The sequence below is a fragment of the Rhinoderma darwinii genome, chromosome 3, assembly GCF_050947455.1.
Source record: "Rhinoderma darwinii isolate aRhiDar2 chromosome 3, aRhiDar2.hap1, whole genome shotgun sequence".
Taxonomy (NCBI): domain Eukaryota; kingdom Metazoa; phylum Chordata; class Amphibia; order Anura; family Rhinodermatidae; genus Rhinoderma; species Rhinoderma darwinii.
Window position 1 is genome coordinate 379571612 of NC_134689.1, and position 72089 is coordinate 379643700.

The following is a 72089-nucleotide window of genomic DNA, read 5'->3' on the forward strand; positions in this document are numbered from 1 at the left end:
CTGAACTGAACTTACAGCCCTATAGGGATCAGAATACGGACTGTTAAACACAGATGCACTAATGCTTGTCAGAATGAGACTGAAGATAAATGAACTTAGTTGGACATAACAGTCAATCAGTCACGTGCCCTCTGGTGCTGCTGGTCTACAGCAGTGGGGTATCACAAATTCTCCTGTATAATGGAGGATCCAATGAAGGTTGATAATCAGGGCTGGATTAAGGTTGGTGGGGGCCGTTGGGCGAAAAATTTGATTAGCGCCCCCATCTCACCAGGGGTATGGACAATTTTTTGCCCAGAAATATGGGCAAAAATTTTGGTTAGGGCCCCCATCTCTCCAGGGGTATGGAGAACCAGGGCCGGATTAAGGTTGGTGGGGACCATTGGGCAAAAAATTTGGTTAGGGCCCAGATCTCACCTCTGGGACCCAGACCCCACCTGACCTCTATCACAGCCACATAAAAGAGAGGCATCACTCTCCACTGAAGTCTATGGGAGCTATGGAAACAGTCGAGCCAACGATTCTTTTAGGACTTCAAAGGGGATTTTCCACCTCTTCTGGTTGGATGGGATTGGCAAATGGCCTCAAGGGGACCCCTGTCTTCCTGAGAGGTGAGAACAGTGTATACTTCAAATAAATAATTACTTAAAGAGGCTCTGTCACCAGATTTTGCAACCCCTATCTGCTATTGCAGCAGATCGGCGCTGCAATGTAGATTACAGTAACGTTTTTATTTTTAAAAAACGAGCATTTTTGGCCAAGTTATGACCATTTTTGTATTTATGCAAATGAGGCTTGCAAAAGTCCAAGTGGGCGTGTTTAAAGTAAAAGTCCAACTGGGCGTGTATTATGTGCGTACATCGGGGCGTGTTTACTACTTTTACTAGCTGGGCGTTCTGACGAGAAGTATCATCCACTTCTCTTCAGAACGCCCAGCTTCTGGCAGTGCAGACACAGCGTGTTCTCGAGAGATCACGCTGTGTCGTCACTCACTTCCTGCCCCAGGTCCTGCATCGTGTCGGACGAGCGAGGACACATCGGCACCAGAGGCTACAGTTGATTCTGCAGCAGCATCGGCGTTTGCAGGTAAGTCGATGTAGCTACTTACCTGCAAACGCTGATGCTGCTGCAGAATCAACTGTAGCCTCTGGTGCCGATGTGGCCGACACGATGCAGGACCTGGGGCAGGAAGTGACGTCACAGCGTGATCTCTCGAGAACACGCTGTGTGTCTGCACTGCCAGAAGCTGGGCGTTCTGAAGAGAAGTGGATGATACTTCTCGTCAGAACGCCCAGCTAGTAAAAGTAGTAAAAACGCCCCGATGTACGCACATAATACACGCCCAGTTGGACTTTTACTTTAAACACGCCCACTTGGACTTTTGCAAGCCTCATTTGCATAAATACAAAAATGGTCATAACTTGGCCAAAAATGCTTGTTTTTTAAAAATAAAAACGTTACTGTAATCTACATTGCAGCGCCTATCTGCTGCAATAGCAGATAGGGGTTGCAAAATCTGGTGACAGAGCCTCTTTAAAGACGTCTTCCAGACACAACTTTGCAGAGTTTGCTGCCCAGACATCTTTGGCTCCTTGCTCTTACAGCACAACTCCATGTTTTCTCAGCAGAACAAACTCCCTATCCTGCTGCCCCTAGTAGCATGTCATGCTGCTTTTCCAGGTGCCCACAATACAATGACATGCTGTTTAGATTTATTTGGTACTGCCATTATGTCTTCAAAAAATAATAGTGCCATACAGAAAATGCACCCATAAATCATAGTGCCAATCATAAAAGCTCCTTCAAAATAATGCAATGTGCACAGTGCCCCAATAATAAAGCTATATATTGTTTCACCAATAATAATGCTACATATTGTGCCCCCCAGAAATAGTGCTTCATATTGTGCCCCTAGTAATAGTGGTACATATTGTGCCCTGTAGCGTCCATGGCCACGGGCCGTTGGGTTTACTCACCTCCCGACGCCTGCAGCCATGGATCCGTGAGAGCTGGTCCCCATCTCCTTCCTAGGAGACGCCAGCACTTACTTCTGCTCCGGTCTGCTGTGTCCTGTAGGGTGCGCGTTCACGCTCGTGCCCGCTCTTAAAGCGCCAGCGCACACACCTGTAAAACAATCATCATCATCAACCACATGATTTCCTGGTCTATAAGAAGGCCCCAGCCTTTCTGATCCTTGCCTGAGCGTCGTTAGTTATCCGAAGTCTGTCTTGCAAATGGTCCCTTAGTGTTTCCCGTTCCAGTCATTACCCGTGCCCTGTTACCTGTTCCTGTATCCCGTGCTGTTCTTTTTTTCTGAGCCTACTAGTGTCGAAGTCGTGTCTACTGCACCTGCTGTCGTTGCCACGTTTAGTGTCTTCTACCACGTCCAGTGTCTTCTGCCACATTGGCTACTGCCCGCCACATCTGGCGCTACCTGCTGCTCCGACCTCCATCCGTGCTGAAGCCACAGCCTCTGTCTGGACTAGTTCAGGTACCCAAGTGTTACTAGGTACTATAGACTTTCGTATAGACTGTGACCTGGTCAGCTGCCTCTCCACTACGGCGGAGCGGTCTAGTGGGTCCACATACCCCAGTAATAGTGCCACACTTTGTGAATGGCAATGGTCCTCGAGCTCCCCACGGTAGTGGAGGTCCCAGGGCACATGCCCCTTGTGTACTCCTTATAACCTAGCCCTGTGGAGAACTGCAACCAATTAACAGGAGATTTCTTTAGTAACACTGTATTTCATGGGGCATAATTTTTCATTTGCCTGGGGTATTAGCTAATGTATTGTAGTGTATGCCTCTGTATGAAATACCTTGCTGGTTTCCGAACAATTACTTCATATCCACCATAATTCTCCATATCAACTAAACTTCTCCATATTCACTGCAACTCTCCATACCCACCACAACTGTCCATATCCACCACAACTGTCCATATCCACCACAACTCTTGATATCTACCACAACTCTCCATATCCACCACAACTCTCCATATCTACCACAACTCTCCATATCCACCACAACTCTCCATATCCACCACAAATTCTCCATATCTACCACAAATTCTCCATATTTACCACAACTCTCCATATCCACCACAACTCTCCATATCCACCACAAATTCTCCATATCCACCACAACTATCCATATCCACCAATAATTCTCCATATCTACCACAACTCTCCGTATTCACCTCAACTCTCAATATCCACCACAACTCTCCATATCCACCACAACTCTCCATATCCACCACAACTCTCAATATTCACCACAAATTCTCCATATCCACCACAACTCTCCATATCCACCACAAATTCTCTATATTCACCACAACTTAATATAGTCTTGCAAGTATCCAAAAGTAACAAGACCTTAAAGGGGTTATTATAAGGGCATTATAGATCACTGGGGGAAAGGATAGGTGAGTACTGCTTCGGACCTGTTCACATCTGCGTTGGTGTTTCCGTTGTTCTACTTCGTCAGAGTAGCAGAACAACAAAATTACTGGAAGTGCCGGTTCCATTGTATGACGGACACCATCGGAGCTCGACGGAACCCATTGACTCTAATTGGGTTTCCGTAAGGGTGTGCTATTATTTCCTGTATTTTCAGTGGAGCTTCCAATGCAGAGGTGAACAGGCCCTTCTTTTGTTAATTTATGGAATTATTAGCCATTAGCAAAAAACATTCAGAACACGGATAAACCCTTTAATTGTCAATATCATGGCCTACTTTTCATTTTAGTGTACAGTCCCTCATTTAGTAGCTCCACTGTATTGTCATGTTTTCCAGACATTTGTAAGTTCAGGGCTAGATGCATTCCACAGTAATAGACACCAAACACTTTTGCAGTAATTACAATCCAATTGACATCTTGATTTGAACATTTGGATTACAGGAGAGGAAAGTGTTAATGTATTCCACCTTTTTACCATGAATGTCCGTTAGGTGAGAACACAACTTTCCTTTCATTTACAACCAGCTCCTGTGTGAATATTTGCTATGGAAATAAGCCATCATGTATCATGTCCCCTGAGTTTTCTATTTTTCCACATAAATAATCAGAGGTCTAGTAAGAAGCACTGCCTTTTTTGTATCTAATAAATATGCTATCTATCTATCTATCTATCTATCTATCTATCTATCTATCTATCTATCTATCTATCTATCTATCTATCTATCTATCTATCTATCTATCTATCTATCTATCTATCTATCTATCTATCTACCTGTCTATCTATCTCTGTCTGTCTGTCTGTCTGTCTGTCTGTCTGTCTGTCTGTCTGTCTGTCTGTCTGTCTGTCTATCTATCTATCTATCTATCTATCTATCTATCTATCTATCTATCTATCTATCTATCTATCTATCTATCTATCTATCTATCTATCCAAAATGTAACACAGGTTTATAGGAATGTTACACTCTTTTCATTAAATAAACTAATGGCTGGCATACATATACACCAAGAATTCAGAATGGCTCAGGTCTTTAATACGTTAAGACTCCTCTTAGCTATGCCTCTTTCCAATACTGTCTAGGTAGGAGGAAAAAGTGTCTATAACAAATAATAAATTGGCACATGCCATGTACTCCACTTGTTTTTACACCATTTGTCACACAAATCTGGAGCATTTTGCTTAGTAAATATTCCAATAATTCCTCTTTTTGCCACGTCATTTCAAAACCATAGGCTGTGTCTGGTACTGCAGCTTGGCCTCATTCATTTGAATAGGGATGAGTTGCAATACCATATACAGCCCATGGATAGGAGAGGCGTTGTTCCTGAAAAAAAAAAAGTCTATTTTTCTAATCTTGAAAAATAGAAGAGGTTTGGACCCTTGGTAGTTGGCAGGCCTGATACAACAATTGAAAAGCGGATGCCAGAGGCAAAGAAGCCCTATTTCCTAACTACCAATAGAATTGTTACATTTTAAAATGTAACAATTCTATTGGTAGTTGGGAAAAAGGGCTTATTTGCCTATGGCATCCGCTTTTCAACTTTTTCTAATCTTGATCACCAAAATCAGTGGAAGCTGTGGTTAGCTTGAATTGTACCAGATCACATAAATTGAGCCAGACTACTACCCCTGAGGAAACCACACAGTGGCGATACGCGTGGGGCACCCCGTCCCCTTTTCCTCTCCTTGGTCAGAGAGACTTAACATTTCTTTGCCTAATACATACCCATTTGTCTTCTTTGCTTCCTGGGATAATATAAATTGAATATAAACGAAAAATTAAAAAATTAACGATGTCCTTCACATGTAGAAGTAAAACACATTCTGAGTAACAGTTTCTGAAAATCCAAGTGGTTACATTTGCTATATATGATATACGTGTTGTAGATTTACTATATACACATGGGAGAGTTGCATTCTTGCTCATCAATTCCATTCAGAACTTCATCCGGCCATCACCGAGTACAGCTCACCTCACCAGGGAAGGCCATGAGATACCTCCTTAAATCTATCAGCTCCTGTCCACATGACATGACCAGATGCACAGCTGGACCTCAGCTCTGCATGACATCTTCACCTTCTGGTGTCCCTGGAGAGTCAGCTGTACGCTTGGAAGACTTTTTTTCTCTCCATATATTTACCTTCTGCTTCTCCGATGAGGACATCTGAGTGATTTTGCCACAGTGCTCAACATCAACAAAAATGTCCCACCTTCCACTTCTAGGTGGGAACAGCTGAACATCCATGTGATGGGTGATTTGAAAGGGGGTGGAGGTTGACACATAGCTCTGGTTTACAAAAAATCACGTACAGTAGTTCTAATGAGTTATTAATGGTTTGGATGGGCTCTTTTCAGCAGAATTTCTACCCCTGGTCTAGGTCATACCACATGAACCTTCTCCTTTCTAAACCTCCATTTGAAGCTGTTCCTCATTGGTCTGATATTTTGTCCTAATGCAATAATCTGGTTGTGTATTAGTCACGCTGAGTATTCGATGATGAACATTTTGGAATTAACTTCTGGAGGAATGCTACATTGGCCCATTAGAACACTATGGAGACACTATAGACTGTAACCAACATTTTGATGCTAAATCTACAAGCTCTATCACATTTTTAGAAAACATATTTCAAAAATAGTTTGAACAATTGAAGAATTTTATAAATTGTTTGGTTATATACTTTGTACCATGTACTTTGCCCAGTAGCTAAACGAACCATAGACGTAGGGAGCGTTTTAGGGCTTATGCTCACGACCCTATTATGGATCCGTGTGGTATAGGCTACTATTGGCACATACTGTAACTTTGTTTGCCTCCAATTTCATATGGAGGCATACGGAGGTTTTTCTGACAATGGAATCCATGAGTATCCATGAAAAAAAAATAATCTTCTATGTATTATTACGGTGGTATTCTCTCCTAAAAACAATGCTTCTAGGGGAGAATATTGTGCCTCATGGAAGCACCATATAGCGGCACACAGAGTGGCTAATACAGAGTCTGTGTGTTGTATAGTGTTCAAGAATGCAACTTTATAGTGTGAATGGACCCTTAGTCAACAGGATGTAAATATTTTTTTGGTCATGATACAATAGTTTTAAAATATATCTCATTCCCTATTGACTTAAAGAATTATATGTGCTACATGTGAATGGGCCTTAAAGGAGTTAGGCCCCATGCACACGAACGTGTTTTTGCGGCCGCAATTCCCCCGAAAATCCACGGGAAAATTGCGGCCCCATTCTTTTCTATGGGGCCATGCACACGACCGTAGTTTTTGCGGTCCTTGCACGGCCCGGGAGCCCGGACCGCAGAAAGAACGGGCATGTCTTATTACGGCCCTGTTCTGCGGTCCGGGCTCACTGAAAACAATGGCGGCGGCCATGTGCATGTACCACGATTTGCGGGCGGCCTGCGGCTGACAGTCCGCAGCCGGCCGACCCGAAAATCACGGCCGTGCATACGGCTACAGTCGTGTGCATGAGGCCATATTCGGACACGGGTCGGCTTTTCATACTGATGTATATGATCGGTGAGGTGTTTGACATCCGGACCCTTCATCGATCAGCTGTTCCGGCTGCCTTCCGGGCACCGGATGTTCTGCAGTGACCGGTATCGGAAGCAGATGTCTCCATACACTGCATGGCGGCCGTGCTGCAGTACTGCAACTCTGCTCCTATTCACTTGAATGCACGGCTGCTATACTGTGACCAGGGCCGCCTGATTCCAGCACAGACATCTGGTGCCCGGAGGCAGCTGGAGTAGCTGATCAGTGCAAGGTCTGGGTGTCGGATCCCTACCAGTCATATACTGATGACCTATCATGTGGATAGATCATCAGTATAAAAAAAGTCCCGTGCCTGACCTTTAAGAGGGCCAAAAAAAAGAGTTTGGTGAGTTTGGTCCAGGGGCAGACATACCACATGTGCGACCAGTGCAGCTGAATAAGGACCCTTTGGTACGGGGCCCACTGTGCCCTTAAAAGCAGCAAGTTGATGGATTTCTTAGGTCAATATTACTGGTGGATAAAGGGGAGGATGATGAGCTATCGGAGAGCATACAGTGAAGGAAATAAGTATTTGATCCCTTGCTGATTTTGTAAGTTTGCCCACTGTCAAAGACATGAACATTCTAGAATTTTTAGGTTAGGTTCATTTTACCAGTGAGAGATAGATTATATAAAAATAAAACCAGAAGATCACATTGTCAAAATGATATATATTTATTTGCATTGTGCACAGAGAAATAAGTATTTGATCCCCTACCAACCATTAAGAGTTCAGCCTCCTCCAGACCAGTTACACGCTCCAAATCAACTTGGTGCCTGCATTAAAGACAGCTGTCTTAAATGGTCACCTGTATAAAAGACTCCTGTCCACAGACTCAATTAATCAGTCTGACTCTAACCTCTACAACATGGGCAAGACCAAAGAGCTTTCTAAGGATGTCAGGGACAAGATCGTAGACCTGCACAAGGCTGGAATGGGCTACAAAACCATAAGTAAGACGCTGGGTGAGAAGGAGACAACTGTTGGTGCAATAGTAAGAAAATGGAAGACATACAAAATGACTGTCAATCGACATCGATCTGGGGCTCCATGCAAAATCTCACCTCGTGGGGTATCCTTGATCCTGAGGAAGGTGAGAACTCAGCCGAAAACTACACGGGGGGAACTTGTTAATGATCTCAAGGCAGCTGGGACCACAGTCACCAAGAAAACCATTGGTAACACATTACGCCGTAATGGATTCAAATCCTGCAGTGCCCGCAAGGTCCCCCTGCTCAAGAAGGCACATGTACAGGCCCATCTGAAGTTTGCAAATGAACATCTGGATGATTCTGAGAGTGATTGGGAGAAGGTGCTGTGGTTAGATGAGACTAAAATTGAGCTCTTTGGCATTAACTCAACTCGCCGTGTTTGGAGGAAGAGAAATGCTGCCTATGACCCAAAGAACACCGTCCCCACTATCAAGCATGGAGGTGGAAACATTATGTTTTGGGGGTGTTTCTCTGCTAAGGGCACAGGACTACTTCACCGCATCAATGGGAGAATGTATGGAGCCATGTACCGTCAAATCCTGAGTGACAACCTCCTTCCCTCCACCAGGACATTAAAAATGGCTCGTGGCTGGGTCTTCCAGCATGACAATGACCCGAAACATACAGCCAAGGCAACAAAGGAGTGGCTAAAAAAAAAGCACATTAAGGTCATGGAGTGACCTAGCCAGTCTCCAGACCTTAATCCCATCGAAAACTTATGGAGGGAGCTGAAGATCCGAGTTGCCAAGCGACAGCCTCGAAATCTTAATGATTTACAGATGATCTGCAAAGAGGAGTGGGCCAAAATTCCATCTAACGTGTGCAAACCTCATCATCGACTACAAAAGATGTCTGAGTGCTGTGCTTGCCAACAAGGGTTTTACCAACAAGTATTAAGTCTTGTTTTCCAAAGGGATCAAATACTTATTTCTCTGTGCACAATGCAAATAAATATATATAATTTTGACAATGTGATTTTCTTTTTTTTTTTATATATATAATCTATCTCTCACTGGTAAAATTAACCTAGCCTAAAAATTCTAGACTGTTCATGTCTTTACAAAATCAGCAAGGGATCAAATACTTATTTCCTTCACTGTATACTGTTTTTGCACAGGGACTCTTTGCTGTTCGTTGTTGACCCTGGTTTGGCCAACAATTTTATGTGTATGGGGGCAGCACAATAGCCCCTCGATATCTGCTGTCAAGAAAGAGAAGGATCAGGGATGTTGGGAGAGATAGATTTCGGACACATGAATATTCAGTCAACAGCTACATAATGTGTACGGCCGACTTTACACCGAGGAATTTTAGACTTAATTTTTCTTTCAGAAATAAATGGGCATAATGTTTTTTTTTTTAAATACTCAATTATTTCTTTTAGGAAAATACATCAAACAAGACTTCATTGTGAGCCGGCAGCTTTTATCACAGAGACAAGTGACCTCTACTGTGTAGTCATCTTAAAGGGAGACTACTATTTGCATACGACATGACCACCTCCCGTAGGGGAATAATGATCTGCCTCATGCACCTTTTGTTTGCCAAGAAAGGACAGATTCTCCTTTTATATTGCATGGCTTTTTTCTGTAGACATTATATCCAGATAAGGGACATGCCATGGCAAGTACAGTATGGATAATATAACCTGCCCTGCTGCCAGCCATTTGGATGTAAACCCTCATTTGCAGTTGTGTGTGTATTCAAAGAGATAATTGGTTTAGTCAATGCCCCATATGAATACTTCCCCGTCATTTCATAGGATGCATATTAAGGCCTTCTTATTTACACGAACGCTGCGCATCTCGGACGTGAAAAACTGCAGTTTTTCACGTCCGAGGTGCATCTGTGCTCAGCGCTGCGGGACGTGATGTCACGCATCCCCCATAGTTGAGAGTCTATGTAGGGATGCGTGATGCGCGAAAATAACGGACATATCCTATTTTCGCACGAACCCTTCACATGGTCCGTTGAAACAACGGCTGTCTGAACGGCCACATTGAATTACATAGGTCCGTGGGATCGCCGCTGTTTCAACGGCCGTCCCACGGACGTTTAACATGTTCGTGTAAATACAGGGGCGTAGCTAGGGGCAGGGCAGCCGGGGCGCCACCTCCTCCTGCACTATAATTGTACCTGTGTCTATAGGACACAGGTACAATTAGAAGCAATGAATGACCGGCACGTTCCGTGCCCGGCCATTCAGCGCCTTTCCACGAGTGAAGCGACTGGTACCTTTTGTACTAGTGAAGCTTCCGTCGATGAAAGGCGCTGAGTGACAGGGAAAGTCATCCTGCCCAGCCAATCAGCGCCTTTCATAGACGCTGCGTTCAACCCCCAGGAGACCTGCGCAGAAGAGAGCAGGTCTCCATGGCTGCCGGACGGCGTGGGAGTGGGATTAAGGTGAGTTTAAATAGGTTTTTTAAATTTTTTAATTGTAATAAAAGTGTGTGGCTGTATCTACAAGGGGGACTTTATCTACAGGGGGGAACTTTATCTACAAGGGGGACTTTATCTACGGGGGGGGGGACTTTGTCTACATGGGGGGGGCTTTATCTACGGGGGGTGGACTTTGTCTACACGGGGGGGCTTTATCTATGGGGAGACTTTAACTACGGGGGGGGACTTTGTCTACACGGGTGGGGGGGGGCTTTATCTACAAGGGGGAGTTTATCTACGGGGGGGGGGGGCTTTATCTACACGCGGGGGGCTTTATCTATGGGGGGTGTCTATCTACAGGGGGGGCTATATACTGGGGTGGGCTATCTATGGAGCACCATATACAGGGGTGGGCTATAGCTACAGGGGGGGCTATATAGTATATAGCCCCCCTGTAGATATAGCCCACCCCTGTATATAGTGCTCCATAGATCGCCCTCCCCTGTATATAGCCCACCCCTGTAGATATAGCCCACCCCTGTAGATATAGCCCACCCCTGTAGATATATCCCACCCCTGTAGATATAGTCCCCCTGTAGATATATTCCCCCTGTAGATATAGCCCACCCCTGTATATAGTCCCCCTGTAGATGTAGCCCACCCCTGTATATAGTATCCCACAAATAGCTCCCCCTATAGTGCTCAACAGAAAGCCCACCCCTATATATAGCCCCCCTGTACATATAGTCCACCCCTGTATATAGTGCTCCCTGTATATAGTATATCTAGGGGTGGGCTATCTGTGGAGCACTATATACAGGGGTGGACTATCTAGTGGAGCACTATATACAGGCGTGGACTATATGTACAGGGGGGCTATATACAGGGGTGGGCTATCTGTGAAACACTATATACAGGGGTGGACTATATGTGGAGCACTATATACAGGGGTGGACTATATGTGGAGCACTATATACAGGGGTGGGCTATATCTACAGGGGGGCTACATACAGGTTTGGGCTATATATACAGGGGGGCTATATACAGGGGTTGGCTATCTGTGGAGCACTATATACAGGGGTGGGCTATATCTACAGGGGGCTATATACAGGGTTGGGCTATACGTGGAGCACTATATACAGGGCTGGGCTATATCTACAGGGGGCTATATACAGGGGTGTTCTATCTGTAGAGCACTATAGGGGGAGTTATTTGTGGGACACTATATACAGGGCTGGGCTATATGGGGGCACTATCTACAGGGGGCTCTATGGCAGACACTATCTACAGGGGGCACAGTGTGTGTGTGTGTGTGGGACACGGTGTATGGTGCTATTATAATTAGAGGTGCAGTGTATGTCACTATTATATTTAGGGGCGTAGTGTGTGGTATAATGAGAACTTATCTTTATTTATAGGTGCAGAAATGTTGGAAAAGTGAGAAGCTGAAGACATCTGAGTGGCAAACTGCAGAAATGGACCGGGAGAAGTTATCATAGAGGTCTGGACTGGATGGAGAAAAAGAACTATAATCTGAGACGTCACCGGTGAGTCACTTAATGTAAATGTTTATTCTGCCTCTAATCAGTAATGTAGTCACTGTATGATCTGCAGCGAGATGATTATGATAGGATTTATTTTTTGTGAAACAGCAACTCCCAGCATATCCTTATCATTGTTCGGGCCATGCTGGGAGCTGTAGTTTTACGCCGTACAAACCTGTACAGCAGGGGGTTGCACTAAATTGAGCTGTATTTGTGCTGGTGTAGTATATATGTAATGAGCTATGTTCTGGTGCTGTATATATGTACTGAGCTTGGTTCTGGTGTTGTGTATAGAACCATATTGCTTGTAAAATGTACAAATGTTTTTATGCTCGTGTTACATAAAAAGACATGACACGTCGATTGGTAGAGAAAACAAACATGGTGAGAGGGAGGGAGATATCGGGAAAGAGGTTGGGGGGGGGAGCGCCAAACTGAATCTTTGCCCCGGGTGCTGGAGAACCTAGCTACGCCTCTGGTAAATAAGGCCTAAAGGTGAGGAATGAAGAAATGAAGATCACCGCCAATGTAACCAAAAGAGAACCAATAATTCTAATTCATCCGAAGTTTAAAGTGCATGAAAGTAGAGTGACATTAATCCACAATTTGATCCTCGGTAATAGTGGGATTGCTCAAGATCTTATCTATGAACGTTTTTAGTTATGATGTGGAGTGCCTTTACCAAGCACAATGGACCCCTATGGTCGGAATAGATAAACTTATCATAATAAAAAAAAATATTTATAAAGCGCCAACATATTCCGCAGCACTTTACAATTCGGAGGGTACATGTACAGACAATATCAGACATTACATAGTAACAAACATATTAACATTTCAAACAAGAGGATCGAGGGCCCTGCTCGGAAGAGCTTACAATCTATGCGGAAGTAAAGGTGACACAAGGTAAAAAGTGCTTGTTCAGTTCAATGATCCAGCTTTATAAACATAGAATAGTACACATAAAGCTGCATGAGCCGGTCACCAGCCAGTATCTAAAAATACACAGATATGAAGTGCACTAGGGTGCCAGATGTATGTGGGAAACTGTTGAATGCAGGGGTCAGGTATTGAGGAAATCTGAATGTCGGGAATTAAAGGAAAGGTGTCGCAAATTTTTTTTTTTTTATATCAATTTGCTTTTAGTGTTTTATTAAAATAAATTTTATTTATTTGTGTGTTTGTGTTTTACTTTTTTTTTTTTCTAACTTTTTCTTCCCTATGGGGGCTGCCATTTTTTTCTCATCTCTGTATGTGCCGATTAACGACACATACAGAGATGGAATACGGCACATACATCCCCATAGAGAATGCGAACGGGAGCCGTTCCATTCACTATGGTGTATGCCGTCTGTGTGGGAACGGCGCATGCGCCGCTCCCACACAGTCCAAATGGAAGGTCTTCGGCCGAGCCACATCCGGCACCATTTTCTTGTGGACCGGAAGCCGCGGCCGGACAGTAAGATGGCTACTTCCGGTCGCGGCTTCTGGACATGTGATTAGAAGCAAGCACTAGGAGTGGACGGACCGGAGGCGGCGGCTGGAGCAGGTAAGTTATGTTTGTGTATGTTCGTGTTTTAGTGTGTGATTACCACTGTATGTAAGCCTACTACACTGTGTATTCGCTCAAAAAATTGCGGCACACAGTGTAGGAGGTTTGAACATTCAATCCCCTCCTTTCTCATGGCACTAGCCAGAATAAAGGAGGGGGGATTGTTTGAGGACGCTAGAGCGAGTGTGTCTTCTTAAATTTTGCAGTATAAAGCAATGTGGTTGCTTTACCACATGCCAATGCTGCAATTTTGGGAATTGCTCCCTCTAGTGACCAGCACAGGGAAATGTTATAAATTAGAATCTAATTTATAATATTTCCTGACTTGTGAAAAAATTTAAAAAATTAGAACAATGTCTAATCATGTATATAATAACTGTTTAACTAAAAAAAAAAAAAAAAAAATTTTTCTAGCGACACATTCCCTTTAATGTGGTTGTCCGAGGTAGCACATTCCAGAGGACTGGTGCAGCACGAGAGAAGTCTTGGACACCGGAGTGGGAGGGTCGGATTATGGCGGATTAATAATCTTGTTAGTCTCGTTGGCAGAACGTAGAGCACGGGTAGTGTGGTAGACAGAGATGAGGGAGGAGATGTAAGGAGGTGCAACACTGTGGAGAGATTGACGAGTTAGAGTAATAAGTTTAAATTGAATTCTAAAGTAAATGACAAACCAGTGCAGAGACTGGCACAGGGTAGAGGCATTGGTGTAGCGGTGAGGTGCAGAGACTGGCATTGTGTAGAGACATTGGTGTAGCGGTCCAGTGCAGTGACTGACACAGGGTAGAGGCGTTGGTGAAGCGGTTGGTCAGAAAGTTGAGCCTGGCTGCTGAATTAAGGATCGTTTGGAGAGGGGAGAGTTTAGTGAGGGGAAGAGCGATTAGTAATGAGTTACAGTAGTCAAGACGAGAGTGAATCAGAGCGACAATGAGAGTTTGTTTTTCAAAAATACATGGTATATTATAATTTTTCTCCTTCATCCAGGAGCGTAGCTATAGGGGGTGTAGAGGTAGCAGTCGCACCCGGGCCCTGGAGCCTGAGAGGGCCCAAAAGCCCCTCAGCCGCATAAGAAGACACCCGTATGATAAATTACAGTAGTAGATGGGTCCCTGTTATAGATTTTGAATTGGGGCCCAGGAGCTTCATGTTAAGCCTCTGCCTTCATCATAAGGTATATATCTTCAAAAGACTATGATCAATGATATCTCCATTAACTTACCATGTATATTCTATGGAGCCAGTAGGAGAGGGAGGATCAATAGGATCAAACTGGAAAATGCCAGCTGCCCAGCCCTGCCAACCCTGTAGACATTGTCCTACATTTAGTGAAAGACATAGTAGGAGTGATTTACGCCACATTTTTTAAAAGACACAACCTCATTTTGTGCATTCTGGCCCTTCAAGCAGGCAGAAAATCAAATCTAGAGTTGTGCCAGAAATTTGCAGTTTTTTTTCCACTAACTTGACTTAATAAATTAGACTTAAACCACACCTCTTTGGAGACCACGCTCACTTTTCTCCTCACTTTCTAAATTTGATGAGAAAAAAGTTGTTTACCACTTTATATGGAGCAGTATATGGCATAACTGGCTTAAACTGTTTAGTGAATGTGGGGTATTGTAAGGGGGGCACCATGTGCTAGGCTAATGGTGGAGATTGGAGTTTTACAAAGTGTTTTATCTGTTTTTAGCAATTGCTCTTTATACTATTACCAAGAGCTGAAGGACCAGTGGTATGCAATGAAATCATCGGAAGCCCATAAGCTATAACATTATGCCCCTTTTTGTTCTTCGATGGGTAGATGTCTCACCAACATCATCACCTATCTTCAGACGGGAAGAATTGTATTCATCACAATGAGATTAGCTAAGTTGTTGGAAATCTTCTTGAACACTATTGTGCGCTCATTACTCTACGTCCTATATGGACTGATTCTTTAGGTGATTACTTTATTGGGCCATAAAACTGGGTCTTTATTACCTGTTTAACAGTCATGTGAAGGAGCTATTGTTTTTAGTGTAATATCCGTAGAATATCTAATTGTATGTCTATGGAAACATTCAGATTGAAATTCAATTTGTACATTCAATAGTTTTTTCCATTCAAGATGACATATCTGTCCATGTCCATGGTTCTGGTAAGCTGACGTTCCTAAACTGTTCTCCTTGAGTTCCTACAATCTTTCAATCAGCTGGTGAGTCTGGAGAACACGTTGAATGTTCTCCATGTTATCCAGGCAGGCAATTCATCTCTGAAGCCTTTTATCAGTAGCTGGTCTGTTCTTACTGGCCTGCCATAAACTCCATTACAAAGACCCTCTTTTGTCTTCCAAAGACCCAGTTTATGTGTCATTTATTGCTAATAGATCTTGTTGTCTTAAACCATCCATAATGGTGACTGTGACTAATATATATGATACTTGTGATTTTTAGCTGTGTTGAAGGACATCATGGTGTACAGAGACAGAGCCTGTTAACATCAGTGAATGATTCATTTGCGGCTCAAGGAAGTTTTCAATACTTAATAGGCAATTACCCTAAAACATTACTTATTCAAGAACAATAAATATTTTCTATCCCAGCACTTGTTTTGTCTTACTGTATAAAATGCTGCTCCATCTGTGTCCTCTGTTTAGTTTAAGGGTATGTTCACACGCTGTGTTTTCAGCTGTATTTCGGGGTGTAAATACCTCGAAATACGCCTGAAAAACGCTACCTAAACTCCTACAAACATCTGCCCATTGAATTCAGTTTTGAGTTCAGAATTCAGAATTGGGTTTTAAGAAAATGCACGTAAAAATCGCCCCCGTAAAAAAAAGGAGCATGTCGCTTCTTGAGCCATTTTTGGAGCTGTTTTTCATTGTGTCAATGGAAAAACAGCTCCAAGAAAAAAAAACAAAAACACGTTTTTGGCTACAAAAATGGCTGAAATCAGACGCTGTTTTCAGAGAAACATAGCAAAAGGCCATTTACCTTTACAAAGGAGGGAAATTGGAAAACATCTCATCTATAGACATCAGAACATTGGGCAATGTGAACTTTTACAAAGAACAGGCAGGGTAATCAGAATAACCAACTCTTACACTATAAACCATCACATTCACACAACATCCATCCATATGTGCTACTTGACTCGACCCAACCCCAAACCCCAATAACAGCCAATAGGAGAATTATACTGCAGTGTTGGACGTTTCTAACCGATGTGACCACATTTTCTTGAATTTGTGAGGGCATTTCCTATTGATATACAACTTTTGATACAGTGACACATACTAGAGCAAATCAATAAAAAAAAAATCGTATCATAATATCCCTGCACTACCTGATTCATGACACCCAAAAGACAAATCTGAGAGGTGAGGAGCCACAGAAACCCAAAATGGTCATAAAGGAATTCAACAACCTCCGACCAGAAGGGTGAAACCCTAGGACATAGCCATATGCAGTGAAGATATGTGCCCATGATGACAGATTGGAAGCTAAAACAAGAATCAGAATTGGAAACACCAATACTTTGAAGTCATGCCGGTGTATAATAAATTCTGTGTAGAAATCTGGTCCCTACAGAATCAAAAAAGGAAAGCTCCACTTCCCGCCACTCCTCTCCCGTCACATCAGGAATATTCCTATTCCACCCACAGAAAGCCCTATCAAAGGGTCTAGCCCCTGCAGATTGCAATAAAGTATGAATTTGTGTATGGGGTTTAGGAAGATATGGGCTTCCAAGGAGGCCCTATAACTTATAAAAACTAAACTCAGGAGGCTGAAGGACAAACTGTGCTACCCATGCATGATGTTACTGAAGATAATGGAAGAAGGCAGTCATCGGGACCCCATAACGATCTTCAAGGTCAGAGAAGGACATAAATCCAGTGTCAGCAGAGTAAAGTTGACCTACAAACTAGATTCCAGCCCCAGCCAATAGCGTCACCCCCAGCAGAGACACCAAGTGGGTTAAATATGGGTTAAACCACAACGGATTTCTAGGTGGAAACATGGAGGTGATAGAACCCAATAATATAAGATGGGCAATTTTCCAGACCCGAGCAACAGTTTGAATCGGAAGAACCAATGCGCATGGCGACTTACATCTATATCATAAATTGGAAAGACTGTTGTAAGAGCTCATAAGTGCTCAGGCCAGCACGGAGGTAGCGTTGCTCATGTCAATTTGAATCCACTAACGGCCATATACTAATTGAGAGGCCAAGTAATAAAAATAAGGTTAGGCGCTGCCATTCCACTCAAGGAATTGGAAGCCTGTAAAAGATTAAGGCAACTCTTTAGGTTTTTATGTTGTATATTATTGTGTCATGTTGTATTTTTTTTCTGTATCATGTTGTCACTACTATGAGCATCATTTTCGATGTCTCAGAATGGCAAAAGTGAATGACATGCAATGGACATCCACAGTGCCATCAGGACACTAGTGCAGCTATATCCAGGGCATGAGCATTTGCTTTGCACCAGAAATGTTATTTCTCCAAATCCAGGCAATGCATAAGTGATCCCAGACATAAGAGTTTCCCCTTCAATGATTGTCTGACCCATCTAAAAATTAAAATAGAGAAATAACGAATGCAAGTAACTTTTGAAAATGTGGTACTTATATAGAGTTATATTTAGTACGACATGGTAAGGCTGATAAGGTTAGAATTAGTAATATTAAAGCTGTCATAACACCTCACCAATAAGAGTGCCATACTATGACTAAATAATACTTCCATACAGTGCCCACATAAAATTGCCATACAGTGAATATATAATAGTGCCATACAATGCTCAAATTACTGCGCTATATAGTGCCTTAATAATACCAGCATAAAGAACGCAAATAATAAACGTCTAAATAATACTGTCATAGAATGCCAATATAACAGTGCTATAGACATCTAGGAGGACCGGCTATTCTAAAGTTATTTCAAATGGAAGAAGATGGATACAGATGGTGCCAAGTTTGTTGAAAATGCCTGGTAGGATTCTGCATTAGAGGCCACTAAATATTTGAAGGGCTTGGACATTTGTTGTTTTTATCCCATATTATAATCCAGCCTCGGAAACTCTATAGATACATAAGGCACATTGTGTTCTTGGGCATTTTTCTCATCAAACATCCAAGTATGAGGTCACTGAGTGAATACTGAAATCTACATAAGAAGAGTCATTCAAGGAAATTTTTCTAAACATATTTAGATTTTAAATACCCACTCCAGTAATGCGTTCTGCTCTATTATTTAGAAACACAATGAAACATCAATTTTGACAGCGACAGTGTGGATCGAATCATCCCTGTGATCTAATATCAGACTCGTGTGTTGATAATAATTTGGATATAGCAGTTGAAATGAAGAAGCTTGTTGCATTATAATTTGGCTTTTAGGTTAATTGGAGTGTTCTGAAATGTAAAGTGCCCAAAAGTGCATATTTAACCCCTTAACCGGTTAAGGACTAGGCTGTTTTACAGCTAAATGACCAGAGCAAATTTCACAATTTTGCTATGCGCTTCTTTAGATGACTATAACTCTGTAGGTGAATAAAGTTCATCTTTGAATTTTACACTCTTTTTAAAGGACAGATAGGGCTTTGTTTTAGTGGCATTTGTCAGTATATATCATTTTTATTTTTTTCTCTAAAGTGGGCAAAATTGGAAAAAAATGCAAGAATTTAGCAAATGCGTCAGTTTAGGCTAGTATTTTTCACACACGGTATGGACCACGGACAAAATTAATCTCCTTTCACATTCTTCCACTTCTCCCGTGCATGGGGATACCAAATATGTGTGCCTTATTCACTGTGCGGGCATGTGCCAGGGCTTGGCATAAAAGGAGGCTTTTTGGCCTTTTCGGTCCAGGAATTTTGCATTTGATTTTATAGCCGTATACTGTATTCTGGGGGGCCTAATGCTGCTGAAACATTAGAAACACCCCATAAATGACTTCATTCACACAAGTAGACCCCACAAGGTTTTCTTCAAGGGGTTTATCATATTTTTAGACAGTCCAGTTTTCTTCTGAAAGTTTCTTGAATAAGATGGAACAAAATAAAATCAGCACTTTTTTAGCAAATGCGTCAGTTTAGGCTAGTATTTTTCACACACGGTATAGACCACGGCCAAAATTCATCTCCTTTCACGTTCTTCCACTTCTCCCGTGCATGGGGATACCAAATATGTGTGCCTTATTCACTGTGCGGGCATGTGCCAGGGCTTGGCATAAAAGGAGGCTTTTCGGCCTTTTCGGTCCAGGAATTCTGCACTTGATTTTATAGCCGCATACTGTTTTCTGGGGGGCCTAATGCTGCTGAAACATTAGAAACACCCCATAAATGACTTCATTCACACAAGTAGACCCCACAAGGTTTCCTTCAAGGGGTTTATCATATTTTTAGACAGTCCAGTTTTCTTCTGAAAGTTTCTTGAATAAGATGGATCAAAATAAAATTAGCAATTTTTTAGCAAATGCGTCAGTTTATACCAGCATTTTTCACACACGGCATAGACCACGGTCAAAATTAATCTCCGTTCACATTCTGCCACTTCTCCCGTGCACGGGGATACCAAATATGTGTGCCTTATTATCACATAGAGATGTAGGAGGGCGGAGGATAGAAGAAGATTATTTCACATATCGCTTTTTTTCAAAGCTGGTTTTACAAAACTCAACAGAGTTGCTATAACACTTCCAAAATATCTGCTCTTGAAGCAGAAATCCCAAAATATTCATCTAGGGGTATAATGGGAATTTATTTTTTGGGGTTTTCTAAAATAAGAAATTGCAGGTTAATGCAAATGGAGCTCTCCAGCAGATGAACTTTAGAAAACATCAAACATGACATCCACCCCCCACCCATTCCCTCCCTCACCCTTGGAGTAAAATCAGGGGAAAAATAAAAACGTAATGTAGGGCAAATATATTTTCAACAAATTAACTAAAATCTAATAATGCAGAACAGGGTGGTATTTTTTAAAACATGGCTCAATGCACAGGCCTGGTTGCGAGGGACATGAGGGACAGAAATATCGGGAATCTTTGCGGTGCCCGTCTTTTCTGCAGACGCGGCACTTTTTCTGGGGGTTGCTTCTGGTTGCTGTTGAGGGAATCCGACTGATGAAGTGTCTTTCAGTCAGTCGCGTGACATCCTCAGACTGGGGGCATTCTCGGGTGTCCTGAACATCAAAAATGAGGCCTTCAATAATTTTTTCCTGGAAATCCAGGTATGTGTCTCTGCCTCTGTTTTTTTTGTAGAGCACAAATGAGTTGTGGATGGCCACCTGTAACAAATAAATGGCCACCTTTTTGTACCAGGTTTTAGTTTTGCGTTTTACTAAATAGGGCTGTAAAACCTGGTCGCTTAAATCCACCCCCCCATGTACTTGTTATATTCGGACACGCTCACTGGTTTGTGCTTGTCCGATGTTGCCCCTCTTTCCCTCACTGCCACTGTTCCTGCGGTATGAATCGTGCTTAGCACATACACGTCTTTGCGATCCCTGAACTTGACCGCCAGCAATTCTTCAGATGCATAAGCACAGGAGTCCCCCTTTACCATGCGCTTCCCCACTAATTGCTGTGGAAAACCAATTCTGTTTTTGCGCATGGTACCACATGCCCCAGTCCTTGCAGCATGCAAATGCCTAAACAGGGGCACACTCGAATAAAAATTATCACAGTACAGGTGGTACCCCTTGTGAAGCAGAGGCTGCATTATCTCCCACACGATCTTACTGCTGGTGGAAAGATCAGGGGGGCATCCAGGAACATTTATTGTGCGGTCCCGCCCTTCATAAATTCTGAAGGCGGTGGTATATCCTGACCCGCTTTCACACAATTTGTAGAGCTTAACGCCATATCTTGCCCTTTTGGAAGGTAGATATTGGCGAAAGCTAAGTCTGCCATGGAAGTTGAGGAGGAATTCGTCCACGCTTACATTCTGCTCAGGGGTGTAGAGTTGCAGAAATAAATTATTCAGGGAATTTATTAGCGGTCTTATTTTGAACAACTGATCCCGGTTTGCATCGGTACTTGGGGGGGCCTGTGCGTTGTCATTGAAGTGGAGGAACCTCATTATTGTCTCATAACGAGACCTGGGCATTACTGCAGAATATACTGGGGTGGCTTGGGCGGGTCTTGTTGACCAGTAAGACCTAATGGAGGGCTTTTTGACAATACCCATATTTAGGGTGAGCCCCAAAAATTTTTTTAATTCCTGCAAATTGGTGGGCGTCCAATCTCTGGCATGGGTGGATGAAGGTTTCTGCCTTATATATTGCGTGGCATATAAATTTGTTTCGTGGACAATCTGATTTAGGATGTCGTCCGTTATAAATAAATGGAAGTAATCCATTTGGACAAAATTTGTATTGTCCACGGTTATGCCAGGAGTGGCCGTAAATCCGTGGATTCTAGGCCCAAAAGATGGGGCAGGTGCCCATACAAGAGCCTGGACTGGAGGGACCAGGCTGTCCCGTGCTACAGCGCTACTTGGCCCTGCGCTTTCATGTTCTGCAGTTTCGACTGCATCAGGGACAACGTCCCCTGAAGATGAACCTGAAGTGACGCTGTCATCGTCACTACCTAAAACAGGTTCCATCTCGGACGCCATCTCTGATGCGGTCTCCGACTCAGACCACAGCATGGCGTATGCCTCCTCGGCGCTAAACAACTTCCTCGCCATAACGTAACTAACATTAACACTAACTAAACAAATTTATTTTTTTTTTTTTTTTATAAAACACACAAACTAACTGCTATATAGATCTACACTACCGCTAACAAAAAAATAAACCGCTATTGCTATATATATTATATATATGTGGATATATATATAATTATATACTCCCTACCTGCCTATTCTAATAGAATAAAAGAAAGAAAGGTAGATAGATAGAAAAAAAGATAGATGGATAGATAGATTGTATAGATAGATAGAAATCTATCTATACAGAGAATGTTTTAGAGTGTAACTGTATTTTTTTGTAACTGTAACTGTAATCTTCTGGCAGCAATTCTCCCGAGTCTCTTCTTCTCCTCAAACTGAAACAATGTTTGAGGAGAAGAAAAGAGGCAGGAGATTTACTGCCTGAAAAGTCAAAATAAAACAAATGTGGTCGCTGTGATAGGTTTTCACAGCGATCACATGTTCAGGGACCATCAGATTGGTCCCTGATACTCTGCCCAGTGCCCAGAGCTGTTGGTAACAGCGTGGGCACAGGGCTGTGTGCACGCGATCGCGTGCACACTGTTTTATAAGCAGGAATGCATGTGATCGCTGTGATTGGTTGTCACAGCGACCACATGTTCAGGGACCATCAGATTGGTCCCTGATACTCTGCCCAGTGCCCAGAGCTGTTGGTAACAGCGAGGGCACAGGGCTGTGATCGCTGTGATTGGTTGTCACAGCGATCACATGTTCAGGGGCCAAAAGATTGACCCCTGACATTCTGCCCAGTGCCCTTGGCTGTTAGCAACAGCCAGGGCATAGAGCTGTGTGCACGCGATCCCGCGTGCACAGTCTCTGAAGTGCGGCCGTATATATACTATACGCCGGACTTTAGAGACCCTGACCGCTGGCCGTATAAATACGGCCAGCGGTCGGGAACCTGTTAAAGGGAATGTGTTGCCAGAAAAACATGTTTTTTTTTTAAAATTTAAACATTTAGTGTGTGGGTGATTAAACATTGTTCAAATTTTTTTTTTTTTTTTGGCACGAGCCAGGAAATATTATAAATTATTTCTAATTTATAATACTACCCATTTTTGGCCACTAGATGGGGCTGTTCCCAAATTGCAGCATTGCAACATTGGGTTAAAAGCCCTCGCTCTAGTGAGCTCTCAGCATCCACCCCTCCTTTATCCTGGCTAGTGCCGGGATAAACGAGGGGTTTGAAAGGTTTAACCTCCTACACTGTGTGTCGCCATTTTTTGAGGTAACCCACAGTGTAGTAGGTTTACATACAGTAGTAAACACACACAAACACTAACATACATTGAAATCTCTTACCTGCTCCTGCCGCCGCGGCTCCCTCCGGCCCGTCCGCTCCGTTTGCTGCCGCTGTTCCATGTGCACAAGTCCGGAAGCCGCGACCGGAAGTAGTAATATTACTGTCCGGCCGCGACTTCCGGTCCACAGGAAAATGGCGCCGGACGGCGCCAATTTCGAATAGGACTGTGTGGGAGCGGCGCATGCGCAGTTCCCACACAGACGCCGTACACGGCAGTCAATGGGACGGGAGCCGTTCGCAGTCCCTATGGGACTGTGGCTGCCGTATTCCATGTCTGTGTGTGTCGTTAATCGACACACACAGAAATGGAACAAAAAATGGCAGCCCCCATAGGGAAGAAAAAGTGTAAAAATAAGAAACAGTAAAACACAAACACACAAATTAATATAAACGTTTTTATTAAAGCACTAACATCTTTAACATATAAAAAAATTATTTGCGATGACACTGTTCCTTTAAGGACGCAGCCTAGTTTGGGCCTTAAGGCTCAGAGCCCATTTTTCAAATCTGACATATTTCACTTTATGTGGTAATAATGTTGGAATGCTTAAACCTATCCAAGCGATTCGGAGACTGTTTTCTCGTGACACTTTGGGCTTCATGTTCGTGGTAAAATTTGGTCGATATATTCAGTCTTTATTTGTGAAAAATTGCAAAATTTAGAGAAAATTTACAAAAAATTGAATTTTTCAGAATTTAAATGCATCTGCTTAAAAAACAGACGGTAATACCACCCAAAATAGTTACTAGTTCACATTTCCCATATGTCTACTTTAGATTGGCATCGTTTTTTGAACATTATTTTATTTTTCTTGGACGTTACAAGGCTTAGAACATAAACAGCAATTTCTCATATTCTTAAGAAAATTTCAAAAGCCTTTTTTTGAAGGTACCAGTTCAGTTCTGAAGTGGATTTGAGGGGCCTATGTATTAGAAACACCCATAAAACACCCCATTTTAAAAACTAGACCCCTCAAAGTATTCAAAACAGCATATAGAAAGTTTTTTAACCCTTCAGGCATTTCACAGGAATTAAAGCAAAGTGGAAATGAAATTTGCAAATGTCATTTTTTCTGCTGAATTTCAATTTTATTAAATTTTTTTCTGTAACAGAGAAGGTTTTACCAGAGAAATACTACTAAATATGTATTGTCCAGATTCTGCAGTTTTTAGAAATGTCCCACATGTGGCCCTACTGCGCTCGTGGACTAAAACACAAGCCCTAGAAGCAAAGAAGCACCTAGTGCATTTTGAGGCCTCTTTTTTATTAGAATATATTTTAGGCAGCATGCCAGGTTTGAAGAGGTGTTGAGGTATCAAAACAATGGAAACCCACCAGAAGTGACCCCATTTTGGAAATTACACCCCTCAAGGAATTCATTTATTGTTTTTGTTATCATTTTGACCGCACAGTTTTTTCACAGCACCTATTTGAATTGGGCTGTGAAATGAAAAAAATGATATTTTTTCCAATAAGATGTCATTTTTGATAAAAATTTCTTATTTTCACAGGGAACAACATTCCCCATTTTGTTGCCCAATTTGTCCTTAGTGTGGCAATACCCAATTGTGGTGATAAACTGCCGTTTGGGCCCATGGGAGGGCTCAGAAGGAAAGGGGCGCTATGTGTTTGTTGGAGTCCAGATTTTGCTGGATTGGTTTTCGGGTGCCATGTCGCATTTGCAGAGCCCCAGAGGTATCAAAGCAATGGAAACCCACCAGAAGTGACCCCATTTTGGAAACTACACCCCTCAAGGAATTAATTTATGGTTTTTGTTATCATTTTGACCGCACAGTTTTTTCACAGCACCTATTTGAATTGGGCTGTGAAATGAAAAAAATGATATTTTTTCCAATAAGATGTCATTTTTTATCAAAATTTCTTATTTTCAAAGGGAACAACATACCCCATTTTGTTGCCCAATTTGTCCTTAGTGCGGCAATACCCCATTTGTGGTGATAAACTGCCGTTTGGGCCCATGGGAGGGCTCAGAAGGAAAGGGGCGCTATGTGTTTGTTGGAGTCCAGATTTTGCTGGATTGGTTTTCGGGTGCCATGTCGCATTTGCAGAGCCCCAGAGGTATCAAAGCAATGGAAACCCACCAGAAGTGACCCCATTTTGGAAACTACACCCCTCAAGGAATTCATTTATGGTTTTTGTTATCATTTTGACCGCACAGTTTTTTCACAGCACCTATTTGAATTGGGCTGTGAAATGAAAAAAATGATATTTTGTCCAATAAGATGTCATTTTTTATCAAAATTTCTTATTTTCACAAGGAACAACATACCCCATTTTGTTGCCCAATTTGTCCTTAGTGTGGCAATACCCCATTTGTGGTGATAAACTGCCGTTTGGGCCCATGGGAGGGCTCAGAAGGAAAGGACCACCATTTGGCCTACTGGAGCTTTTCTGGTGCTAAGTCATTTATGCAGAAGCCCCAGAGGTACCAGTAGAGTTGAAACCTCCGAGAAGTGACCCCATTTTAAAAACTACACCCCTTAAGACATTCATCTAGAGGTGTAGTGAGCATTTTGACCCCACAGGTACTGTGTAAAAGATAATGCGCAGCAGATGGTGCAGAGTGAGATTTGCAATTTTATATATATATATGCCATTTCAGTGTCCAATATATTGTGCCCAGCATGCGCCACCGGAGATATACACCCCTTAAATTGTAATGTGGGTTCTCCTGGGTACGGCAATACCCTACATTTGGCTGTTATCAGCTGCCTGGGCATATGGCAGGGCTCAGAAGGGAAAGATGAGGGGGGTAAGCTGTGCGGAGTGCATCAGGGTAAATTAAAAATCAAGGGATGTATGATACATTTTAAAACAATCTTTTATACAGAGCCCTGGTTTTTCGGGACACGTGTCACATTGGTATATTGTGTTCTTCCTTATCCCCCTCTTATAGCAGACTCTGCACCTCTTTTGACTCTTTCCCTTTCCACCGGTTTGGGGAACTTCTCCTGGAAAGTGTTGCCCTGGTATGATGCGTGTGGCCTCGCTTCCAGAAGTACTGGGTGCCCCCCCTTCCTGGTCCCTAAAGATTAGATCTTGAAATTCCAGGAAAGTTCCCCTCTGGCCTGCACATCGACGTAGCACGTACGCATTGTACAAAGCCATCTGTATGATGTGCCCGGCCAGCTTCTTATACCACACCGCATGGCGCTGTAGGGCTTCAGGACTTGATTTGACAAGTCCATCCCTCCCATGTACCTATTGTAGTCCAGGATGCAGTCTGGTTTGGGGGTGGCCTTTCCTTCATATATCCTTAACCTGTAGTTATACCCTGATGCACTCTCGCACAGCTTATACATCTTCACGCCTTACCTTGCCCTCTTACCCGGTAGGTACTTGCGGAATTGAACCCTCCCTTTAAAATGTACCAGGGACTCATCAATAGAAATACACTTCTCGGGGGTGTATGCTTGGGAAAACCGGGCACTGAAACGGTCTAATAGGGGTCTCCGTTTATACAAACGGTCAAAACTGGGGTCATCTCGGGGTGGGCACGGCTCATTATCAGTATAATGTAAGAAGCGAAGTATTGCCTCATTTATTTATTTTTTGAGGTTCCAGTTCAGTTCTGAAGTTGCTTTGAGGGGCCCATATATTAGAAACCCCTATCAAAAACCCCATTTTAGAAACTAGACCCCTCAAAGTATTCACAACAGCATTTAGAAAGTTTATGAACCCTTTAGGTGTTTCACAGAAATTTAGAGCAAAGTAGAGGTGACATTTACTTTTTTTTTTGTCAGAAAATCCTCTTTATACCATTTTTTTTATAACACAAAAGTATTTATGACAGAAACGCAACTCGATACTTATTGCCCAGATTCTGCAGTTTTTAGAAATATCCCACATGTGGCCCTAGTGCGGTAATGGACTGAAGCACCGGCCTCCGAAGCAAAGGAGCACCTAGAGGATTTTGAGGCCTCTTTTTTATTAGGCACCATGTCCGGTTTGAAGAGGTCTTGTGGTGCCAAAACATTGGAAACCCCCCAAAAGTGACCCCAATTTGGAAACTAGACCCCTTGAGGAATCCATTGCAGTTTTCATGTCATGCATGCGGCTTTTTGATCAGTTTTTATTCTATTTTTAGGTGGCGTGGTGACTAAAAAACAGCAATTCTACTATTGTTTTTTTATTCTTTTTTTTTTACAGCGTTCACCGTGCGCTATAAATGACACATTCACTTTATTCTGCGTGGCGATACGATTACGGCGATACCAGATGTTTATAGTTTTTTTTTATGTCTTATGGCGTTTGCACAATAAAATACGTTTTGTAAACAATCATTCACTTTTGGTGTTACCTTATTCTAAGAGCCATAACGTTTTTATTTTACAATCAATAAAGCCATGCGAGGACTTATTTTTTGCGTAACGAACTGTAGTTTCGATCAGTACCATTTTTCGGTACATGCGACTTTTTGATCTCTTTTTATTCAATTTTTTGGGAGGTGAAGTGACCAAACAATTGTTATTGTGGTACGGTTTATTATTATTTTCCTTTACGGCGTTGACCGTGCGGGATAAATAACAAAATAATTTTGTAGTTCAGGCCGTTACGGACGCGGCAATATCAATTATGTATAGTTTATTTGTTTGTTTATATATTTTTATTAATAATAAATGACTGATAAGGGAAAAAGGGGGATTTTTACTTTTAATACTTTTAAAACTTTTATTTTCTTATTTTTACACAACTTTTTTTAACTTTTTTTTAACTTTATTACTTTGTCCCACTAGGGGACTTGAGGGTAGGAGGCCCTGATCGCTATTCTAATACACTGCACTACATGCATAGTGCAGTGTATTAGAGCTGTCAGCTACTCACTGACAGCAAGCATAGTGGGTCCCGACGTTGTCAGGACCCACTAGGCTTCCGTCTATGGCATAGCCGGACGCCATTGTTTGGTGTCCGGTTGCCATAGTCACCATCGCCGGCCGCTATCGTGTAGCAGGCCGGCAATGGCGGATTAACCCCTAAGAAGCCGCGATCGCTATTGAACGCGGCTTCTGAGGGGTTAATCGGCGGGGGAGCTCCGCGATCGGTCCCGGCACATTGAGCAGTGATAGTCTGCTGTCGGAAACAGCAGCTATCACAGCTCATGAACGCGCCCCGCGCGAACGGCGCCGTGTTTACTCCATGACATACTATTATGTCATGGAGCACGAACGATGCACTTACCATGACATAATAGTATGTCCTGGAGCGTTAAGGGGTTAATGAAGATGGCTTATGAGAAATTCATGGAGAAGTTCTGTCACACTGCAGATAGAATGACTGACTCTTTACCCATTATATTTGACTAGTAACAGCCCAAATATGTTTTGGTTGATGCATAACTGTAGACACAATGTTATACTGTCATGCAGTGTACGAATAGAGGCACCATAGTTTTTTCTACTATTAAAAGACCAATTGTCTCCAACCTGCATGGATATTCCCTGGTCCTTAGAATGAATAAATCATGTGCCAGTTCTTTGCATTGACCTTGTAGATATTAACCCCCAGACGTAGGCTTCCACCGAAACGTGCGTTGGGGTGTGACGCCAGACAGCCGGACACTGTGCTATGGGTAAGACTGTTATTTGGTATTCAGGATATGTTGTATTTTGTGCCTCTGTGTTCATGTGACTGGAATTGTCCTTCCACTTCACCTACCATACCTTGTGTTTGTTGGGTGATGGCCTGACATGTGCTACCAACACTTGTCATCATATGTTTGTGAGCTTTACCTGGGCTATCACATAAGTGACTTCCCTATCAGTATTTCAAGGAAAACTCATATACATTTTGTATATTTACATCCATATCCTCGTTTCTTGCCATATATATTAATTATTTTTATGTATCAGTTTTTATGTATTTGTACGCAATAAAATGTATACGTTTTATAGTAACTAGTGGCATATTGACTCCTTTTTAGGTTATTATTAAAAGACCAATGGTCTCTAACCTGCATGGATATTCCCTGGTCCTTAGAATGAATAAATTATGTCACAGTTCTTTGCATTGACCTTGTATTAATAAGATCATCTCTAAGGCATTTTTTTTTCATGACATATTTTTAGAGCCTGTCATTGTGAGTGAGACCTCCCATCCCTTTTATTATTCTAGGTGCCAGCCTTTGAACCCTCTCTAACTCTCATGTATCCTTGTTAAAATGTGGAGCCCAAAACTGAACTCCATATTTAAGATGAGGCCTAACAAGGGGTTTATAAAGGGGCAATATTAGATTTGTATCACAGATTCTAATCTCTCTTTTTATACACCCTAAAATTGTGTTTGCTTTTGCAGCTGCTACCTGACACTGAGTGCTGCTGCTTAGTTTACTTGCAAACAGTGGACCTAAGTAATTTTTGTTCTCTGTAATCCCCAATTGTATTTCATTGTGTATTGAAATATTGATACATCGATTGCTCTGTACTTATTTTTAACTTGTATCTTTCCGTTCTGTCCTGTGCTCAGACGGTAACATTTGTTCTTATAAGCAAATGATTTAAAAATATCTTAGACACAGTGTAGGCTAAAAGAAGGTACAGAAGAGTAACACTAGCGCTACTTGATGTATATTACCATAAATGAGGTTATCCATCCATGGGCTGAGGGCTCCTCTCTTGTTACCTGGTAACACTTTTAGGTGACATAAGTGGCACTGCGTCTTCACAATTGACCATATGGCGGTGTTTACTGACACAAGTGACTGTTTGTATACAGTCACAAAATGTAATTACACATCTATGTGTAATTTGTTTAAGCGTTATAATCATTTCTGCAGTTGGACATCAGAATATACAAAAGCAGTAAAATTCCTTTAATTCAGTATCTAATCGTTCAGTCGGTCTGGCACTTGTTACCCCCACAGTATTGTGCCATTAAGTGAATACAAAAAACTGAGCAGTAATTAACAAACAAAGTACTGTACATTTTATGTTAGTATTTTAATTTATTATGTTTTCCTGGAGTTTTTATAAAATATTTTTGGATCGTTTGATAATCCGGTGTATTTATTTAATCCTGTGCTTGTCAGGTCCCATTAAGGCCAGATTAAAGGTATTCTACTGTAAATTAACATTATATCTGCATTGAAAATAACAAAAAGTCCAAGGAATAGTTAAAATGAAGACTTTAACTTTTCTTAAGGCAGACACTCCCCAGGACAGACCACTTTAAAAGGGTTTTCTGAGTTATTTAGTTGGTTTATATGGTCCTAAAATATAAAAACGTTTCATTATACTTCTTTTTCCGATTCTGTTGCCATGCTGCTGGTCTGCTGGGTCCTTCGCCACTCTTTTGACAATCCTACGTTGAATGAATGTTAGTGGGCAGTAGTTTACTGAGCCTACATAAAAAAAGTTCCTTTTTGAGAAAATTTTTGATAAAAATGTGACTGACCCCGTCAAACAAATAAAAGTTGTAAAATTGGGATATACAGTAGTGTCCGGAGTAGCTTGGCTTAAGGCCCTTTTACACTGGGCAATTATCGGGCAGACAAGCGTTCATAGAAACAGGGCAGCGATCAGCAGATGAACGAGCAAACTCTGGATCATCTGCTGGTCGTATAGTTTTAAAAAAGTGAAATATTATCGTCGTCGGCAGCGCATCTCCCTGTGTAAACAGGGAGACGCGCTGCCGTCATGATAATAATGTATGAGGACGCACGATTGGAGTAACGAGCGCTCGTCCCCATCCATAGCTCCTTGTGACAGGAGCAAACGAGCGCCGATCAATGATGTCTTGTTGATCGGCGCTCGTTGCCCCAGCCAAAATTGGCCTGTGTAATAGCACCTTTAGTGTTGGAGGTGGGCTGCAAAGGGAATTACTAAAAGTGGAGAGTGGTGCTCCCTGCAGTTCCTCTTGTGAATCCTTACTTCTAGAGATAAGCAGTGCCAGTGGAATTTTGCAGTCACTAATCTTCCTCCCCTATATAAGTAACATTTACGTTTGGATGAGCTGTGTGCATGTTAAGGGGGTTTTAAACGATTATTGGGCAGACAAGCGTTCTAGGAACGCTCGTTGCCGATAACTGCCCAATGTAAACAGGGGAACGATCAGCAGATGAACAAGCAAACCTGGATCATCTGCTGATCGTATCGTTTTAAAAAAGTGAAATATTATCGGCAGCACATCTCCCTGTGTAAACAGGGAGACGCGCTGCCGACATGATAATAATGTATGGGGACGAGCGATCAGAGTAACGACCGCTCGTCCCTATCCATAGCTCCGTGTGACAGGAGCAAATGAGCGCCGATCAACGATGTCTCGTTGATCGGCGCTCGCTGCACCGTCCGCTTATCGGCCAGCGTAAAAGAGCCTTTACTTGTGTCATTGTGTGGCTTACATCTGTTGGATGGCTAATAGCTGCCTTATAAGTATGGCTGCTATCCATTTAGGACAATCCCTCTTTTGCTAGAAGAGTCCTCTCACAAAAAAACTGGGACCCCCAGCAATCAGCTGTCCTCTGTCATCGGCAGCAGGTGTGTAATTAGACTGCAGCGCCACCACATCACTCATTAAATTCAATGGGTTATCCGTGTATTGCATGGACATTCAGGTCTTCCAGAATGAGAGATTTTTTTGGCTAATAGATCAGGGTCGTAAATTGGAGACCCTCTCTATTAACTCAGAAATACCTAATAGAGCATCGAAAAATGGGATTTCTAAACCAGACACCTCCTTTACATCAGTTTTCACCACAAAAATTCAGATGACTGTTTAACACAACCTGTCTAAATGTAATTCTGTTGATGGACACTGCAGGGAGCTTTTCAGAGTTCGTAATAGCTGATACTAGAGAACAATACCTTCTAATGTTCCCCATGTTCTCCAAAGCCAGTTTGATTTATACTGTTGACTGTGAACTATTTCCCAAATGTTCACACTTCTAATGTGTTTTGCCTAAGAACATTCATGTAATTAGATATCTATTCTGACCTATAGAATATTAATAGACTGATAAGATTACTTTTCAACTATATAGTAAGTGGCAAGTTTGACGATTGACTTCAGGCCTTACAATGTGCACTTTAAACCTAAAGATTTGGGAATTGATTCTTGATCCACCAGCCATTAGTATACATTGAATAAATAGACTCTCACTGTATGTAATTTGCTTTCGGGAAATTAAAGTGGAGAATTGATTCGCCCATTTTATTGTGATGGCTGGAAAACTGGTGGATTAGGTCAATTGGGTGGATCAATTATTTGAACTAAAGTTTAGATTGTACATTGGTGTACTGTAGATTGTAGATTAAAATGCAAGATAATGGATGTAGGACGACACATGAATGCTAAAGCAGAGTATATAGCGAATGTGAAAGTACTTGCAGTGATAACAGAACTCACTGTCCCCAAGTTTAGGCTGACCGAATAATGCTAATAATCACAAATTATCTAGAATATCAGCCGACTCTTCCTAATTGCCTTTGCCCTTTGTTCCAACACCTTGCCCCCATTGTATCCTGGGATACAATTGCTACATAAAGGCAAAAGTTAAATGCAAAAGGAGGAGATATTCCATAAATATGAAAGACTGAGGAGAACTCCTCTATTCTAGAATTTGTTATGGTGAATTCGGTTGTCCACTACCTGCCCCTTTTAAAGGTTTTATAGAAATGGGGTAGCATACCATTTTTAAGTATGTTATACATTATTAAATCCCTCTATTCTGGAATTAAAGGTTGTTTTGCACTATACCCATCCAAAGGCTCCACAGCAGTGGGGTAACCTACCTCTATAAACGATAAGGTATATAATTGAAACATCTTATTTTGAAATTAGCAGTTTAAGATAAGGGGATCTGCCACTCGCCCACTTTTTATGCTCCATAGCCTTGGGTCACTTGCGTTAAGTTAGCAGTTGAGGGAATGGAAGTCTGGAGTTGGACCATTCCTGTCATGTCCACGGTCACTGACCACCGGTATCCCCCTCTTATCTTCACCAGCGTCTCCCTTCACAGGGACGCTGGCGCACTCTGCACTCTCCTCCCCTGGCCTGTGCCCATAGGGTGCGCGTGCGTGCTCGTCCCAGTTCTTAAAGTGCCATTGCGCACCAGTAAAAGTGTCCCCAGCCTATCCCTGGACTATTTAAGGAACTTTGCCCACTATCCCAGTTCCTGAGCAATGTTGTTACTGACCCAGTGTTAGTCTGCGAAGGTTCCGTATCCTGTTTTCTGAATCCTGTATCCGTGACTAGTCCTGTATCCTGAGTCTTGTATCCTGTGTCCGTGACCAGTCCTGTATTCTGTATCTTGATTCCTGTGTCCTTGGCCAGTTCTTTATCCTGAGTCCTGTGTCCGTGACCAGTCCTGTATCCTGTATCCTGATTCCTGTATCTGTGACCAGTCCTGTATCCTGAGTCCAGTAATCCAGCAACAGCCTGCTTCCAGTAATTCAGCACCAGCTTGTATCCGCTACCTGCAATCTGACTGTATCCAGCTGCCACCAAGGTACCATCTACCAGTGACTGTATTACACCTGCCTGGCCAGCAGCTACTCCATTGCGGTGGAGTAGTCCAATGCACCCAAAACCCCATTGGACATTACAATTCCGTTGGCTCCATAGAAGTTTGGTGGCCTACATCTATGAACTATGTGATACCTAGTCGAATCTTTCTATTCTGAAATTACCCCTGCCCCTACCATTGCATCCGTTTAAGTGGGGAGGTTTGCCTCAATAACCTAAAATAGTTAAATCCCTACAACCGTCGGGGGACAGGTGCTCCACTATTGGCCTTTTCCATTGGATCCATAGCAGTAGGATGGCATTGAACTATAAAATAAATAGTTGAATCCCTCTATTTTGAAATTAGTTAGGGGATGGGAGGTTCAGCACTCCCCCCCCTTCCACTGACTAATATGGTCATTTTCTTTTTGCACTAAGATACCAATTTTCTCCACAATACACAAGTGTAGATACATCTTCGTCAGTTGTTTGACCTTGTTGATGTCCGCTCATTAGGAACCCAGTGGTTAGTTGTAAATGATGGAAGTGTTAGATCTCCCTAATGACAGTGTTTGTAGTTTTTGCTCCTTCATGATCTTCATAGACATGTCCTGGGAAGTATGCAGCTGCTTGAGATAAATATGTGTGTGTAGTTCCCTGCATCCCAAAAAATCTCCTTTACGTGTTTGTTCCCAGGTTACTTATTAAATGAGGCCATTAAGAGACATGTGCTCTATGTGAAAGTATAATATCTTTCTGGATACAAGTGACGCATCACACTGTCTGAGATTATATTGCGGAACTTGGGGGAGAAAACATTGTATCACGCTGTATGCACACATATATTTTTACTGCATGCACACATATATTTTTGAATCCATCCCATCTTTGTTTGAGAATTGGATATAAAAAAATTCTCCTACTTATTCATGTTATTGAAAGTAAAGCGGGCCGTACTCATAGTGACGCCCATAAATACGCACTCTTGTGTCGGTCGTGCGTGCATGTTTATTTTAATGGAGAGAGAGGAATAATCCGCTGCTAGACACCTCTGTTGTCGATTTTCTCCCAGCGGAAAAAAAATTGGGAATGTTGAAATCCTTTCCCAGTATAGCAGACGTCCTGCAAATGTTGGCCTGCCCCGTACACATTAGTTGATTGATTTAGCTAATTACGTTACGATCAGTATCTTTAGGCCTCATACACATGGTAGAGCTGTGTGCAAGAGGCTGTACAAAGGCACACGGAGTCACCGCAGCTCTATGGAGCGGTAGGCACTTTGTGCGCTACTGTACGGTGCTCTGTGCCGCGCCAGACATATTATGAATAGCTTCATAATATGGCATCCAATGAAGCATGATGATTTGCAAATTTGAGGCGTACAGTAAAGCCGCATAGACTTCTATAGGTGCCCTACCACGGATCCATACAATTGGGAGGTTGTGCAGAGCTATAATACGGCCATGTGCATGAAGCCTAAATCTAATAAGAACAGCCGCCTAAGACCAAGTTCTTACTAGGCAGTGCTGGCCTCTTGGATTCGAATCCGACCAAGGCCAATATCTGCATGTAGATTATATGTTCTCCCTATGTTTGCATATGTTTCTGCCAGGTAGTCTGGTTTCCTTTCACAGGCCAAAAACCTACAGAGAGGTTAGTTGGCTTCACTGGAAACTGGGTAATGTCAGCACCATAGGGGAGAGGGACCAGGGGTGGCATCCAGCCGGTTCTCTTATTCCGGTTGTTAAAGCAAAAGCTGGTTCCCAGAACCGGGGAGAAGCGAGAGTCCGTACTTCTGCACTCAATTCTATTGTCTGCGTCCCCCGCAGATACAATTAAGCTGTCTAGCTAGCGCTGGTGCGGCAAATACATGTTTCCCTGCTCTGCCATTCTGCGCTTTCCTGTGATGCAGGCGGCGCAACAAGGCCATCAAGCCACCTATGTTGTTCTGCTGGAGATGTCCTGGTCAGGAGAGGCGTTGCATGTAAGCTTGCATTGCAAGATTGCATTGGAAGATTGCATTGAAAGCTTGCATTGCTGGAGAACACGAGGGAACGGGACAGGTGAGTATGTTTGTGGTTACTATCTACAGGGGGTACTGTGTGGTGTACTATCTACAGGGGAGGAGCACTGTGTGGCACTATCTAAAGGAGGCACTGTGTATGGCACTATCTACAGGTGGCATTGTGTGTGCACTGTCTTTGGCACTACCTACAGGGGGCACTGTGAGTGGCACTATTTACAGTTGGCACTGTGTATGCACTATTTATAGGGGACACTGTGTGTGGCTGTATCTACAGGTAGTACTGAGTTTGGCAGTATCTACGGGGGCACCGTGTGTGGCACTATCTACAGGTGGCACTGTGTGTGGCACTGTCTACACACACTGTGTGTGGCACTATTTACAGTTGGCACTGTGTATGGCACTATTTACAGTGGGCACTGTGTGTGGTTCTATCTACAGCAGGTTTCAAACTCGGCCAGGTAAATCGGTCGCACATAGAAAAAATTGGAAGTTGACGGGCTGCATTACTTTCAAATTTGATACAATACAAATTATTGTTAATCAATTAGTTATTTGAACTACTATAACAATACTATATTACTATAATAATACTGCTAGGTTTAAACTTACCGGGAATTTGCGAGTTTACTCCACCTGCTTATTTTAATCATCCAGTTTTCCAGTTTAAGCGTCGCTACATGCAGTCTGGCTGCTCAGTTGGCAGCGTTTGGCAGAGACCAAAATTTCAGGATTGGGCAGCCCTTTTTAGATAATACCACAGTTCCCTCTGTAGATCATGGCACAGTGCCCTCTGTAGATAATGCCACAGTGCCCTCACTAGATAATGCCATAGTTCCCTGTGTAGATAATGCCACAGTACCTTCTGTAGATAGTGCCACAACACCCCCTAGATCAGGGTCTCAAACTCGGCCGGGTAAGTGGGCCACATATAGAAAAAATGGGAAGTTGACGGGCCGCATTATTTTCAAATTTGATACAATACAACATTATTGCTAATCAATTAGTTATCTGATCTTCTATAGCACTATATTACTATAATAATAATAATAATAATAATAATAAGATGCTGCCACGGTGCCCTCTGTAGATGCTGCCACAGTGCCCTCTGTAGATGCTGCCACAGAGTCCTCTGTAGATAATGCCACAGTGCCCTCTGTAGGTAATGCCACAGTGCGCTCTGTAGATAATGCCAAAGTGCCCTCTGTAGATAATGCCACAGTGCCCTCTGTAGATAATGTCACAGTGCCCTCTGTAGATAATGCCACAGTGCCCTCTGTAGATTATGCCACAGTGCCCTCTGTAGATAAAGCAGCACACCCCTAGATAATGCCACAGTGTCCTCTGTACATACTGCCACAGTGCCCTCTGTAGATGCTGCCACAGTGCCCTCCGTAGATGCTGCCACAGTGCTCTCCATAGATGCTGCCACAGTGCCCTCCGTAGATGCTGCCACAGTGCCCTCCAAAGATGCTGCCACAGTGCCCTCCGTAGATGCTGCCACAGTGCCCTCCGAAGATGCTGTCACAGTGCCCTCCGCAGATGCTGCCACAGTTCCCTCCACAGATGCTGACACAGCACCCTCCGCAGATGCTGCCACTTTTCCCTCTGCAGATAATGCCACACACACCCCAAGTAGATAGCTCCTTTGGGGCTCCCTCTAGGAGTGGAATCCACAGCCAGAGCGTTGCCGACACTTTGGCTGGGGATTCCTCTACTGTTAGAGCTCCTGACGTCACTGTCCATACACAGTGACGTCAGGGGATCCTCCTGGACCGGAATGTGATATCAGGGGCAACCCTAGAGCTGGAGTCCCGGAACAGAGCACTAGTATAGGCTCTGCGCCGGAACTCTGTGGAAGCCATTAACATCAGTGTCCATATATGGACAGTGTTTCAGAGGCAACCCCAGAGCTGGAGTCCCGGGCAGAGGGCTAGTAGGCTCTTCCTGGAATTCCAGCTGTGCTCCTGACATCACTGGGACTCCTGCTCTGGGGAAGCCCCTGACATCACTGTCGATGTATGGACAGCGATGTCAGAGGCTTCCCCAGAGTCCCAGAGCAGAGCCTATACTAGCACTCTGCCAGGGACACCAGCACTGGGGAAGCCCCAGACATCGCTGTCCATATGTGCACAGCGATGTCAGAACATTCCACAGAGTCCCGGAGCAGAGCCTATACTAGCGCTCTGCCCGAGACTCCGCTCTGGGGAAGACCCTGACAACACTGTCCATATATGGACAGCGATGTCAGGGAATTCAACAGAGTCCCGGAGCAGAGCCTATACTAGCGCTCTGCACAGGACTCCGGCTCTGGGGAAGCCCCAAACATCGCTTTCCATATGTGGACAGCGATGTCAGGGAATTGCAGTCTGTACTAGCGGTTCTGTGTCCCGCGGGCCGCAGATGACAGCCCCAGGGGCCGCATGCCGCGGGCCGTGTGCTTGAGACCCCTGCCTTAGATAATGCCACAGTGCTCTCTGAAGATAATGACACAGTGCCCTCTGTAGATGGTGCCACAGTGCCCTCTGTAAATGGTGCCACAGTGCCCTCTGTAGATAATGCCATAGTGCCCTCTGTAGATAATGCCAGTGCCACAATGCCCCCTGTAGATTATGCCACACAACCCCCTCTTAGGTAGTGTCCCAAAGCCCCTCTCATAGGTGCTGTCAGAAAGCCCCCTCCAAGGTAGTGCCACACAGCCTGCCTCCCAGGTAGTGCCACACAGCCCCCCTCCCAGGTAGTGCCTCACAGCCCTTCCTCCCACATAGTGCTACACAGCCCTCATCCCTGCTAGTGCAACACAGCCCGCGTCCCTGATAGTGCCACACAGCAGCCCTCCTTGATAGTGCTACACAGCCCCCTCCCTTCTAGTGCCACATAGCCCCCTCCCAGTAGGTAGTGCTTTTGGGGCTCCCTCTAGCAGTGGAATCCCCAGCCAGAGCATTGCCGACGCTCTGGCCAGAGATTCCTCTCAAGTAGGAGCCCATGATGTCACTATCATAAATGGGTAGTGACGTCAGGGGCTTCTCTAGGAGCGGTAGTCCCAGGCAGAGCGTCGGCAATGCTCTGGCCAAGGATTCCACTCCAGGTGGAGCCACTGACCTAACTGTCCATATATGGACAGTGACGTCAGGGGCAGCTCTTGGAGCAGAATCCCCAGCCAGAGAGTCGGCAAAGCTCTGGCCGGGGATTCTGCTCCAGCAGAAGCCCCTGACATCACTATCCATATATGGACAGTCACGTCAGGGGCTCCCTCTAGGAGTGGAATCCCTGGTCAGAGCGTCGGCAACACTCTGGCTGGGGATTCCGCTTCTGGAGGAGCAGCTGGGGCTGGGTGGCACTACCAAGGAAGGGGCTGTGTGACACTACCAGGGAGGGATGGATTCCGCTCTTAGACAGGGGCTCCCTCTAGGAGCAGAATCCCAGACAAGAGCTTTGGAAACTTCACTTCTGAAGGAGCCATGACGACTACGTCAACACCCAGCAGCCGACTGGGCACCCCCAAGGGTAGTGGGCCTCGGCACTTGCCCAGGTTCACCGGGTGCTGATGCCGGCCTTGCGCTATGTACAGGAGGGGGGTGGCATTATCTACAAGGGAGTGTGTGTGGCATTTTCTACATGGGGGTGTGCGTGGCACTCCTCCTTTTGCCTGCACTCTACTGTCCTGAGGATATCTCGGAAGCATTGGTACCCCGCCGGCCGCGGATGACATCTGCAGGGGCACTGTGTTTGGCACTATTACAGGTGCAATCCATGCAGCATTATCTACAGGCGGCACTGTGTGTGGCAGTATCTACAAGAGGCATTTTGTGTTGCACTATTTACAGTTGGCACTGTGTATGGCACAATTTACAGGGGGCATTGTATGTGGCTCTATCTACAGGTAATACTGAGTTTGGCACTATCTATGTAATGACAGGGTAGGGAGACAGACAGGTGAGCCCTAATCTACCCACCACTCAGTCCCTGCCTACTTGCAACGACCCGTCCTAAGTGTCACGGGGCAGGTTAGTGGACCCACTAGGCCGTACCGCCGCAGCGGGGAGGCAGCTGGCCAAACAACAGGACACCCCAGAAATACAATGTCCCGCACAAGGGTACCTGAATAGTCCAGATGGTGGCCGCAGCTCTGGCACAGATGATATGGGTGCGGCAGATGGCGCCAAACGTGGCGGATGACACAGGAGCCGCAAGTTGCGCAGACGTGGCGGATTCCTCCGGACGTGGCAGATAACACAGGAAGTGGCGGATTCCTCTGGACGTGGCAGATGACACAGGACGTGGCGGATTCCTCCAGACGTGGCAGATGACACAGGACGTGGCGGATTCCTCCAGACGTGGCAGACGACACAGGACGTGGCGGATTCCTCCAGTCGTGGCAGATGACACAGGACGTGGCAGATTCCTCTGGACGTGGCAGATGACACAGGAACGTGGCACGACTTGATACTAGGGCAAAGCACGGGAAACAGGAACGGGGAAACAGGTACGGGTAACAACAGGAACGGGAAACACTAAGGGACCATTTGCAAGACAGACTGGGAAAACTAACAATGCTCAGGCATCGAACTAGGGGGCTGGACCCCTCTTATAGCCCAGGGTACTCACGGGTCAAAGGTCGTTCAAGATGTCCGGTGCGCGCGCTGCCCCTTTAAGAGTGGGGCCGAGCCTGCGGGCTCCGTCAGAGGTGAGTGGATGCTTGCCGACTCGTGGCTGCGGCTGTCAGCGGGAGGCTGGAGCTGACAGCCCGCAGCCACGGACATTACAGTATCCCCCCTCTTACGCCCCCTCTTCTTGGGACCGGAGCGAGAGAGAAACTTCTTTAGAAGAGTAGGGGCATTGAGGTTCTCCTCTGGCTCCCAGGACCTCTCTTCGGGACCAAACCCCCTCCAATCCACCAAATAAAAGGTCTTTCCTCTCACTCTCTTGTTGTCCAAGATCTCCTTTACCTCAAAGATGTCCAAGGAGCCGCTGGGAGCAACCGCAGGGCTGGGAGTCTTGGAATAGCGGTTTAGGATCACAGGCTTCAGGAGGGAGACGTGGAAGGAGTTGGGAATCATGAGGGTAGGAGGCAGCCGAAGCTTGTAGGCGGCAGGGTTGACCTGCTGCAGGACCTCGAATGGTCCAAGGAACCTGGGAGCGAATTTGTATGAGGGCACCCTCAAGCGAATGTTCCGAGAGGACAGCCAGACTTTAGTCCCCGGAAGATACTGAGGCGGCTCTCTTCTCTTAGTATCTACCTTTCGCTTCATGCGATCTACTGCCAGCAAAATAGAGGACCGGGTCTGTTGCCAGATTTGCAGGAAGTCCCCATATGCAGAGTCAGCAGCGGGAACCAGAGATGAAGTCGACACAGGAAGAGGGACTATGGGATGTTGACTGTACACGATGTAAAAAGGAGTGGAAGTGGTGGACTCACTTGTGTGGTTGTTGTAAGAAAATTCGGCCCATGGTAGAAGCTGTACCCAGTTATCGTGCTGTGAAGAGATGAAGTGGCGGAGATAATTTTCCATGATCTGGTTGATCCTCTCAACTTGCCCATTGGCTGGGGGTGATAGGCAGAGGAAAAGTCCAATCTCACATCCAGGAGTTTACAGAGGGCTCTCCAAAACTTAGAGGTAAACTGAACCCCCCGGTCGGACACAATGTGAAGAGGCAAGCCATGCAAGCGGAAGATGTGCTGGATTAAAAGACTTGCCAGACGAGGAGCAGAAGGTAGGCCGGTCAGCGGGATAAAATGTGCCATCTTAGAGAACCGGTCCACCACCACCCAGACAGTGTTACATCCTGCTGAGGGGGGAAGGTCTGTGACGAAGTCCATCGCAATGTGCTGCCAGGGGGCATTGGGTACAGGCAGAGGTTGAAGCAGGCCGGCAGGCTTGTAGTGAGTCACTTTGTTAGAGGCACACACCGTGCAAGAAGAGACAAAGTCGAGAACATCCTTAGGTAGCATGGACCACCAAAAGTGACGAGCAATCAGGTCTCGGGTTTTACGGACACCGGCGTGCCCAGCAAGTTTAGAACTATGTCCCCAGCGGAGAATTCTTCTCCTGTCCGCCAACCGAACAAAAGTCCTCCCAGGAGGGATGTCTCTAACCTGCAGAGGATTAGCAGTGACGATGCAGGACGGGTCTATGATGGTCTGGAGGGACTCCACCGTGTCTTCCGTCTCAAACGATCTAGACAGGGCATCGGCCCTCACATTCTTGTCCGCGGGACGGTAGTGGAGTACAAACAGAAAACGGGTGAAGAACAGTGACCACCTGGCTTGACGAGGATTAAGTCTTTGAGCGGACTGAAGGTAAGTGAGGTTCTTGTGGTCGGTGAAGATCAGGATGGGGTGAGCAGCGCCCTCCAGAAGATGTCTCCACTCCTCCAGAGCCAATTTGATGGCCAGCAGCTCCCGATCTCCAATGGAGTAATTGTGCTCAGCAGAAGAAAACAGTCTAGAGTAGTAGCCGCATACTACTGCCTTTCCTTTGGAGCTCCTCTGGAACAGAAGTGCACCTGCACCGACAGCGGAAGCGTCCACTTCCAGCGAGAACTGCCGAGATACGTCAGGATGATGGAGGATCGAGGCTGAAGTGAAGGCACTCTTCAGGCTATTAAATGCAGACTCTGCCTCTGGAGTCCACACTTTGGCGTTCACACCCTTCTTGGTAAGGGTCGAGATGGGAGACGTCAGAGAAGAGAAGTTAGGAATAAACTGCCGGTAGAAATTGGCGAATCCCAGGAACCGCTGTATGGCCCTTAAGCCTTGGGGACATGGCCACTCCAGGATAGCCTTCACTTTCTCAGGATCCATCTTGAGGCCTTGATCCGAGATGATGTAGCCCAGCAAGGGCAGAGAACTCTTCTCAAAGACGCATTTCTCCAGCTTGGCGTATAAATGATTCTCCCTCAATCGTATTAGAACCTGACGAACATGCCTCCGATGAGTCGTCTGATCTGGGGAGAAAATCAAAATATCATCGAGATAAACAACAACACAGACATAGAGTAGATCCCGGAAGATGTCGTTAACGAACTCCTGAAACACTGCGGGAGCGTTACACAGCCCGAAGGGCATCACCAGGTATTCGTAGTGCCCGTCCCGGGTGTTAAATGCCGTCTTCCATTCGTCACCCCGGCGAATCCGGACTAGATTGTAAGCCCCACGCAGGTCTAGCTTAGAAAAAATTTTGGCCCCTCGTATGCGATCAAATAGCTCAGAGATGAGTGGCAACGGGTATATGTTCTTGACTGTGATCAGGTTGAGGCCCCTGTAGTCAATGCAGGGACGAAGGGATCCATCCTTCTTTTTAACGAATCCAGCCCCGGCCGGGGAGGAAGATTTTCGTATAAAACCCCTCTCCAGATTCTCCTTGATATAGGCCGACATGGGTAGAGACTCTGGCAAGAAGAGAGGATATACCCGTCCACGGGGAAGAGAGGCATTAGGAACCAGTTCAATGGGGCAGTCATAAGTCCGATGTGGAGGCAGCGTCTCAGCCTCCCTTTTGCTGAAAACATCTGCATACTGAGCAAATTGGGAAGGCAGTCCCGCCAATGACTGAGGCAGAGAAGGCTTGACATGATGGATCTGCAACAGACAACGACCATGGCACTTGGAGCCCCATTGGAGAACCTCTCCAGAATTCCAGTCCAGGACTGGGGCATGTAGTCGAAGCCAAGGCAGGCCCAGCAGAACAGGATTGATGGCCTTGGGCAAAACAAGGAACGAAATAAATTCAGAATGAAGTACTCCAACCTGGAGCTTCAAAGGCTTTGTTTTAGAGATAATGGGATCAGGCAGAGGCAGTCCATTAACTGAGGCAACAGCCAAAGATGTCTCCAGGGGAACTGTGGGGAGCTGAAGATGATCCACAAGCTCCCTCTGGATGAAATTTGCAGCAGAGCCAGAGTCAAGATAGGCAGAGACTTGATGCGTCCTGTCGCCGGATACCAGGGTCACAGGAATAGTCAATTTGGAAGCGAATCCTCTGTTAGATTCTGTTCCACCTAGTGTTGTCTCTCCAACCAATCCTAGGCAATGGGGTCTCTCCGGCCTCTGGGGGCACAGACGCACAATATGGCCTCCATGGCCGCAATACAAACAAAGTCCGGAAGTGCGTCTGCGTTGTCTCTCCTGTGTAGACAATTTAACATAATTACTCTGCATCGGGTCCTCTGGTGGGACGACTGAGGAGGATTGCGGGACAGCAGAATCCAGCCTGGGAAGTTCTCTCCCCCGGAGAACCTCTTGGGAACGTTCCCGGATCCTCATGTCGACACGGGAGGCGAGTAGGATAAGATCGTCCAGGGTAGATGGCAGATCGCGAGCAGCCAGCTCGTCCTTGATCCCTGAAGACAGTCCCTGCCAGAAGGTAGCCACCAAAGCCTCGTTGTTCCACGACAATTCAGCAGCCAGGATACGGAGCTGAATGGCATACTCGCCTGCGGAGAGGTCTCCCTGGTGTAGGGTCAGCAAGGATGCAGCAGCCGAAGAAACTCTCCCAGGTTCCTCAAAGATCGAGCGGAAGGTCTGTAAGAAGCACTGCAAGTCCCGGGTCTCTGGTCCCTGATGTTCCCACAGAGGATTGGCCCATGCCAGGGCTTTGCCAGTAAGGAGAGAGATGATGAAGGCGATCCTGACATCATCCGAACAGAAGGACCTGGCATGTAGTCTGAAATGGATCAGGCACTGATTCAAAAATCCCCTGCAGGTCCTCGGATCTCCGTCATAGCGTGGAGGTAGCGGCAAGAAACACAGGGGGTTGGTACTTGTACAGACAGGAAGTGTAGCAGGCGGAACCGCAGGAACGGGTGCGGTGATGACTGTGGACGAAGCAAGCAGCCGATGGGCTATGGCGTTCACCGACAGGAGGAGCTGGTCTTGTCATGACTGGAGATCCTCCATCTCAGCCAGCATGGCTTGTGTAGTCAACGTCTGAGGTTGACCAGCGGGGTCCATGGCCTGAGCGTACTGTCACGGGGCGGGTTAGTGGACCCACTAGGCCGTACCGCCGCAGCGGGGAGGCAGCTGGTCAAACAACAGGACACCCCAGAAATACAATGTCCCGCACAAGGGTACCTGAATAGTCCAGATGGTGGCCGCAGCTCTGGCACAGATCAGATGGGTGCGGCAGATGGCGCCAAACGTGGCGGATGACACAGGAGCCGCAAGTTGCGCAGACGTGGCGGATTCCTCTGGACGTGGCAGGTGACACAGGACGTGGCGGATTCCTCCAGACGTGGCAGATGACACAGCACGTGGCGGATTCCTCCAGACGTGGCAGACGACACAGGACGTGGCGGATTCCTCCAGATGTGGCAGATGACACAGGACGTGGCAGATTCCTCTGGACGTGGCAGATGACACAGGACGTGGCATGACTTGATACTAGGGCAAAGCATGGGAAACAGGAACAGGGAACAAGGTACGGGTAACAATTGGAACGGGAAACACTAAGGGACCATTTGCAAGACAGACTGGGAAAACTAACAACGCTCAGGCATCGAACTAGGGGGCTGGACCCCTCTTATAGCCCAGGGTACTCACTGGTCAAAGGTCGTTCAAGATGTCCGGTGCGCGCGCTGCCCCTTTAAGAGCGGGGACGAGCGTGCGGGCTCCGGCGGAGGTGAGTGGATGCGAGCGCTGGCGTCTCCTGAGGAGGAGGCTGGGGCCAGCGCTTGCCGACTCGTGGCTGCGGCTGTCAGCGGGAGGCTGGAGCTGACAGCCCGCAGCCACGGACATTACACTAAGCGATGGGGTACAACTGGGCGACGGTCCCTACACTCAGTAAGTTCAAGACAGACAAAACAGACAGGGGTACACAGAAGCCGGGAAACGGGGCAGCTGCCCACGGAGACACCGTGAGCAACAAGAGTGGTAAACGAGCCGAGTCAAACCAGGAGAGAGCGAGGTACAAAACGCTGAGCAGGAGAGTGGTCAGAAAGCCAAGGTCAATAACAAGCAGAGGATCAGTAGTACAAGCAGCAGTAACAAGCCAGGAAACAAGCATAGAAGAATCACAGGCAAAGGAGGAACAGGAAAGGCAGGTATAAATAGACAGTGGGCGGGAACTAGCTCCGTCTGGCCAGGCTGTGATAGGCTCTCCCACTCCTAAGCCTGCCATCCTGAGTGGTAGAAGATGGAGTCAGTCTCACAGACATAGGAGCAGGTGCAAACTGATTGCCCACGGGCGTCGACACAGAACCTGTGTCTGGCAAATCCTTTACAGTACCCCCCCTTTTATGAGGGGCACACCGGACCCTTTCTAGGTGGACCTGGTTTATTGGGGAAACGAAGGTTTAACCTCCTGAGAAATACCCCAGCGTGAACATCCCGGGCGGGTACCCAAGTCCTCTCCTCAGGCCCGTATCCTCTCCAATGGACCAGGTACTGGAGGGAGCCTTGGACCATCCTGCTGTCCACAATCTTGGCCACCTCGAATTCTACCCCCTCAGGGGTGAGAACGGGGACCGGAGGTTTCCTCGAGGGAGCCAAGGACGGGGAGCAGCGTTTAAGGAGGGAGGCATGAAAGACGTCGTGCACTCGAAAAGACGGGGGCAACTCCAGTCGGAAGGAAACAGGGTTAAGGACTTCAATGACCTTGTTCGGCCCTATAAACCGGGGAGCAAATTTCATAGACGGGACTTTAAGGCGCAAATTTTTAGAAGATAGCCACACCAGATCCCCGACCACAAACAAGGGGTTAGCAGAACGTCTTCTATCTGCCTGAGTCTTTTGTATGCTCTGGGACGCCTCTAGGTTCTTCTGAACCTGGGCCCAGACTGTGCACAGTTCCTTATGAACGACATCTACCTCGGGATTGTTTGAACTACCAGGTGAAACGGAGGAGAACCGTGGATTAAACCCAAAATTACAGAAAAAGGGGGAGACCCCTGACGAGTTACTGACCTGGTTATTAAGGGAAAATTCGGCGAGGGGAAAGAATGAGACCCAATCATGTTGACAGTCAGAGATAAAACACCTTAAATATTGTTCTAGAGACTGATTAGTCCTCTCCGTTTGGCCATTAGTTTCAGGATGGAAAGCCGAGGAGAAGAACAGATTAATCTCCAACTTTTTACAGAAGGTTCTCCAAAATAATGAAACAAATTGTACCCCTCTGTCAGAAACAATATTGACAGGAACCCCATGGAGACGCAGGATGTGTTTGATAAACAAGGTAGCTAACGTCTTAGCATTGGGTAGTTTCTTGAGGGGCACAAAGTGGCACATCTTACTGAAGCGGTCTACTACAACCCACACCACCGACTTGCCTTGAGATGGAGGCAAATCGGTGATAAAATCCATGGAGATATGGGTCCAAGGTCTCTGGGGAATGGGCAAAGAACATAGTAAGCCCGCTGGTCGGGACCTGGGAGTCTTGGACCTAGCACAAACCTCACAAGCGGCGACGTAGGCCTTAACGTCTTTAAGCAACCCAGGCCACCAGTAGTTTCTGGCAATGAGGTGCTTGGTACCCAGGATGCCTGGATGGCCAGATAGTGCAGAATCATGATTTTCCCTGAGTACCCTTAGCCGGAGTTGCAGGGGAACAAACAGCTTATTCTCAGGAAGGTTCCCGGGACCTGAACCTTGATCAGCCGCAATTTCGGAGACTAAATCAGAATCAATAGAGGAAATTATTATATCTGGAGGCAAAAGACAAGCAGGATACTCCTCCGAAGGAGGGCTGGCCATGAAGCTACGCGACAGTGCGTCAGCCTTAATATTTTTAGACCCAGCCCTATAGGTGACCAAAACGTTGAATCTGGTAAAAAAAAAACGCCCATCGAGCTTGTCTCGGGTTTAGCCTCCGGGCAGATTCTAGGAAAACCAGATTCTTGTGGTCGGTAAGGACCGTTACCTGGTGCCTAGCCCCCTCCAAGAAGTGGCGCCACTCTTCAAATGCCCATTTAATGGCTAAGAGTTTGCGGTTGCCAATATCATAGTTACTCTCAGTGGGCAAAAACTTCCTGGAGAAGTAGGCACAGGGACGGAGATGGGTGAGGGACCTGGTACCCTGGGACAAGTCAGCACCCACTCCCACCTCGGAGGCGTCAACCTCCACAATGGATGGCTCCATTTGGTTGGGCTGAACCAGCACTGGGGCCGAGATAAAGCACTTCTTAAGGACCTCAAAAGCCTGGACAGCCTCAGGAGGCCAGTGGAGGAGATCAGCACCTTTGCGAGTGAGATCCGTAAGAGGCTTAGCGATGACCGAGAAGTTATAAATAAGTCTCCTGTAATAATTAGCGAATCCCAGGAAGCACTGTAATGCCTTCAGGGAGGCAGGTTTGACCCATTCCGCCACAGCCTGGACCTTGGCGGGGTCCATGCGGAATTCATGAGGAGTGAGGAATTGACCCAAAAATGGTATCTCTTGTACCCCAAACACACATTTTTCGGTCTTAGCAAACAGTTTGTTTTCCCGAAGGACCTGGAGCACCTTCCTGACATGCTCAATGTGGGAGGACCAGTCCTTGGAAAACACAAGTATGTCATCAAGGTACACTACAAGAAATACCCCCAGATAGTCTCTTAAAATCTCATTTATGAAATTCTGGAAGACTGCGGGAGCATTACTCAACCCAAAGGGCATAACGAGGTATTCGAAATGACCTTTAGGCGTGTTAAACGCAGTCTTCCACTCATCCCCCTCTTTGATGCGGATAAGGTTATAAGCCCCCCGTAGATCAAACTTAGAGAACCATTGGTCCCCTGAACCTGATTGAAGAGATCAGGAATCAAAGGAAGGGGGTACTGGTTCCTTACAGTGACCTTATTCAAGTTTTGGTAGTCGATGCACGGCCTAAGACCACCATCCTTCTTCCCTACGAAGAAGAAGCCAGCACCTACCGGAGAAGTAGAGGGGCGAATGTAACCCTTGGCCAGGCATTCCTGGATATACTCTCTCATGGCTTCACGTTCGGGACAAGAGAGATTGAACATCCTACCCTTAGGGAGCTTAGCTCCTGGTACCAAATCGATTGCGCAATCGTATTCTCTATGAGGAGGTAACACTTCGGAGGCCTCTTTAGAGAAAACATCAGCGAAGTCCTGAACAAACTCAGGTAGAGTGTTCACCTCCTCAGGCAGAGAAATAGAATTAACAGAAAAACATGACGTCATGCATTCATTACCACATTTGGTAAGATCCCCAGTATTCCAGTTAAACGTGGGACTATGCAACTGCAACCAGGGAAGGCCTAAAACCAAATCGGACGATAATCCCTGCATCACCAGTACAGAGCACTGCCCCAAATGCATGGAGCCAACAAGGAGTTCAAAAACAGGGGTATGCTGTGTAAAATAACCATTAGCAAGAGGAGTGGAGTCGATACCCACTACCGGGACAGGTTTAGGCAAATCAATCAATGGCATAGCTAGAGACATAGCAAATTCCACAGACATAATACTAGCAGAAGACCCTGAATCCACGAAGGCACTGCCGGTAGCAGACCTACCACCAAAAGAGACCTGAAAGGGAAGCAAGATTTTATTAGGTTTCATCTTTACGGGAAATACCTGTGCGCCCAAGTGACCTCCCCGATGATCACTTAGGCGCGGAAGTTCTTCCGGCTGCTTATTCTTACGCGCAGGACAGTTGTTCACTTGATGCTTGTCATCCCCACAGTAGAAGCAGAGACCATTCTTCCTGCGGAACTCTCTACGTTGTTGGGGGACACGGAGGCCCCAAGTTGCATAGGTTCATCCGAGTTTTCCGTGGAAGAATGAAGCAACGGAACCTCGGGAGTCATCATGGGGGGGTCAGAGGAGAAGGCACAAAAACGTTCAAGTCGTCGTTCCCTGAGACGTCTGTCAAGTCATACCGCTAAAGCCATAACCTGATCTAGGGAGTCAGCAGAGGGATAGCTAACTAGCAGGTCTCTCAGGGCGTTCGACAGACCCAATCTAAACTGGCACCTCAAGGCAGGGTCATTCCACCGAGAAGCTACACTCCACTTCCTAAAGTCAGAACAATACTCCTCTACAGGTCTCTTACACCGACATAAGGTCACCAGCTGACTCTCGGCAAAGGCAGTCTTGTCAGTCTCGTCATAAATGAGCCCGAGAGCAGAAAATAAAAGATCAACGGAGGAAAGTTCAGGGGTGTCAGGAGCCAAGGAGAAGGCCCATTCTTGGGGCCCGTCCTGGAGCCGGGACATAATTATACCCACCCGCTGGCTCTCAGAACCTGAGGAGTGGGGCTTTAAGCGAAAATAGAGTCTACAACTCTCCCAAAAGGAGAAAAAAGTCTTCGGGTCCCCTGAGAACCGGTCAGGCAACTTGAGGTGGGGTTCAAGAGGTGAGGTGGGGGGCACTACCAGGGAAGCATCACGCAGATTGTCCCTCTGAGCCAGGGCCTGGACCTGTAGGGAGAGGCCCTGCATCTGCTGAGCCAGGGTTTCAAGGGGGTCCATGGGTAGACTAATTATATGGGCCTGTGATTATGTAATGACAGGGTAGGGAGACAGACAGGAGAGCCCTAATCTACCCGCCACTCAGTCCCTGCCTATTTGCAACGACCCGTCCTAAGCGATGGGGTACAACTGGGCGACGGTCCCTACGCTCAGTAAGTGCAAGACAGACAAAACAGACAGGGGTACACAGAAGCAGGGAAACGGGGCAGCTGCCCACGGAGACACCGTGAGCAACAAGAGTGGTAAACGAGCTGAGTCAAACCAGGAGAGAGCGAGGTACAAAACGCTGAGCAGGAGAGTGGTCAGAAAGCCAAGGTCAATAACAAGCAGAGGATCAGTAGTACAAGCAGCAGCAGCAGCAGCAAGCCAGGAAACAAGCATAGAAGAATCACAGGCAAAGGAGGAACAGGAAAGGCAGGTATAAATAGACAGTGGGCGGGAACTAGCTCCGTCTGGCCAGGCTGTGATAGGCTCTCCCACTCCTAAGCCTGCCATCCTGAGTGGTGGAAGATGGAGTCAGTCTCACAGACATAGGAGCAGGTGCAGACTGATTGCCCACGGGGCGTCGACACAGAACCTGTGTCTGGCAAATCCTTTACAATCTACAGGGGACACTGTGTATGGCAATATCTACAGTACCACTGTGTGTGACACTTGGTACTATATAAAGGGGGCACTGTGTGGCACCTTGTCTACAGAGGGCACTGTGTGTGTGTGGTACTTTCTAAAGTGTGGCACAGCATGTCTGGGGCACTTTTTTGCAAGAGAGTTTGTTGCTTCCCAGGAGACGGCAGCTCTCACTTCCGCTCCGGTCCGCTGTGTCCCGCAGGGTGCGCGCGCGCTCTTGCCCGCTCTTAAAGGGTCAGCGTGCGCACATGAAGAAAATCATCATCATCAACACATACGATTTCCTGGACTATAGTAAGGCCCAAGCCCGTCTGATCCTTGCCTGAGCGTTGTTAGTTATCCCAAGTCTGTCTTGCAAATGGTCCCTTAGTGTTTCCCGTTCCAGTTGTTACCCATGCCCTGTTACCTGTTCCTGTATCCCGTGCTGTGTTCTTGTTCCTGTGCCTACTAGTTGGAGTCGATTCTACTTCACCTATGTCATCCGCCACGTCCTGTGTCATCTGCCACGTCCAGAGGGATTTACCACGTCTGTCGCAACCTGCGGCACCTGCTGTCATCCGCCACCACTGGCGTTACCTGCTGCACCCACCTCCATCCGTGCCAGAGCTGCGGCCACTGTCTGGACTAACCAGGTACGCTTGTGCGGGACTTTGTATTGCTGGGGTTCCCTGTTGTTTGGCCAGCTGCCTCCCGGCTAGTGGGTCCACAAACCCGCAACGTGACAGGGGGCATTATGCTGTGGGCATATATGGAGGCATTATATTTTGTGGTGGGCACTAAGGGGCTATTATAATGTGTGGGGCTGCTATGGGGGCATTATACTGTGTGTGGGCAGCTGTAGGGACATTATACTGGGTAGGAAGGCACTTTAGGGGTGTTATACTGTGTGGAGGCAGTTATAGGGGCATTATACTGTGTGGCGGCAGATATGGGGGCATTATACTGTGTGGGGAGGGCAGCTTTAGGGGCATTATACTGTATTGAGGCAACTGAAGGGGCATTATACTGTGTGGAGGCACTATAGAGGCATTATACTCTATGGGGGCAGCTATTGAGGCATTATCTGATAACCACTGATGGACGGGTTGGGTCACATGACCCACCATCAGCGACATTATACTGAATGTCAGCAGCTATGGGGGCAGCTGTGGGGGTATTATACTGTGTGGGGGCAGCTAAGGGAGCAATTTACTGTATGGGGCAGCTATAGGGGCATTATACTGTGTGGGGACATCTATGGGGGCATTATTCTTTGTGGAGGCAGCTATGGGGGCATTATTCTGTGTGGGGGCAGCTATAAGGGTATTATACTGTGTTGGGGCAGCTATAGGAGCATTATCCTGCATGGGAGCAGCTATATGGGCTTGTACTGTGTGAGTTCAGCTATAGGGGCATTATACGGGGGCGGGGGGGGGGGGAATAAGGGGCATTACACTGTATAGCTAGAGTGCCTGGTTTTTGGTCACCTTGTCTCCTCCAAAAAATGGATTAAAAAGTGATCAAATGTTTGTATGTACCCCAAAATTGTACTAATGAAGTCTAAAGCTTGCCCCGCAAAAAAACAAGCCCACACATGCTCCATCGAGAGAAAAATTAAAGAGTTATGGCTCTCTAAATATTGTAACACAATGCAAATTTTCCTATCATCTATCTGGGGGGGTTAGGAATGTTGTACTGTCAAGCAGAAACTAGAAGTATGCATAAAGTGTCTGAAACACCTAATAAATTTGGTGCATATAGTGGTTGCCACTTTCTAGGCACAATTTAAACAGAATTCTGGCGCATTTTGCTTAGTAAATCTTACCAAATATTCTGATTTCGGAATGCGTGTGCCATATTTCTATTGTTTTTGTATAGGTCTACCGTCTCTTAATGAAAAACCCTTAAACCCATCTCAAATAATTTTATTTCTGAATCAACGCAATTGACTGACATTTATTCATCTCCCCTTTCCATTAAAGGGGTTTAAACTATCAGGAACATTTCTAGAATGGGTCCCCCTAAACCTCGTTCTACTGCTCTGTGTTTTCGCTGAAGCGTGTGATTTCCGACCATGCTATATGAAAACAGCGTTTTCGTAAGTCCCATAGAAGTGAATGGCAGTTACGGAAATAGCGTAGCTCGCATGCTACGCTGTTTCCTTAACTGCCATCCACTTAGTGAGCTACGCTGTTTTTAGCTAACATGGTTGGTAATCACACGCTTCAGCGGAAACACAGAGCGGTAGAACGGGGTTTAGGGGGCCCCATTCTAGCAATAGATGCGGGTCCCAGAGGTGGGACCCGCATCTATCTGACATTATGACATATCCTGTGGATATGTCATAGATGTCCCTGATGGGAAAACCCCTTTAAACAAGGGCTACCATCAAGGCAATAAAGATAGTACTCCCAATAGGCGTCCGGTCTGCTTTTGTCAATAAAAAGGGGCCCGCCAAATACCGCACTGGAGCCTGTGCATTTTTACTTAGGTGAAATAAATGGGGCCCATGTGCATAATTTGTGAAGATGCGGCCCATTAATTTTACGGAATTGAAACTGCCCAGTTCCCAGTTTAATGTACTCCCTGGTCCTGCTACTAAAAATTGGTCTCGAAGATGTGACGTGATGACGTGTGTTCCAAAGTTACGGTGATGATGCACAGCGTAAAGTCTTTGCGGCCACAGCCCTCTGCGTTGTTGGTACCAACTTTAGTAGCAGGGCATAGAGTAAGCACCTGGAGTAGACCAGGTCAGCACTGCCGGTGTGAGGTTGGCCACATGGGCGGGACCAAGAGGACGAGGAGAACCAACGAAGATTGGGGGCAACTGCAGCTCTGAATGGTCATTGAGACTGTGATGGCAACTGTTGCTGTGATAGTGGCACCATGGCTATTATTATGAGGGGACGTCAGTATTTTTTTCCTTGAAAACATTTCTTAAAAGCTAACAAGCATACAATGTAATGTGTGTGTGTGTGTGTGTGTGTGTGTGTGTGTGTATACAGTGTATACAGCTGCAACATTGACAACAGTGAGGTTGGCATGCCATCACTGTAGCCAACTATTGGCTGCCGCGGTCACGTGTTGAGATTAAATGTCATTGCTGGAGTCGGGAAAATAAAGACCTGCGGTTGAGCAAAGAAGCATTGGTGTTGGAGCAGCAGGGAATTGGTAAGGTGCGTATTACACCTTTTGTTATTTTATATTATTGTTAGCCATCTACACAAAATTTCATCGGGAACCCCCTATAAACTCATTTTAATATTTTGGAAAGCTTTTCGTTACAAGATTAGTCTTTAGTGAGAGTGGCAGTGAGTAGAACGGTCAGTAGGGAGCACAGTAAGCTGTCATAGACCAACTGGGGATGATACTTGCAGAGTTTGTCTATTTTAGGGAACCCATCTTCATATACCCGAGGGGGTCCCCTGTTCAGGATCCTAACTTCTTGGCCAGAGTGGAGAGTGGTTACAAAGAGCTTTGCTTACTTTGGGGACCTGTCCTTTCTGTGTCACACAGACAACCCATTGATATGAATGGGCACAGTGTAATCCTTAGTTTCCCATGTAGTGGCGCTGCAGGGAAAAGGAACACTTACTGACAGGTTTCCCCACAGATTACAGGAAATCGCTGGGGGTTCCAGCAGAGAAACAATTTGTGGTCAGCTTGTTGTTAAAACACCCTTCTAATAAGTAGTGATTGTCCAATGCGGAGAACCCCTTTAAAGTGTGCCCCCAGACTCCAGCTGCCCATGTCACCCACCAGAAGTTTAAAACTTGCCTAAGCAACCCAGCTTCCCTGATATGTCTCCCATTGTTACTTTTACATTTCTGGTTAGAGAGTCACAACCGCCCCCCTGGAGTCCTGACAAATCTAGCTGCATGGGGCCCTAAAATTTCTGATGGAGGCCCTGAGTACACCAGTGTATAAAGATAATTCAGAATAGAGAATTCCAGCACCAGTGGATTTTAGTAAAATCTTTTGCTTTATTCAATATCACATGGTTAAAATCCAAACAGGAAAACAGGACATAGTGCAATAGTCTGCTTATGTGTTTCAGGCATGCAGAGTGCCCTTAGTCATTGCACAGCAGAATACCACCATACTGTGACCATATAGTTCTATATTGGCGCTCTGCAGACCATCTGAATACAGAACAGTTATATCCAGTGACTCACAGGTGACGTTGACGTCTTCTCTGATTGGAGTAGTTTACTACCTTTTCTTCTTCATCCGGTCCAGTCCGCCATGAAGACTTCTTCCAGCCACCACTCATCTTTGCAGAGTTTACCTCCCAGACATCTTTGTCTCCTTGCTTTTCCAGCACCCTCCCCACCATTTCCCTACCCTCTACACAAACTTCCCATCTATAGTGCCCCAAATTGTAATAGTTCCCCCACAGTAATACTGCCCCCCTTGATGCCCCACACAATAATAGCACCCACCTTTTGACCCCCATACAGTAATTGTGCCACCTTTTGTGCCCCACACATTAATAGGTTCCTAAAACAGTAATAGTGTCCCCTTTAGGCCCAACACAGTGATAGTGACTATTTTACAGTGATAGTGATGCTTTCAAAGTGTTTTATTGGATTTTGAGTTAGAAAAACACAGTAACAATAGCAAAACACAGATTGACATGATTGCGTAACTTTCAACCAAGAATTAGATACAAATTCACATAGAAACTGTAATGACAAAGATAACACTGAACAGAGGTAACAAAACCCAATAACGCCATCTACGGGTATGGAAAGAAAAAAAGGAGGAGAGGGGGGGATAGTGCCATTGTTAGGCTGGGTTCACACGACCTATTTTCAGACGTAAACGAGGCATTTTATGCCTCGTTTTACGTCTGAAAATAGGGCTACAATACGTCGGCAAACATCTGCCCATTCATTTGAATGGGTTTGCCGACGTACTGTGCAGACAACCTGTCATTTACGCGTCGTCGCTTGACAGCTGTCAAACGACGACGCATAAAAATACAGCCTCGTCAAAAGAAGTGCAGGACACTTCTTTCAGACGTAATTTGAGCCGTTCTTCATTGAACTCAATGAAGCACAGCTCAAAATTTACGGCTGTCAGAGAAGCCTCGCAAAATGCGAGGAGGAGCATTTACGTCTGAAATGAGGCAGCTGTTTTCTCCTGAAAACAGTGTAATTTCAGACGTAAAAGCCTGCTACCGTGTGCACATACCCTTATAAATGTATAGTTGGAAAGGTTATGTGTGCAAGGGTGTAGTGTATTTAGAGTGTGCCCAACAATTCTACATACGGTTGAATTTGTTCACTTTATGTTGGTTGCAGTCAAACTTGTTCATATTTTTCATTGGTATATACCTTTCTGATGATTTCTTGCAGTACTGGAATTTTCGGTAGATTTACAGTTCTGCGCAATGGATGTAGTTTCTGTTATTAGTGTATGACATAGGACCTGTAGCGTCCATGGCCGCGGGCCGTCGGGTTCACTCATCTCCCGACGCCCGCAGCCATGGATCCGTGAGCGCTGGTCCCCGTCTCCCTCGTAGGAGACGCCAGCGCTCACTTCCGCTCCGTTCGGCTGTGTCCCGTAGGGTGCGCGCGCACGCTTGCGCCCAGCCTTAAAGGGCCAGCGCGCGCAAATAGGAAATCGTCATCATCATCAACTGCCACGATTTCCTGGTCTATAAGAAGGCCCCTGGCCTTCTAATCCTTGCCTGAGCGTTGTTAGTTTTCCCAGTCTGTCTTGCAAATGGTCCCTTAGTGTTTCCCGTTCCAATTGTTACCCGTGCCTTGTTACCTCTTCCTGTTTCCCGTGCTGTGCCTTAGTATCGAGTCGTGCCACGTCCGGAGGAATCCGCCACGTCCTGTGTCATCTGCCACGTCCGGAGGAATCCGCCACATCTTGTGTCATCTGCCACGTCCGGAGGAATCCGCCACGTCCTGTGTCATCTGCCACGTCCGGAGGATTCCGCCACGTCCTGTGTCATCTGCCACGTCCGGAGGAATCCGCCACGTCCTGTGTCATCTGCCACGTCCGGAGAAATCCGCCACGTCCTGTGTCTTCTGCCACGCCCGGAGGAGTCCACCACGTCTGGCGCAACTTGCGGCTCCTGCGTCATCCGCCACGTTTGGCGCCATTTGCTGCACCCATCTCATCTGTGCCAGAGCTACGGCCACCATCTGGACTATTCAGTTACCCTTGTGCGGGACATTGTATTTCTGGGGTGTCCTGTTGTTTGGCCAGCTGCCTCCCCGCTGCGGCGGTACGGCCTATTGGGTCCAGTAAAACGCTCCATGACAGTACGCTCAGGCCATGGACCCCGCTGGTCAACCTGAGACTTTGACGACACAAGCCATGCTGGCCGAGATGGAGGATCTCCAGTCATGACAAGACCAGCTCCTCCTGTCGGTGAACGCCATAGCCCATCGGCTGCTTGCTCCAACCACAGTCATCACCGCACCCGTTCCTGCGGTTCCGCCTGCTACACTTCCTGTCTGTACCGGTACCAACCCCCTGTGTTTCTTGCCGCTACCTCCACGCTATGACGGAGATCCGAGGTCCTGCAGGGGATTTTTGAATCAGTGCCTGATCCATTTCAGACTACATGCCAGGTCCTTCTGTTCGGATGATGTCAGGATCGCCTTCATCATCTCTCTCCTTACTGGCAAAGCCCTGGCATGGGCTAATCCTCTGTGGGAACATCAGGGACCAGAGACCCGGGACTTGCAGTGCTTCCTACAGACCTTCCGCTCGATTTTTGAGGAACCTGGGAGAGTTTCTTCGGCTGCTGCATCCTTGCTAACCCTACACCAGGGAGACCTCTCCGTGGGCGAGTATGCCATCCAGTTCCGTATCCTGGCTGCTGAATTGTCGTGAAACAACGAGGCTTTGGTGGCTACATTCTGGCAGGGACTGTCTTCAGGGATCAAGGACGAGCTCGCTGCTCGCGATCTGCCATCTAACCTGGACGATCTTATCTTACTCGCCTCCCAAGTTGACATGAGGATCTGGGAACGTTCCCAAGAGGTTCTCTGGGAGAGAGAACTTCCCAGGCTAGATTCTGCTGTCCCGCAATCCCCCTCAGTCATTCCCCCAGAGGATTCGATGCAGAGGAATTATGTCAAGTTGTCTACCCAGGAGAGTCAAGGCAGACGCACTTCTGGACTTTGTCTGTATTGCGGCCGTGGAGGCCATATTGTGCGTCTGTGCCCCCAGAAGCCAGAGAGACCCCCTTGCCTAGGATTAATTGGAGAGACAACCCTAGGTGGAACGGAACCTAACAGAGCATTCGGTTCCAAATTGACTATTCCTGTGACCCTAGTATCCGGCGACAGGACGCATCAAGTCTCTGCCTATCTTGACTCTGGCCCTGCTGCAAATTTCATCCAGAAAGAGCTTTTGGATCATCTTCAGCTGCCCACAGTTCCCCTGGAGACATCTTTGGCTGTTGCCTCAGTTAATGGACTGCCTCTGCCTGATACCATCATTTCTAAGACCAAGCCGTTGAAGCTCCAGGTTGGAGTCCTGCATTTCAAATTTATTTCTTTCCTTGTTTTGCCCAAGGCCATCAACCCTGTTCTGCTGGGCCTGCCTTGGCTTCGACTACATGCCCCAGTCCTGGACTGGAATTCTGGAGAGGTTCTCCAATGGGGCTCCAAGTGCCATGGTCGTTGTCTGTTGCAGATCCATCCTGTCAAGCCTTCTCTGCCTCAGTCATTGGCGGGACTGCCTTCCCAATTTGCTCAGTATGCAGATGTTTTCAGCAAAAGGGAGGCTGAGACGCTGCCTCCACATCGGACTTATGACTGCCCCATTGAACTGGTTCCTAATGCCTCTCTTCCCCGTGGACGGGTATATCCTCTCTCCTTGCCAGATTCTCTATCCATGTCGGCCTATATCAAGGAGAATCTGGAGAGGGGTTTCATACGAAAGTCTTCCTCCCTGGCCGGGGCTGGATTCTTCTTCGTTAAAAAGAAGGACGGATCCCTTCGTCCCTGCATTGACTACAGGGGCCTCAACCTGATCACAGTCAAGAACAAATACCCGTTGCCACTCATTTCTGAGCTGTTTGATCGCATACGAGGAGCCAAAAATTTTTCTAAGCTAGACCTGCGGGGGGCTTACAATCTAGTCCGGATTCGCCGGGGTGATGAATGGAAGACGGCTTTTAACTCCCGGGACGGGCACTACGAATACCTGGTGATGCCCTTCGGACTGTGTAACGCTCTCGCGGTGTATCAGGAGTTCGTTAACGATATCTTCCGAGATCTACTCTATGTCTGTGTTGTTGTTTATCTCGATGATATTTTGATTTTCTCCCCAGATCAGACGACTCATCGGAGGCATGTTCGTCAGGTTCTAATACGATTGAGGGAGAATCATTTATACGCCAAGCTGGAGAAGTCCGTCTTTAAGAAGAGTTCTCTGCTCTTTCTGGGCTACATCATTTCGGATCAAGACCTCAAGATGGATCCTGAGAAAGTGAAAGCTGTCCTAGAGTTGCCACGTCCTCAAGGCTTAAGGGATATACAGCGGTTCCTGGGATTCGCAAATTTCTACCGGCAGTTTATTCCTAACTTCTCTTCTCTGACGACCCCCATCTCGTCCCTTACCAAGAAGGGTGTGAACGCCAAAGTGTGGACTCCAGAGGCAGAGTCCGCATTTATTAGTCTCAAGAGAGCCTTCACTTCAGCCTCGATCCTCCATCATCCTGACGTATCTCGGCAGTTCTCTCTGGAAGTGGACGCTTCCTCTGTTGGTGCAGGTGCACTTCTGTTCCAGAGGAGCTCCAAAGGAAAGGCAGTGGTATGTGGCTACTACTCAAGACTGTTTTCTTCTGCTGAGCGCAATTACTCCATTGGAGATCGGGAGCTACTGGCCATCAAATTGGCTCTGAAGGAGTGGAGACATCTTCTAGAGGGCGCTGCTCACCCCATCCTGATCTTCACCGACCACAAGAACCTCACCTACCTTCAGTCTGCACAACAACTCAATCCCCGTCAAGCCACATGGTCGCTGTTTTTCACCCGTTTCTAATTTCTGCTCCACTACCGTCCCGCGGACAAGAATATGAGGGCCGATGCCCTGTCCAGATCGTTTGAGACGGAAGACACGGTGGAGTCCCTTCAGACTATCATAGACCCGTCCTGCGTTGTCACCGCTTATCCTCTGCAGATTAGAGACATCCCTCCTGGGAGGACGTTTGTTCGGTTGGCAGACAGGAGAAGAATTATCTGCTGGGGACACAGTTCTAAACTGGCTGGGCACGCTGGTGTCCGTAAAACCCGAGACCTGATTGCTCGTCACTTCTGCTGGCCCACGCTACCTAAAGATGTTCTGGATTTTGTCTCTGCTTGCACAGTGTGTGCCTCTAACAAAGCGTCTCACTCCAAGCCTGCCGGCCTGCTTCAACCTCTGCCTGTACCCAGTGCCCCCCTGGCAGCACATCGCAATGGACTTCGTCACAGACCTTCCTCCCTCAGCAGGATGCAACACCATCTGGGTGGTGGTGGACCGGTTCTCTAAGATGGCACATTTTATCCCGCTGACCGGCCTACCTTCTGCTCCTCATCTGGCGAGTCTCTTCATTCTACACATCTTCAGCTTGCATGGCCTGCCTCTTCACATCGTGTCAGATCGAGGTGTTCAGTTTACGTCAAAGTTCTGGAGAGCCCTCTGTAAACTCCTGGATGTGAGTTTGGACTTTTCCTCAGCCTATCACCCCCAGTCCAATGGGCAAGTTGAAAGGATCAACCAGATCATGGAAAATGATCTCTGCCACTTCATCTCTTCACAGCACGATAACTGGGTACAGCTTCTTCCATGGGCTGAGTTTTCATACAACAACCACACAAGTGAGTCCACCATTTCCACTCCGTTTCACATCGTGTACAGTCAACATCCCAGAGTCCCTCTTCCTGTGTCGACTTCATCTCAGGTACCCGCTGCTGACTCTGCATATGGGGACTTCCTCCAAATCTGGCAACAGACCCGGTCCTCTATTTTGCTGGCGGTAGATCGCATGAAGTGAAAGGCGGATACTAGGAGAAGAGAGCCGCCTCAGTATCTTCCGGGGATTAAAGTTTGGCTGTCCTCTCGGAACATTCGCTTGAGGGTACCTTCATACAAGTTTGCTCCCAGGTTCCTTGGTCCTTTTGAAATCCTGCTACAGATCAACCCTGTCTCCTATAAGCTGCGGCTGCCTCCTACCCTCAGAATCCCTAACTCCTTCCATGTGTCCCTCCTGAAACCAGTGGTCCTGAACCGCTACAGCAAGACTTCTAGTTCCACAGTTGCCCCCAGCGGTCCTTCTGATGTATTCCAGGTAAAAGAGATCCTGGACTGCAAAAGGGTAGGAGGAAGGACTTTCTATTTGGTGGACTGGAGAGGGTTTGGTCCTGAGGAGAGGTCCTGAGAGCCAGAAGAGAACCCCAGCGCTCCTGCTCTTATTAAAAATTTCCTCTCTCGCTCTGGCCCCAAGAAGAGGGGGCGTAAGAGGGGGGATACTGTAGCGTCCATGGCCGCGGGCCGTCAGGTTCACTCACATCCCGACGCCCGCAGCCATGGATCCGTGAGCGCTGGTCCCCGTCTCCCTCCTAGGAGACGCCAGCGCTCACTTCCGCTCCGTTCGGCTGTGTCCCGTAGGGTGCGCGCGCACGCTCGCGCCCGGCCTTAAAGGGCCAGCGCACGCAAATAGGAAATGGTCATCATCATCAACTGCCACGATTTCCTGTTCTAAAAGAAGGCCTCTGGCCTTCTAATCCTTGCCTGAGCGTTGTTAGTTTTCCCAGTCTGTCTTGCAAATGGTCCCTTAGTGTTTACCTTTCCAATTGTTACCCGTGCCTTGTTACCTGTTCCTGTTTCCCGTGTTGTGCCTTAGTATCGAGTCGTGCCACATCCTGTGTCATCTGCCACGTCCGGAGGAATCCGCCATGTCCTGTGTCATCTGCCATGTCCGGAGGAATCCGCCACGTCCTGTGTCATCTGCCACGTCCGGAGGAATCCGCCACATCCTGTGTCTTCTGCCATGCCCGGAGGAGTCCGCCACGTCTGGAGCAACTTGCGGCTCCTGTGTTATCCGCCACATTTGGCGCCATTTGCTGCACCCATCTCATCTGTGCCAGAGCTACGGCCACCATCTGGACTATTCATGTACCCTTGTGCGGGACATTGTATTTCTGGGGTGTCCTATTGTTTGGCCAGCTGCCTCCCCACTGTGGCGGTACGGCCTAGTGGGTCCACTAACCCGCTCCGTGACAGGACCCCTCTGTTTATTTTAGGGATTTTGTCTATCCCCAAGTGCAGTAAAGCCATTTTCGAGGTGAGGGAAACGGTGGAATGGGTGACTTCTGAGGATAGAAGCTGAATAGACCTCCAGGATGTGATGAGTAATAGGCATTCCCAGAAGTAATAATGTACCAACAGTACTTAATCACAACCATTCCAACAGTTTTTTGGAACATTAGGACACATTTTGGATAGCTAGAATGGCTTGTTAAACCACTGAAATAAGAGATTGCTGTGTGCAATTAGCACATGAAGAACTGCCGAGGGTAGTTGCGTAAGCAGTTCTTCATTGGTAGGTTGGGAAACTCCATCCCTACCACCCAGGTGACAATGTAGATGTTGAAGGATTTTCTTTGCACCCAAAACACTGTAATTCTTACCAAAACTAAACCTATCTTCCTCATTATTTTAGAAACCACGATGCCTGGTCTAATATTTGCTTTTTGGATTGTGGTGGGGATATAGAATGTGTAAGATTTATTAGACAAAACTGGCTTTAGGAGGTTTTCTTTATTGTCTTCAAGGTTTGGCACTACACAAAGCTGATTTTTAACAGTTTCTGCAAATATGTTTGTTACTTACTTGTCATAAACCATGACCTGGCTATCCAGGTTATGGCTTTAGCGGAACGACTTGACCGACGTCTCAGGGAACGACAACTTGAACGTTTTTGTGTTTTCCCCTCTGACTCCCCCATGATGCCTCCCGAGGTATCCACGGAAGACTCGGAGGTACCTATGCAACTCGGGGCCTCTGTGTCCCCCCGACAACGTAGAGAGTTCCGCAGGAAGAATGGTCTCTGCTTCTATTGTGGGGATGACAAGCATCAAGTGAACACCTGTCCTAGGCGTAAGAATAAGCAGCCGGAAAACTTCCGCGCCTAAGTGATCATCGGGGAGGTCACTTGGGCGCACAGGTATTTCCCGTAAATATGAAACGTAATAAAATCTTGCATCCCTTTCAGGTCTCTTCTGGTGGTAGGTCTGCTACCGGCAGTGCCTTCGTGGATTCAGGGTCTTCTGCTAATATCATGTCTGTGGAATTTGCTATGTCTTTAGCTATGCCTTTGATTGATTTGCCTAAACCTGTCCCGGTAGTGGGTATCGACTCCACTCCTCTTGCTAATGGTTATTTTACACAGCATACCCCTATTTTTGAACTCCTTGTTGGCTCCATGCATTTGGGGCAGTGCTCTGTACTGGTGATGCAGGTATTATCGTCCGATTTGGTTTTAGGCCTTCCCTGGTTGCAGTTGCATAATCCCACATTTGACTGGAATACTGGGGAGTTTACCAAATGGGGTAATGAATGCTTGACGTCATGTTTTTCTGTTAATTCTATCTCTCCCCCTGAGGAGGTGAACACGCTACCTGAGTTTGTTCAGGACTTCGCTGATGTTTTCTCTAAGGAGGCCTCCGAAGTGTTACCTCCTCATAGAGAATACGATTGCGCAATCGATTTGGTACCAGGAGCTAAGCTCCCTAAGGGTAGGATATTTAATCTCTCTTGTCCCGAACGTGAAGCCATGAGAGAGTATATCCAGGAATGCCTGGCCAAGGGTTACATTCGCCCCTCTACTTCTCCGGTAGGTGCTGGCTTCTTCTTCGTAGGGAAGAAGGATGGTGGTCTTAGGCCATGCATTGACTACCGTAACTTGAATAAGGTCACTGTAAGGAACCAGTATCCCCTTCCTTTGATTCCTGATCTCTTCAATCAGGTTCAGGGGGCCCAATGGTTCTCTAAGTTTGATCTACGGGGGGCGTATAACCTTATCCGCATCAAAGAGGGGGATGAGTGGAAGACTGCGTTTAACTAGCCCGAAGGTCATTTCGAATACCTCGTCATGCCCTTTGGGTTGTGTAATGCTCCCGCGGTCTTCCAGAATTTCATAAATGAGATTTTAAGAGATTACCTGGGGGTATTTCTTGTAGTGTACCTTGATGACATACTTGTGTTTTCCAAGGACTGGTCCTCCCACATTGAGCATGTCAGGAAGGTGCTCCAGGTCCTCCGGGAAAACAAACTGTTTGCGAAGACTGAAAAATGTGTGTTTGGGGTGCAGGAGATACCATTTTTGGGTCAAATCCTCACTCATGAATTCCGCATGGACCCCGCCAAGGTCCAGGCTGTGGCGGAGTGGGTCCAACCTGCCTCCCTGAAGGCGTTACAGTGCTTCTTGGGGTTCGCTAATTATTACAGGAGATTTATTGCTAACTTCTCGGTCATCGCTAAGCCTCTTACGGACCTCACTCGCAAAGGTGCTGATCTCCTCCACTGGCCTCCTGAGGCTGTCCAGGCTTTTGAGGTCCTTAAGAAGTGCTTTATCTCGGCCCCGGTGCTGGTTCAGCCCAACCAAATGGAGCCATTTATCGTGGAAGTTGACGCATCCGAGGTGGGAGTGGGGGTTGTCTTGTCCCAGGGTACCAGGTCCCTCACCCATCTCCGTCCCTGTGCCTACTTCTCCAGGAAGTTTTCGCCCACTAAGAGTAACTATGATATTGGCAACCGCAAACTCTTAGCCATTAAATGGGCATTTGAAGAGTGGCGCCACTTCCTGGAGGGGGCTAGTCACCAGGTAACGGTCCTTACCGACCACAAGAATCTGGTTTTCCTAGAATCTGCCCGGAGGCTAAACCCGAGACAAGCTCGATGGGCATTATTTTTTACCAGATTCAACTTTTTGGTTACCTATAGGGCTGGGTCTAAAAATATTAAGGCTGATGCACTGTCGCGTAGCTTCATGGCCAGCCCTCCTTCGGAGGAAGATCCTGCTTGTATTTTGCCTCCAGGTATAATCATTTCCTCTATTGATTCTGATTTAGTCTCTGAAATTGCAGCTGATCAAGGTTCAGCTCCCGGGAACCTTCCTGAGAACAAGCTGTTTGTTCCCCTGCAATTCCGGCTAAGGGTACTTAGGGAAAATCATGACGCCGCACTATCTGGTCATCCAGGCATCCTGGGTACCAAGCACCTCATTGCCAGAAACTATTGGTGGCCTGGGTTGCCTAAAGACGTTAAGGCCTACTTCGCCGCTTGAGAGGTTTGTGCTAGGTCCAAGACTCCCAGGTCCCGACCAGCAGGCTTACTACGTTCTTTGCCCATTCCCCAGAGACCTTGGACCCATATCTCCATGGATTTTATCACCGATTTGCCTCCATCTCAAGGCAAGTCGGTGGTGTGGGTTGTAGTAGACCACTTCAGTAAGATGTGCCACTTTGTGCCCCTCAAGAAACTACAAAATGCTAAGACGTTAGCTACCTTGTTTGTCAAACACATCCTGCGTCTCCATGGGGTCCCTGTCAATATTGTTTCTGACAGAGGGGTACAATTTGTTTCATTGTTTTGGAGAGCCTTCTGTAAAAAGTTGGAGATTGATCTGTCCTTCTCCTCTGCCTTCCATCCTGAAACTAATGGCCAAACTGAGAGGACTAATCAGTCTCTAGAACAATATTTAAGGTGTTTTATCTCTGACTGTCAATATGATTGGGTCTCATTCATTCCCCTCGCCGAATTTTCCCTTAATAACCGGGTCAGTAACTCGTCAGGGGTCTCCCCCTTTTTCTGTAATTTTGGGTTTAAACCACGGTTCTCCTCCATTTCACCTGGTAGTTCCAACAATCCCGAGGTAGAGGTCGTTCATCGGGAACTGTGCACAGTCTGGGCCCAGGTTCAGAAGAACCTAGATGCGTCCCAGAGCATACAAAAAACTCAAGCAGATAGAAGACGTTCTGCTAATCCCTTGTTTATGGTCGGGGATCTGGTGTGGCTATCGTCAAAGAACTTGCGCCTTAAAGTCCCGTCCAAGAAGTTTGCTCCCCGGTTTATAGGGCCGTACAAGGTCATTGAAGTCCTCAATCCTGTCTCCTTCCGACTGGAGTTGCCCCCATCTTTTGGAGTACACGACGTTTTTCATGCCTCCCTCCTTAAATGCTGCTCCCCGTCCTTGGCTCCCTCGAGGAAACCTCCTGTCCCCGTTCTCACCCCTGAGATGGTGGAATTCGAGGTGGCCAAGATTGTGGACAGCAAGATGGTCCAAGGCTCCCTCCAGTACCTGGTCCATTGGAGAGGATACGGGCCTGAGGAGAGGACTTGGGTACCCGCCCGGGATGTTCACGCTGGGGTATTGGTCAGGAGGTTCCACCTTCGTTTCCCCAATAAACCAGGTCCACCTAGAAAGGGTCCGGTGGCCCCTCATAAAAGGGGGGGTACTGTAAAGGATCTGCCAGGCACAGCTTCAGTGTCAACGCCCATAGGTAATCAGTCTGCACCTGCTTCTATGTCTGTGAGACTGACTCCATCTTCCACCACTCAGGATGGCAGGCTTAGGAGTGGGAGAGCCTATCACAGCCTTGCCAGACGGAGCTAGCTCCCGCCCTCTGTCTATTTATACCTGCCTTTCCTGTTCCTCCTTGCTTGTGATTCTTCTCGTTTGGTTTCCTGGCCCTGCTGCAGCTTCTGAACTATTTGACCCTGCTTCATATTGACCCTGGCTTACTGACTACTCTCCTGCTGTGCGTTTGGTACCTCGTACACTCCTGGTTTGACTCGTCTTGTTCACTACTCTCCTGCTCTGTGTTTGGTACCTCATACACTCCTGGTTTGACTCGGCTCGTTCACCACTCTTGTTGCTCACGGTGTTTCCGTGGCAACTGCCCCATTTCCCTTAGCTTCTGTGTACCCTTGTCTGTTTGTCTGTCGTGCACTTATTGAGCGTAGGGACCGTCGCCCAGTTGTACCCCGTCGCCTAGGGCGGGTCATTGCAAGTAGGCAGGGACTGAGTGGCGGGTAGATTAGGGCTCACTTGTCTGTTTCCCTACCCCCATCATTACAAAAACAACAAATTAAATTCAAATCATACACACCTTTACTAGCGCGAGCAAAATCTGCACCGAGACAAAAACAATACACGTACGAAAAGATCCAATAGATCAAAGAACATTAAGGGTGGGAGGGTGGGAGCTTGTTATTTTACAGTTGCTCTTCCCGCTGCTTCCGGCTCAATGCCGAAAACAGCGGGAAGAACGTTATCTTAACCCTCTACTCCTCCCCTCCCCAACTCCTCCTTGCTCTCCCATGCACTGACCCCTACTTGACCCAAAAATGTTAACCTCTTCCCTCCTATAGCGGTCATGGAGGCTTCCCCTTATGTTTTTTGGGCTGGAGTCCAGCCTCTTCCTTACTGTCCCTCCCACTGCCAGTCCATATTCTCCTCTCCAGGCAGCTTGGGTCTCAAAAAGGGATTACCACCGTCTATTTTGTCCTCGCTGAACCTCAACCCACTGTATCACAACCTTAGACTATGAAATGGCAGAAGTGCCTAGTGCCTCCCACACAGTAAAAGTGCCCCCTTTTATACCACATAGTAATCGTGCCCCCAACAGGATAATAATGTCCCATTTAGTGCCCCCACACACTAATTTAGTCCCTCTTTGTGCCACCACACAGTATTCGTGTTCCCATTGAAGCCCCACAAAATAGTGTTGTCTCTTTTGGGCTCCCCCACAATAATAATGCCCCTGAAAATAATAAAACTGATACTCACCTAACCCCATTCCCACAATGAATGGCTGCGTCCTCTTCCTGTCTGTGGTATCAGCAGTTCAACAAAGGTGGCGCAATAAAGTGACGTCATTTCGCAGTGCCCCTGATGTCCTGAGCATGGTCCTGACGTCTCATAGGCTGCCGTCCCATGGTTTTTAAGATTAAATGGCACTCTGCTTCACTAAAGTTTTTAACTGTATGCGTATCCTGAGAAATATGAGGCTTATGTTTAGTATAAAGTCTGGGCCTAATAAACAAAGCAATTACCATTAACTTTTGTAAAATTATTTGGAGTGTTAACGACAATGTCGGACTGGGATTCTTTGGGCCCACCAGATGTCCACACTCCATCAATATGGAACATGAGCGCATCCACTTTTAATTTGATTATAATCTTTGTTATTATCATGGTATACACAGGACAAATCATCAACAAGTTCTAATAGGATATTTATAAATCATCCAATAAGAAATAGACCCTAGTGACAAGTGATTGGCTTCAAAATCAGCTCCAAATGGGGTTGTCTTCCGCTGGACTTGTGGCAGAGCCTGGGCTTACTAAAGGATCCTCTTTTACTCTGCTGTGCCAGTCCAATTTTAGTCAATGATAATTGTTGCGGCTTTTGCCAGCCTTAAGGTGGTAATACACATTAGACTAACGTCGGCTAACATTTGTTAAGAAACGTCCGTCTCTTTAAGTCTGTGATGACTACTAGCCTAGCTTCTGTGTGGCTCTGGTTTGAGTTGCAGAGCCAATCTCATTTCTCTGTCTTCTTCCTATCAGATTCTAGGGTGGAGTATTTAAATCTGGTCAGTTCTTTCATTGTTGCTTGTGAATTTTTTTTGTGTATGCAAGTATCTGATCAAGCTCCTGGCTACACCATGTATCACCTGACTATTTGGATTATTGGAACTGGACCTCAGCTTTGTCTTTAGATTAACTCTTTTGCTCACTAATTTGTACATTCTGCTCTCGGCTGGTTTTGACCTCTGCAACTCCTCGTATTCTTCTGCTTACAGTCTCTCCTCTTTGTGTAATCTGTTTGCTGTTTACCCTCTGTCTGTCTGGTTTCTGTTCTGATATTGCCTGCATTGCACCTCCTGTCCAACACTGTATTCTGTTAATTCAACCTAGGTTCTATGCAGACAAATCCAACCTGCCTTGTGAAGGGCAGTGGTGAAGACCATAGAGTAGCCTTAGGCTGAGTTCACACTGAGTTTTTTGCAGGCAGAAAATTCTGCCTCAAAATTCTGTTTGGAATTTTGAGCTGCTGCACGCCGTTTGCCGCATTTTTCACAGCGTTTTTCACTCGCACCCATTGAGTGCCACGGGCAAAAACACTGCGAAATACGCTTTCTCTGCCTCCCATTGATGCTTCTTTTTACCGCAAGTGTTTTTTACCGCGAGCTGTAAAAAAACACGTCCACCTTCCATTGAAATCAATGGGAGGCATTTTCGGCCGTTTTTTGGCGCTTTTTCCAATGCCTCGCTGCCGGACAACTGTCCCCTACTGAAAACATGATTACAGTACGGGACAGTTGTCCGGCAGCGAGGCAGGGACTCCTAGCACCGTGCATAACTATGATGCTAGGAGCCCGGCTCCCTGCACTGTGTTCGGTCTGGGACTTGCGGCCGAAATACATCCGTCAATTACGGACGTAATGACCTCGTGTGAATCCAGCCTAAACCTCTAGGATTTCCATTGTTTTCATACTATTATTACCTCTGTGGAGCCAGGTTTGTGTAGGCACCTGTCCTCTATCTGACGTCCTAATTGATGTTAATTATGTTATGTTCATCGCTCTTACTGGCTGCTTGCCAAGAAGCACGTATTAATGATATTAACAAAATCACAGCCTTCTGAATTTAATTTACTACCAAAGGAGCACGTACTTTTAACCTCTTCACCGCTGATTGCGAGCAACAATGGACATAAAAAGAATGACACTGCATTAATATACAGTACCACCTTATGTCATGTCATATAGCATAATGGTCATGTTCAACCTATTTCAGATAGACCTTTAGGTTTTCTTGTTCTGGAACAACAAAGGAGATACAAATTATTAAATATCTGGAGGTCATTGGACAACATAGAAACCTAATACATAGAGCTGATGTCGGGTATAGTATGCCGGTCAATACTGGGGACAATACAAGCAGTAATTAAAGAGGTTTTCTAGGACTTTAAATTCATGGAATATCCTTACGGTTGGCCTTCAATGTATAATCACTGGGGATCACGAGGTCGACACAAAGATAGCCCATCAAATAAAAGTCGTGGACAACCGTTTAAACATTTTAGGCTTGTATTCAGATTATTCTGTCATTCATTTCACCAATATCTACTAGACTTAAGGCTCATTCAGACGAGCGTGTTCTCCATCCATGTGCTGTCCATTGAAATAACTGACAGCACACAGACCCATACATTTCAATGGGGCTATTCCGACATGCGTGAGTTTTCACGCAGCGAGTGTCCATTGTGTGAAACTCACTGCACGTCCTATATTGTTGTGTTTTGCGGACGTTGCCGCCCATTGAAGTCTATGGGTGCGTGAATACCACGGACAGCACACGGGCAACATCCGTGTGCTGTCTGTGTTTCACGCATAAGTTGCTAAGAAATGCAGAAAAAAAAAAAAAAGGAAGTGCTTGCACGGTCATGAAAAACGGATGCCACACGAAAAGCACACTAATGCCATATGCAATGCACACTATTGGCACACGGACATGAAAAGCAGGAAATACGCTCTGTTTTTTTGCACACACAAATCGGACACGCTCATGTGAATGTAGCCTTACTGTACATAACTAGGGCACAATCATTAGGTATTTAGCAAAAGACAGATATCACTATGGCTGCAAATAATTATTAGAACTGCAAATCATACCACACTATGCAGGCTTAACGACAAACTGGGAGTTGTAGTCAGGGCTGTCTTTAGACATAGTGCGGCCCCCTAAATGAGTCAACCACAGCCGACACCAAGACAAGGGGTGTGTCTTGGTGTGGGCTGTGGTTGACTCATTTAGGGGCAGACATGCAGAATATGGGTTGGTATTTGATATGGATCTGATCCTGACTTTATATATTTTTTATATCTTTGATCAGTCTCTCTGACACTGTCATTTGTATTGTTTGTCCAGTGTGTACATATTTAGTATACCGTTAACTGTTGAGGTATTCTTGTACAGTATTGTCAATACCTTGACAATACACTGTTGGATTCCATGGATGTATAATATGATACATTTGTTGCTCCTAAATACCACTACCACATTTTTATTATGTGTTGATTTATATTGTATGTGATGGTCTATATATGTTTTAAAATATTATCCAAATAAAGATATTTTTTTGATTTTGGTTAGTGCTTTACTTGTACTATGGTTATTTACACTTCTAGTATTGTTGTCTATATATGTCTTCATAGCAATTGAGGAATTGCAGTTTTTTCCAACTTCAGCCCGCAAAGATTGTTTTTTTCAGTTTCCAAGTACATTATATGGAACTATAAATGGTATAAAAACTACAACTAAAACTACAACTCCCGCAAAAACAAAGACCTCACACCACTCTATTGACGGAAAAATAAAAAAGTTATGGCTCTTGGGGATAAAAAATGGCTTGTCCCGAAGGGGTTAAATGAAGGAGGTGTAGGATGTTTTCATGTATGTAAAATAGTCTTTATACCCGTCGCAGAGTATATGGGGTAGTGTCCAAGTCAATGTGGCCAAAGATGGCCCAGGTAGAATTAAACGGGACATAATTGACTAGATAAGTAGTAATCAAGGTTTGTATCTTTGTCCAAAAAGTCTGAATCACCTGGCAGCTCCAGAGACAGTGGTAGATATCTGCTGTGTCTTCCCAGCATCCAAAACACTTGTCATTAGGAAATATCATCATTTTGAACCCCCGGACTGGTGTGATGTATGACCTATGGTGGATCTGTAAAGTCATTTCAGTGAATCGGCTGGAGGGAAGACATTTAATGCTATAATCGAGGGCAGAGAGCATTGTTTGTACTGTCAATTGTGAGATGTCAGACAACCATTTAGTCATGGCGACTCGACACTCCTGATAATCTAAAGAGCAATGCACAAATTTGTAATATCTGGAAGTGTGATCCCTGTCTATATTAGTATGTGCCAATATTGAACGAAACACTGGGGTTGATTCCAGAGAGACCAGATGTGGACGTATTTGAGTTACATAACTCCGGGCTTGTAAATATGCGAAAAATGTGAAGGATATCTGAGGGTACTTATTTCTAAGTTCATCAAAACAGA

At 46.1% G+C, this 72089-nt stretch overlaps 1 pseudogene; it reads right to left on the reverse strand.

The window, feature by feature from the left end:
• Positions 1–3200: 3200 nt before the first annotated feature.
• On the reverse strand, positions 3201–56306 carry LOC142750521 (uncharacterized; annotated as a pseudogene).
• Positions 56307–72089: the final 15783 nt, after the last annotated feature.